The sequence below is a fragment of the Lontra canadensis genome, unplaced genomic scaffold, assembly GCF_010015895.1.
Source record: "Lontra canadensis isolate GAN:19392208 unplaced genomic scaffold, GSC_riverotter_1.0 scaffold1, whole genome shotgun sequence".
NCBI classification, from domain to species: domain Eukaryota; kingdom Metazoa; phylum Chordata; class Mammalia; order Carnivora; family Mustelidae; genus Lontra; species Lontra canadensis.
The window spans coordinates 59,750,454-59,822,542 of NW_022630995.1; the positions used below are offsets into that span (position 1 = coordinate 59,750,454).

General features: G+C 44.1%; 1 protein-coding gene across 1 annotated transcript; it reads left to right on the forward strand.

Moving 5' to 3' along the window:
* The first annotated feature begins 24,326 nt into the window (after positions 1–24,326).
* Positions 24,327–52,511, forward strand: HS3ST1 (heparan sulfate-glucosamine 3-sulfotransferase 1). Its single transcript, XM_032854960.1, has 2 exons — positions 24,327–24,551; positions 50,708–52,511. The coding sequence occupies exon 2, from the start codon at positions 50,805–50,807 to the stop codon at positions 51,750–51,752; it is 948 nt and encodes a 315-aa protein (XP_032710851.1). The 5' UTR covers positions 24,327–24,551; positions 50,708–50,804; the 3' UTR covers positions 51,753–52,511.
* The last annotated feature ends 19,578 nt before the right edge of the window (positions 52,512–72,089 follow it).

The following is a 72,089-nucleotide window of genomic DNA, read 5'->3' on the forward strand; positions in this document are numbered from 1 at the left end:
CCTGCCGCTCTGCTTACTTGTGCTCTCTCTCTAGCTCTCTGTCAAATAAACAAATATAATATTAAAAAAAAATGTAGTTCTGATCCAGTGGGTCAGGGCTTGAGCCTGAGAGTCTGTATTTCTAATAAGTTTGCAGGTGACACTGATGTCAAGGATGCTTACATCACATTTTAACTAACAAGTGTCTAAAAGATCTTGGTTCAAATCCCCTTTTATATTTATCTGGCCAACATTCATTACGTAATTAAATCTGCTTTTACTTTTGGAAGAAAGAGGAATATGAAATTAATAAAGACATACAGATCTCTAGATATACTGTTAAAAACTTGAATAGGTATGTCACAGAGCTTCTGTGCAAAATATCTGTCCAAAATTATGCTGTTACATTGGTTGGTTTTGTTAATAAAGAATAGAGGAATTTCCTCATTGAAATTATGCCAGTAAAGAAATAGTTATCTATGTCCTTCATTAGTATCAATTATTTTTTTACCCTTAGAATACTTCGTTGTAGTCACTGGTTGAAGTAAAACTTTTCGTATTTTCTCCCCATTACGTGGAAGTGGGTGGGCTGTGTTCACCTAGGACCTTATTTTATTGTCCCAGTCTCTTTGAGGTCTGGAATTTGTGTCTCATTGTTAATTTTAAAAGAATTGGAATACTATTAGCCAGAGAAGAAAATTATTTATGATTTTGGGAAATGCAAATACTTGTTGTGAAAGGGGTATATATATGTACTTTAATGGGTAACCAAGATGAGTCATTGAGATTCAGGAAGAAGATATTGAAACTTCTATTTTCAATGATTTTTAAATTAAAAAAAAATAGGAAAATTACATTTCACTGTTGTTGAGTAGATCAATGGACACATGGGCCTTCATTCTGTCTCTATGCCATAAAGTAAAAGATAAAGAATTCCATTGTGGACATAAGTTTTAAGTATCTGAGAGTATTTTAATGGAGATGTCGAGTAAACAGACTGGCAGTCGTAAGAGAAAGAGAGCTGGACCATAAACCAACAAGGTGCCATAATGGAGACAGAGTGGAGAGGATTGGTTCAGTAACAAGAAAAGCACTCATGGGAGGGAATTGTAACACTCGGAGTTTCGGTAGAAGAAGACAAAGAATGAAGGAAAACTGAGGAAGCGGTAAAGAAGTCAAGAATGGCACGGGGATGCAAGCAGTCTCCCAGGAGAATGGTATTTCAGAATATATTAGACAGATGGGGTGCCTGGGTGGCTCAGTCAGTTAAAAAATGCACCCAACTCTTGATTTCAGCTCAGGTTATGATCTCAGGGTCATCGGATTGAGCTCCCACCACCACCACTACTAGGCTCTGCACTCAGCATGGAGTCAACTTGGGATTCTTTCCTCCTATCCTTTTCCTCATTTGAGTGCTCTCTCTATTTCTCTTTAAAATAAAGAAATAGGGGCACCTTTTTCTTTTGGAAGATAGGGTGGCTCCGTGGGTTAAGTCTCTGCCTTCAGCCCAGGTCATGATCTCAGGGTCTTGAGATGGAGCCCTGCATTGTGCTCTCTGCTTGGCTGGCAGCCTGCTTCCTCCTCTCTCTCTGTCTGTCTCTCTGCCTACTTGTGATCATGATCTCTCTCTCTCTCTCTCTGTGTCAAATAAATAAAATCTTTATTTTAAAAAAATAAGCAATTTGACATAGCATCTTTAAAAAAGTAAAATAAAATGAAGAAATAAAATCTTAAAAAAATTAAAGGAAAATAGTAGACAGCGTGTCAGGAAAGATTGATTAACCCTGTGAATTATTGCTGGAGGGCTTAGTAAAAAGAAGCAGAACATGCCTATTGGATTTTATTACTGGGACCAATGTCACTGGTGACCTCAGCAAGAGGGTAGTTATCTCTAAAGATCCCACGTGCAAACTGGAAGCACATTTATTGTTGTTGACAATTGTTTTCTTTGGGTGTAAATAAATACATGTGTGCTCCAATAAAATTTGAGGGAATTAAAGAATTTCAAAAGGTGACAAACAGAAATATACTTTAAATTGATTACCCATAATCCTATCTTCCAAAGCATTCTCTGTCATAATGTTGTGTGTCTAACTCCTGTGTCTTCTTACTTGGTAGGTTTTTGGTTTTTTAAAATCTCTTCCACATAATTGCGATTATATTTTATGCACTGATTTTTCACTTCATGTTTTAACAAAAACATTTTAAATGCTTTGTAAGCATAGCATACCATAAAGTGAACATACCATATAGATATCCATCACATTTAGATCGTTTCCAATCTGAAGGCTATTATAAATAAAGCTGAATGAGCATTTTTCTGTACAAACCTCCCTGCCGCCCCAATTATTTTGGAATATTTTCTCAACAGAGGAAAATCCATCAGGTAATTTCTAGGTCCTATGTTATGAGTACCTTCAAACTCTAAGGTAGGACCTACTTTAAACAAATATTTGTGGCTATGGATGAGAAGAAGGACCTCAAATTACCCCCCAAACGAGATAAACTCTTGGCAGGTTTAATTCAGCAATTTCCATGAATACAACTTCTAATTTCCTTTTTCTCATGATTTAGAATATTACTTTTTCATCTCTTCCTCCAAATGTCTAAAATTTCCCTAGAACTGAGAAGGGGAACATCACTTTCAATAAAAAGAGAGTAGGATGGGAGGAGGAGAGAGAGAGAGGTGGGAAGGGAAGGGACAAGGCAAGAAAAGAGAAGAGAAGTCCGTTTCCTGCCATTAATTTTAAGCAAGTCTTTGAGTCTTATGTAAACTTCTCTTTTTATCCAAATATTTGTATTGTCAAAAGCTGGAGCACTGGCATAGTAGACACTTACCAATTTTAGCTTCTCTGACAGCTGACCTCCCCTGCCTCTATCTGCAGTCTCTCATTTGGGAAATCTCTATTACATAGAGTTTTGGGGAAAAGCACCTGCCCCTCCCTAGAAAAAGAAAAGCAGTCACAGTTCTTCTAGTCTTGACTTGAGTCATTAGGAGATCAACACATGAATTGGGCTCAGCAAGTGGACAATTAATGCTGGGGTTTGGCCTTTGAGAGAGCAATGTTAGAGGTCAATTGTCATTGCCATGGTGGTCTGAGTAGTCCAGCCCATGCCCGTGTTTGAGCTTTCCTATAGTCCTTGATGGTCAGCTCTTCCTGGTGATCACCCATCTCCACATCTGGTCCTCCTTGTTGTTCAATGAGCCCTGATTATCCTGCAATAATCCCTCGACTATGTTAGCACGCACCAGTCTTTGTTGCTTGTAAGGAGGTCTCTGCTTAGGTCCAATAAGCAGGGTCAGGTCACATGTAGGATTTTGGATTTTTTTTCTTTAGAGCAATAGAAAGCCACTAAAGGGTAAGAATTCTTTCAGCACAGGACTGATTATCTGTGGAGAAGGGAGGAGGATGGAGGCCTAGGGAATGAATGAGGGTTAAGTAGAAAGAGTGGCAGCAGAAACAAAAAAGCATATGTAGGTGAAGCCTTCAGATCCACAAGGAGCAGAAAGCAGGCTGCTTATAAGAACAAGGGCACTCTCCCTTCTTCATTCAGAGGCTCTGGACACCAGGAAAGGAACATCAGGGAATAAATGTGTCTGGAAGCAGTTACCAGGACAAATGAGAATGCCTGAAAAGGCCTTTTATGCAGCTCCTGTGTAGACTCACAGAACTGTGTTTCATCCACTTCATGGGGCAAAATATAATGAATAATTTTATAATAATCTCTTCTTCTGACAGTTCTCAACCCCTCAATACTCATCTCTGACATGCTAGATAGAAATAGGCTACACCAGCATAATGCCACCTCTCCCACCTTCTAGAAGAATTTCCTAAGCTTCACTGATAAGATTCATCTGCAATTCTGGTTAAAAAACTTAGCTTCCCAGTCCCTTCCTTCAGAGGGGGTAGAACATGAGAAGGAATTTTAACAAGTTCTGTCATGTAATCCTTGTCATCATGGAAGTTTGAGAAACATCCATTGAGGTCTCTTACCTGATGAAGGTATGGAATAGACACTTAGCAGAGATTTTTCCTGCTAGGTCCTCTGTATTGTCATCCCACCAAGGGGTGGTTTGAAGGCCCCGAGTAAGTGTTATGTAATCCTTGTCATCATGGAAGTTTGAGAAACATCCTTTGAGGTCTCTTACCTGATGAAGGTATGGAATAGACACTTAGCAGAGATTTTTCCTGCTAGGTCCTCTGTATTGTCATTCCACCAAGGGGTGGTTTGAAGGCCCCGAGTAAGTGTTCTTGACTGTTCAGCCACCAGCATTTCCAGGAGGGCTTGTAAAAATGCACATTGCTGGTCCTATCCCCAGAGTTTCTGATTCAGAAGGTCTCTGTAGACGTCTGAGGATTGGTAGTTCTAAAAAAGTCTCAGGTGCAGCTGAAGCTGCTGGTCCTGGACCACATTTTGAGGACTGCTGACATAGAAGGAACACAATATCCCCAGACACTCAAGACATAATTATCACTCAGTGATTCCTCCTGAGGAAACCCCCTCCAATCAACAACCCCTCAGAACAGGACAGGGGATCCTCTGTACAGAGTTACACACTCTGAGGCACCTGAGACCTAGACTTCCTCCCTTACAATATATCAGAAAAAAAATCTGGAATTCTCCATGTGGTCAACACAGAGACTCAGAGATTCAGTCCCAATCCTAACCCTTGTTGAATAAATGAAAACAAAGTAGGAGATCAAAGGGGGATGAATATCTGCAGAAAGGTGATGTTTCTATAGTACAGCTTTGGGAGACCCATAGCAGGGTTAAAGCAAGGAAACTGAGGCAAAACCACCAGGGCCTTGGGAAATATCCGCTCATGTTGGGAAGAGGCCAGCTGAGATACAGGGAAGCTTGTGCTGAATGTGGTGTCAAGGTGGGGGTTGGGGAGTGTTGACAGAGTCCAGCTGGAACTTCCCACTCTCCCCCACCACGTGCCATGCTCTGGTGGAACATAGAACATCAGGTACAGAGTTAGGACCACAGGACCTGAAGGATCTACCTTTGGGAGGGCTTTGAGTAAGACCCAGACAATGCAATGTCCTAAGCACTTTTCATGAAATAACTCTCTTAATTCTCACACTAACCAACAAGTAGATACAATAATCATCACCTTTTTTGGATTAAGAAACAGGGTCACAGAAAAGCCGTGTACTGTGGTGGATGTCACACGGTGGGCACTCAGTGGAGCCACATTTCAAATCCAGGTCGTTTGACTTCAGAGACTACAGGCCTAACTCAATATACTGCTGTTGCTTCTTAACAGAATGCATATTTCTTGATCATCTGCTACCTCCAAGTCATTATTTTAGCTACTGGGGGTGGGGACTAGAGGAGGGGAAAATAAAATAGATACTTTCCTTGCCTTGAAAAGAGTAAAATCTGTTAGGATGGACAGACCCACTTACAGAACTCTGAAACTAGGCAGATTGCAAGTATAAGCTTCTATGTCTGGTTAAAAGCTATAGGGATTTGGGGATACAGAGAGAGAAATGGGGATGGGTGGATGGCAAGTTGTGGAGACCCTGGGAATCCTTTAATTGTGGCCCTAAGTGGATTGTAAGCAAAATTAAATAAATAAATAAAAATAAAAACCAGTCCCTCCAGTGTTGACTCTTGAAAGAGGATATCTTGTAGGAAGAGGCAGCTGATTCTGAGGCTCTGACCTCATTTTTCAGATTCTCCTTAGCTTTGCACCCCTTTCTGGTTCCTGCTATCACCATCCTTTTGGCTTCTGAGGGTAGTAATCTTTTTCAAACACTCTGGTCCAGACAAAAAAGACCTTTCTATTAACTCCCCACTGTACAGCTGAGGCCAGGCTGGAATTAACAAAAATGAAAATCAATAAGTCCTTCACTAAATGCTCAGACACAAAAACAAGAAAATAAACTGTCCTATAATATCAAAACTCTGTCTAAGAGGACTGCTCTGTCCACACAGAACCACCTGGAAGAAGGACAGGACACCTGTGATGATGCCTGCTCTTCTTAGACCGGGGAATCCTTGAGTTTACAAATGCTATTCTCATCCCTGTCTGTAATCTGGACTAATTGATGTCTAGACAAGGAGATGGAGAGAGGTCTTCCCTGGATCTGGTGCCTGCCCTCTCAGGTTCAGCCTCCCATGTTCTAACACCTCTGCTCCAAGTAGTTGGAAGTAATTGACTTTCTCCTCCGGGCTTTTCTTTATGGCCTTCCAAAGAACACCATGACTACCTTGTCTGAAATCAAGGCTGGACACTTGTTAATTAACTGCCTGAGTTTGATCCAGGCACCTCATCTTCCTGAGTTTCTGTTTTTCTGTTGGTGAACTTAGGGGTGTGAATTAATGGTTAACTCAGTCCCAATTCTGACCTTTCTATAATTCTAGGCCCATTTGTGGGCATGACTCAAGTTGCTCATCACATATATTTTGCCTCATCAGTAATACATTAAGGAAAATTGCCTGAACCTGAAAGGTCAAGTTTATGAGGAGGGCCCATATGCCTAAGCTCAAATATCCATTGCTTTCAAAGAATTAGACTGGGTGAGTGGGACCCAGGCTCCTGGATTCCCTATATCTACATACATAGTATTGAAAGTGCATTAGGACTAAAGGAATCCAGGGGCCCTTTCCATCTCTGCTCAGCCTCATGTAAAAATAGTGTGGCCAGTATAAACACAAAAGCTGAGTCATCAGCTTCTGCTCAGGCCCTTGCATCCAGTCTGTGAGCCATCAGAAATGACAAGCAGGATTCAAGCTAGTGCTTTCCTATGATCTACAAGCCAATGCACCGGTCATTCACCACAGGATGATTAGCATATATATGGAGGCCACAGAACTTGAATATGAGGATGAAGATGCTGATAAGGCTCAAGCTCTAAAAGGATAATGCCCTAGTGGAAATACAGAATGGCCCGAGGTGACCTTATTGACATCACCATCATCATATCAACTGTGTGTTGAAGGCCACACCACTGGCTGGAGGCTTTTCACCAGTAAGGCACCTAGAACATTGCATGCTTCCACTTTGGCAGATCTAGGAGAGCCATACCTGGAAGATACAACATAACCAAGGTGGAAATTCCTCTCAATGAGAGTAAAATTGGGAACAAAATCAGAAACTCTGCTCCAATGGAGAATCAAAGTTAGGAGACCAGGACGGTAGGAAACAAATATTGAGACCTGGGTGCAGAACCAAAGAATCCGGAAGGTAGAAGAAGAGGAGAGCCAGGACCATTGAATGAGACAGAAGGCATTCTGGGCAAAAATGGAAACAAACAAACAAACAAACAACAACAAACTCTATTTCTGAGGTTGGGTATTAAGTGGCTTTTTACATCCTGGTGGAATACTACATGGGAATCATGAAAGTCTCTCTAAATCAATCCAACTCATCAAAAAGAAATAACGGGCTTGTGTTTTCTGGGTTCCATGGTGCATTGACTTCCAACTGAATTTGGTTCGTTCTTTCTTTCTTTCTTTTTTTTTTTAAGATTCTTATTTACTTATTTGAGAAAGAGAAAGAGAGAACAAGCTGGGAGAGGGGCAGTGAGAGAGGGGGAAACAGCCTCCTACTAAGCAAGGAGCACAATGTGGGGGTTCGACCCCAGGGCCCTGGGATCATGACCTGAGCTGAAGGCAGATGCTTAACTGACTGAGACACCCAGGCACCCTTGAATTTGGTTTCTACCACATAGTTGCAGGGTATATTACCTACATATCACTGAATAACAATTTACAACAAACCTAACAGCTAAAAATAGCACACATTTATTACATCACTGTTTCTGGGGATCCAGAGTCCAGTCCCAGATTGTTCTCTGCTTCAGAGTCTCATCTGAATGCTATAGTCAAGGTGTTGGCAAGGGCTGCAGCCTCACTTCAAGGTTTGACCAGGGGAAAAAATCCTCTTCTGAGCCCATGTGATTGTTGAAGACATTCTGTTTCTTGCAGGCCATAGGAGAGAGAGTCTGAGTGTCCTGCTGACTATCAGTTAGAGGTTATTCTCATTTCCTTGACACGTGGCTTTCCCTGAAGGGAAGCTCAAACCATGCATGGCTTCTTTGTAGACAACAAGAGTATCTCCTAGCAAGACAATTATAATTTCATATAATATAATTGTGTGCATGCAATCACCTATATTCCATCACCTTTGCCATATTCTAGTTGTCCGAAGCAAGTTAGAGGACACATCACACTCAAGCAGAAGGAATTATGCAAAGGCTTAAATGGGAACCATCTTAGCATCTGTCACACATAAATAGACCTGCTAGTTGGGGCTGGATCTCAATGCTACTCTACTATTCTCCTTGAGGAATTAAACAAAGACACCATAGTATGTGATATAGTTAATTACAGACTCCTAAACCAGACAGCATAACTCACTAGGTGTTCAGAGTTGGTGGGACAAGGTTATTTCTCCTTCATGTTGGCTAGTAGTTGAATTTCCATATCACCAGGAATAAAAGCTTCCTTTTCCCAAATAACCAAATGAGGCAGAGAACTTAACAAGGAAAATTATTAGGAGTTATATTGGGGTCCCCTAAACCTACTGTATGAGTTGAGGCAAATTTTGGTAATAAAGGCTTGTGAAGAAAGCTTAAGGGATTTGGTTGACTCAGTATGAGTCAGTGGTGTGATGTGACTGCCAAGAATAGCAAAGGCTGTGTTAGACTCAGTGTAATTAGTCCAGATGGAGGATTAGTCCGGAGGAGATGACCCTTTCTCACTTGGTGCTGCTGCAGCCACACATGAAGGCTGGTGCTAATGTCAGATCCCACATTCTAGGAGGGACATGGTCAAAATAGTGTACCTGTAAAGGAGAGTCCCCAGAAGTTTAAGGAGGTTGAAACCATAGAAGATAGCTAAAAAAATGAGGACTGGGAATATTTAATCTGTAAATGTAAGCTCCTGAACTAGAAAGGAGTATTGTTTTGAAACACTAGAAGACTGTCTAATGGACAAGATATTGGGGCAGAAGGTCTTATATGAACCCAAAGGTTAGAGCCAATGCTCTTAGTGGAAATCTTGGAGGATCATTTGTCTGCTCAGAGTGAGAAACATTCCCCAGGGGGTCCAGCTGTCATAGCAGAGGACAGATGCTTCTCACCAGAGGTCTTCATTGTGTCATTCAGTTACTCAACAAACACTTCTTAGGTCCAACTGGTGACTGAGGACCAAACTATGCAGATGCCCAACAAAGAAAATGCATCCCTGTCTTTAACGACTGTACCTTAAAGACAAGAAAACAAACAATTTCAATGAAAGATTGAAAGTAACCAACAACCCCCAAGACTCAGACGTGCATTTCTTGGTCATGTCAAATGCAGGGGGCCATGGCTCACTTCCTGTGGCTCCATGTGCCTTCTCATTCTGGGATGTGGAACAGAAAAACAAAAGTGCTAGTAGGAATCTTGTGATGTCTTTGAAAATTTCTGCTCCAGGGAGGCTAATTTGCTCGCATTACAAAGGCCACAGCATGTCACTGCCAAGTCTTGCCACACAGCAATAGGCACCCAGGCTGTACAGGGTAAAGGAAGCAAATGATCAGCAAAAATAGCACAGTTTCCTACAGGGCCCTCAAGTCATTCTGTGGGTGTTGAGAGGACATGATTTTGTGGAAGACACAACTACTTAGGAGGGGCTTCAAGGAAGAGGGTTTCACTCTTGGCTATGTTGGGTCAATCCCTCTTTCTTTCTAAACTCTCTATGCTCAGACTTTTATGCGATATAATCCATTTCAGTGTGAATTTTCATAAATTAGTAATCTCTGGCCTGAGCAGGATGGTTTCCTTGCCTGGGGAGAGGAGAGAAAAAGTAAACAAACTTTCCACTCGGGGAGCGAACTCACAGAAATTTAAATGAGGTAAATGAAATTTAACAGTTGAGAAATTACAACTATGAAGAAGTAGGTTAATCCAGGGACAAAAGGGAGTGAATCAAGAGAAACGTATAAGAAGCTGAATTTAATTAAGGGACCTAGAAGGAAGATATTAGTAGCCATTCTCCATGAGGAATAATAAATGAAGGATTGTGTGTCATTTTGGGTTGTAAAGGCCTAAATTATGGTCCTCCTCATGCTCCCCTCCTGAAAAAAAGAATTTATTTAATCTATCTGTGAAAATTTCACAGATGGAGGGAGCAACGCAGGCTGATTACAGTGTGTTTATTTGTTTGTTCTTAAGAAATTCTTATTGCCTTGGCCACCGAGAGCAAAGCAATTCCCAGTACGGGAGAAGAGAAAAATGGTCTCTTTTTCCTAAGTGTGGCTGGTGAACCAAGGGAAGTTGGATGAGGAAGGAATGGGCATGTGGCCCAAAATACTTCATTGCTCACATTGCACGTCCTTTAATTTTTAATACATTTTATTTCTGTGTTCAGGGAGGCTTTGTTATTTTAACCTCCTGATGCAAAACCATTCCTTTAAAACTTTTAGAATTAACATGCCAAACACCAACTGCAATGTGTAAGGGCTGTGAGATGCTTCTTCAGTAATTTTTAATTTAAAAACTACCTTGCTCTCCTCAGAGGAAAAACACAATTTTAGTATTTTTAAAATAGTGTGGTGATGTTAATAAAATAACAGCAGCGTTTCCCTCCAAAGCTATCCTTGGGGTCTTGGGTGGGCACTGTGAGCAGTGAAGGTGGTGAGTGCCTGTCCTTCTGGCCATGCAAGACAAAGTCATTTAGATATAGGTGACCACCAAGAAAAGAGGCAGATCTGAAGTAAGACAAAAGCATTTATTTGGGTGTCTCAGAATCTGTTGATTTGGGGATTAGAGATTAGGGTAAAAATCCAAGTCATGTCGAAGAGGGAGCAAAAGTCAAGGTTTTTTGTTGTTGTTGTTGTTGTTGTGTGTGGTTTTTTTTAAGGATTTTATTTATTTATTTGACAGACAGAGATCACAAGTAGGCAGAGAGGCAGCCAGAGAGAGAGGAAGGGAAGCAGGCTCCCTGCTGAGCAGAGAGCCTGATGTGGGGCTTGATCCCAGGACCTGGGACCAAGACCTGAGCTGAAGGAAAGCAGAGGCTTTAACCCACTGAGCCACCCAGGCGCCCCAAAAGTCAAGGGTTTTTAAAGGCAAAAAGGAATGGTTGTATAAATTGTTTACTAATAATTTGAATTGATGTCAGTGGTAGAAAACTAAACCTGGCCACCTGTAATTGGTTGTTAAGGCTTTCATTCACTAAGTAAAATGCTATTACTGTGGCAACTTGCAGGTTTTTGTGCAGAGTCCTTGGATTATTTGTAGTTTGGCCCAGTTCAAAAGTTCATGGTTCTAACCAGTGAGAACATGCATAAGGCCCACCTCCTTAATGATTCCCCGGCTCCACTGTAAGCCCCTTGACATAAGTAACTCTATTTTATTTCAACTCTCACAGAAGGAAGAAGGCCTCTTGGGAGCTCTATGTCCACAACCTGCTAGCAGTGGTCTTGGCTGATAAGAATAATAAACATTTATTACACATGCCATATGCCACATATGATTCTAAACTTTTACGTGGATTCACTCATATAATCCTGGCGATGGTATCATGTGAGGTAGGTATTATTCTTCCTCCCATTTCCTAGATGAGAACACTGAGGCCCAATAACTTACCCTAAATATGTAAAGATCTTTTATAAGTTGATAACAAAAAGAGAAACAATCCAATGGGGGGAGGGTGGAAAATGGGCAAAAGACATGAATTAGCACTTCATAAAAGGGGAAATCCAAATAGTCATTAAATGCAGGAAAATGTGATTGACCTCATTGGTCACCACAAAAATCCAAATTAAAACCAGAATGACACACCACTGCATATTCCACTGAGTGCTTACAATTAAGCACCCTGATGGCACCAAGTGCTGGAGAAGAAGCAGAGCCATGGAGACTCACACACCCCTAGTGGGGAAAGAGTTGGCCAAACCTCTCCAGATAACAATTTGATATTAACCACTCAAGTCGGACACTTGCAAGTCCTGTTACAGAAATTCCACTCCCAAGTGTAGAGCAAATTTAAATATTTGCATCTGTGCACCAAAAAAACAAAACAAAACAAAAAAACAAAACAAAACAAAACAAAACAAAAAAAAAACCAAAACCAAAAACATGCACAAAAGCATTCATAGAAGCATGGTCAGGAAAGTCCTAAATTAGAAACAATCTGAATACCATCAGCAGTACGATGACTAAGAACATTCAGTATACGCATACAATATAGTACTTTCCAACAGTAACAATGAACTTCAGCTCCAGGAAATGGCATGGATGAATCTCATAAACATCATTGAATAAAAGTGTGGAACACAGAAGAAAACTTTATGGTTGCATTTATACAAAGTTCCAAAGTTTGCAAAATTAATCTCCAATTTTAAAAGTCAGGAGAGGCATGATGTTGGGGGAGGACAGAAGGAGTAATGATGAGGACAGGCACCAGTGTCTTGAGGAATGACCTCAGTGTTCTTTGCCTTGACCTGAGTGGTAAAGGAAAACCTCTCCATGTGTCTTGAACCACTTCTTTACTTCTGATTCAAGAATTGGGTTAGGGGTCCCTGGGTAGCTCAGTCAGTTAAACACCTGACTTCTGATTTCAGCTCAGGTCATGATCTCAGGGTTGTGAGATGGACCCCTGCCTCAGGCTCTGCACTTGGGCATGGAGCCTGCTTAAGATTCTCTCTCTCCCTCTCCCTCTACCCCTCACCCCCTCCAAAAACAGATAATAACTGGGTTACTGGTCTACTTGACCTTATTCAGAATTCCACACACAATCAAATAAGAATTCTTTCGTCCTTCACCAAAAAATACTGAAGTATTATACAATAATTAATTTTTTTAATCAAACACCTTGTCCTTGTTTGCACCTATTTCCAAGAAACTGGGAATCCAAATGTTCAAGAAATGTTATGCTTAATAAAGTTAAACTTAGAGACTCTAAGTACAATAAACTGGCAGTTTCAATTTCATTTTTTATTTTCCTTATCATTTACCAAGTCTTAATCCAGGAATTGCCTTTGGGTGGCTAGTGGAATTATTGTCTTGTTTTGTTTTTTCCTCCTTTCTCGTTTTCTGTGATTTTCCAAATTAGCTATAATGAGAAAATATTACTTTTGGTGAAACAAGTAAAAAGTATATTTCAAAATGTAGCTTAACCCCCGGATAGGGAGAGGTGGAGATATAAAAGTAGCATGGTCCTCTCTCATGTCTCACTCTATGTCTGCAAAAGCTTATTCTCTCCTCACTTTCCCAGTAAACTCAGAATTTTGCCATTTCAAACTCCTCTGATGAAACCAACCCATGATTCTAGGACTCTAGCCCAAGTCCCACCTCTTTGTGAGGTTTTCCTTCCCTGACCAGCCAGCTGAAAGCTGGAAAGTCCCTAATGGTCAAGTTAAAATGATTTTCTTTCTCTGAACACATCAAACATTTTGAAGATTGGTACACATTCATAGGACATAGCAGTATCCATCTCTTGAATGATGGGAGGGCTTACTGATTGATAAGTGCTTCATAATTTGATTCTGTGTTTTTTATTTTCTTTATTAGAAAGGTCATGTGGAAGTTAGGGGAAGATCATGTGGAAGTTAGGGGGGAAATGTTATCAAACATGACTTAAAGGTGATATTCTCAGGATCTTGAAAAATAACACATTGTTTTTCATTGACCTAAAGATTTCTTTTTCTTTTTACATTTTACATTTATAGAATTGGATTACTTTATGATGCACAGCATCTGACTGTTATTGTCGGTCATGTGTCTATCATGACCTAACATCATTTCCTGCTCATGGATGGACTGACTTCCATGCTTTCAAACTGGCCTCCATGATCTCTGCTTCCTGGAGTTCATGCTTTTTGGTGACTTCAATCTCTTTGGTGTGGGTTGAATTGCTTCCAGCAAATAGAATATGACAAATGTGGCAGGATGTCACTTCTGACGTTAGGTTATAGAAAGAGAATTCCTTCCATTTTGAGTGCCTTCTTTTGTTGTCTCACTTGTTCAGTAGGAGGAAGCTGACTGCCATGTTATAAACATCCCTACGGATATGCCATCTACCCAAGGAATTGAGGGAGGTCCCTCCCTGAGGGCCAGGGAGGACTGGCCCTCAGTCCAACAGCCTGCAAGAACCAGATCATGCCAACCGCTGAGTAAGTGAGTGATCCTCCCTCACTGAGCCTTCAGGTAACAACAGCCCTGACACACACACACACACACACACACACACACACACACACACACAGATACCCCTTGCCTAGAATCTGAGCTACTCTGAGCCAGAGGACCCAGGTCAGCTATGCCTAGATTCCTGACTCAGAGGCACTATGAGATAATAAATGTGTTATGTTAAGACAGGAAATTTGGGGGTAACTTATTATGCAGCAGTATCTAGTTATTTTTTAAAAATATTTTTATTTATTTATTTATTTGACAAACAGAGCTCACAAGTAGGCAGAGAGGAAAGCAGAGAGAGAGGAGGAAGCAGGCTTCCTGCTGAGCAGAAAGCCCAGTGTGGGCTCGATCCCAGGATTGTGGGATCATGACCTGAGATGAAGGCAGAGGCTTTAACCCACTGAGCCACCCAGGTGCCCCAACAGCAGTAGCTAGTTGATATACGACTTACTATCACTTCCATTGAGATATTAGCATTATTTGAAGTACATGTGGTAAATATAATTTTTTTAAGTGTCTTGAAAAAATGTACCAAGAATTAGCTTTGGAATAAAGAGGTAACATATATACAAAAGAAACAGAAACAGAGCTTTGGGGTAATATGACTTTAGGAAGGCACTGTCCTTATTTGTAGGAGTGTGACCCAGAGTTCTACATTCTCTTAAAAAGCAACAGCTGAGTGCTTTATGATATTGTGTTAATCGTCTAGGCCTACTCTAACAAGGTACCACAGACTGGGTAGCTTAAATGACAGAAATGTATTTCCTCATTATTCTGCAACTTAGAAGTCTGAGATCAAGGTGATGGTAGGGTGGGATTCCTCTAAGGGCGTTAATTTCTCCTTAGATTGTAGATGATCTCCTTCTCCACATGACTTCATATGGCTGTTCCTTTGTGCATGTCTGCACCCTAATCTCCTTTCTTATAAAGACACCAGTCCTTGGATTAGGGCCCACACTAGTCACCTTATTTTCACTTAATTACCTCCGGAAAGTCTCTAACTCAAAATACAGTCACATTCTGAGGTCCTGGGAGTTAGGACTTCAACACTTGAATTTTGGCATGGGCAACAGTCAACTTATAACATTACACAAGGTAACTAATGCATTCACCTCCTAGGTATTAGGATACAGACATCTTTGGAGGTCATTATTCTGCCTTCATGTGGGTACATAATGGAAGAAAAAGCGTGGAAAATTTCCTACATGCCCCAGGATGAATGGCATGTCCCACCTGTGAGGGGACTAGTGCTAGCCAGAAAAGAGGTAGAATACTATGTTATGCACAAGAAACAGCTCCTGTTCTCCATTATTCCAAAGGAAAGAAGCTAGTTGCTTAGTTTTCCATTGGGCCCTCTTCCTTTTGCTCTATTGTGTCCATTCAGTGTCAATCACTTTTCAGGTGAATGTAAGTCAGCTCAGGCAATATCAACACTCTGGTTAATGGCACTTTTAAAATCAGGCATGGAGGGTGCCTGGGTGATTCAGTTGGTTAAGTGTCTGCTATAGGCTCAGGTCATGATCCCAGGGTCCAGGGATTGAGCCCCGTGTCAGGCCCCCTGCTTGGCGGAATATCTGCCTCTCTCTATGTCCCTCCTCACCCCTATTCATGCTTGCTCCTACTCTCTCTCTCCTTCTCAAAATAAATAAAATCTTCTTAAAAATAAATAAAATCAGGCACAAAATTAATATTTTCTGTATTCAGCCACTCAATATATATTTGCTATGTGCCACATAGTAGCTAAGTCATCTTACCTAAATCTCAAAGTACTACATTCTGCAGAAGTACCATTGTATTTGTTTATTTTATTTCATTTTTTAAAATATTTTATTTATTTATTTGACAGAGAAAGAGAGATCACAAGTAGGCAGAGAGGCAGGCAGGTGGGGGTGGAGCAGGCTCCCTGCTGAGCAGAGAGCCCCATGTGGGGCTCGATCCCAGGACCCTGAGATCATGACCTGAGCTGAAGGCAGAGTCTTAACCCACTGAGCCACCCCTTTATTTTTTTTAAAGATTTATTTAAGAGAGAGAGAGAGTTCGAGTGAGCACAAGTGGAGGTGGGGGTTATAGAGGGAGAGAGAGAATCCTTAAGCAGACTCCCCAACTGAGTGCAGAGCCCAGGCCTGGCTGGATCCCTGAACCTTGAGATCATGACCTGAGTTGAAACCAAGAGTCAGGCACTTAACTGACTGAGCCACCCAGGCCCACATATCTGCTTGTTTTCCAAAGGAAGAAATGAGTTCAGAGCAGATATGCAAATGGACTGGAATTGCAAATAATCATACTCAGCTTTGTCTGAACCCAAAGCTTTGCTCTTCAGAACTTGCTTTCCTTTCTCATCTGTGATTTTTTTTCAAGCAACAGTGACTTCTAGGCAGATGTCTGTTCACAAGAAGAACTGTTCCCTTAAAGGGCCTGTAATCCAGAGGTCATTCAGGTTCTTATTAGGAAAGTAGATGGGTTTTGTTGTACTATTTCTTGCTAAGAAAACAAGGACCATCTGATTTAATTCATTTTTATAAGATTTTTCTAAAAATTTATTTGACAGAGAGAGAGAGAAGCTACTAGCACAAGTAGTCAGAGGGAGAGGGAGAAGCAGGCTACACACTGTGCAGGAAGCCTAATGCACGGCTGGATCCCAGGACCCTGGGTTTAACCGACTGAGCCACTCAGGTGCCCCTGATTTAATTCCCTTTTATAATAACAACACATGTACCTTCATTGTCCAATATGTGCCTGGTGCTTTACAGGTAACAACAAGAGAAGGGTGCCATTATTCCCCTCCATCCTTTTACACAGAAAGAAACGGAAGCTAAGAAACTCGGGTGAAATCTGCAATTTCTGCAGAACTAATACTGCGGCACCCCAGCAATCTGATTCCATTACCTGCCCTCCTGGGGTTTGTGTTATCTACTGAATTCTGGGGGAGTTCACGTCAGGTTCTTTCTCTAAGCCTGAATAGGGCGAAAAGACAGACTATGAACACAATAGATTTACAACCACCCCAGGAAAAGACCATGGCCATGGTAACCATTAGAGAATAGGACAGGACATAATGAGCTCTGATTGTTGGCAAGGGGTCCATGAATTGACAGCCAGGAAAGAAAAGGATCAAGAGAGTTAATCAGTTTTGGGGTTTTAAATTGGCCTTAAAAATGCCCTCCCTCTCGCTTGCCCATGTTACAAAGACTAAGACAGACGAGAGCTGAGTAAGCCCGGTCTCACGGATAGAAGCTCGGTTGGACAACGTAATGGTGTGAGAGCCAGGAGGCTCTGCTGGCTCAACCCCAGAATGGGGTGCACTTCCCCAGGGAGAAAGAGACACCCCACACCAGTCCAGACCTCCCTTCCACAATGAGGACCCGGAAGGAGCAGGAAAGCCTCGCGGGTTGGATGCTCCCTGCAAGCACCCTGCTCCCAAGAGGAAGGGCAGAGCTGATGAAGCATCTACAGTTTCTCTCCCCAAGTTTGCCAGTAACTTAGTCCATCTCTCTCCCTAGGCATGCAGAGTGTCCCTGCCAAACGTGGCAACTTCCAGAAAGAGGTGAATCCGTAAAGGCAGGCCAAGGGTACATAAGGAACAAGAGCTCAGAAGGGCATTGTGGCCACCGCAGGATATGCTGACACCTTTCTGATTTCCAACCGCATGACAACTGTGTCCAGCTCACTTCTGATCTCCAGGGCTGGAAGAGAATAAGAGCTAAAGAACTTGGTGACACTGGAATGAGTGAGCAGGAACACCAGAGCTGAGATCGGAGGCACTGCGTGAAATCAAGAGCCCCAAGGTGAGATAAAGCTTGCCAAGAGCTGCATCTTCCTAGCAGCTTTTATTTTTAAGGGCTGATAGTAGGTGGGAGAGAAAAAACGATTATACCGAGAATTGAGTTTTGTAAGCTTGGCTTTTCATTTTGTCAATTAGTTTACAAAATGCAATTATAACAATATTATGAATATTGGATTTAAACACCTTATGGATAGTTAAATTTCTAGAATGTAAGTACATTTTGAAGGCACAAAGAGGAACCCAGATCTCTGCTCCTTCATTGGGAGATAAAATATAAAATACACTGGAGACTTCTTTCTAGTTGTATAAAGTGAACACATGCAGTTAAAAGAGGAAAGAGAAAATTATATCATGAGACAGAAAAAAAACATAGAAGGACTTGATTTTGACCTGGTTCTAAATCTAGCACTGCTAACTCGGTGACCCTCAGAAAGTTATTTAACTTCTCTGCATTCATGTGAAGAATGGGGATAAAAAGAGAATGCATTCAAATCGCCCAGCATAAAGCTAATCAATAAATGACATGATTTTTATTTACCTATACATACCTCTTCCTTGTTTCCCATACTGTTTGATGGATTTTCCTAAGTATACAAGTTAGCCAATTTTACAGTAGTTCACAACAAATATTGCTACAAATAGATTGAGATATGCTCACTTGATCATTTAAAAAGCAAAAAAAAAAAACAAAAAACAAAAAAAAACCAATTAATTTAAGAGTTAGGTTGCCTGAGCTTTGAAGCATGCTAAGAAATACTACCACCATAATGGAGAAAAAAAAAAAAAATATATATATATATAGAGAGAGAGAGAGAGAGCGAGAGCTAGTTCTTTTGAGTACCACTGTAAACCTTTTCATAGGAACAGTATTCCAAAAACCTGGGGAAAGAGAACTCTAGTATCTTTCAAGAGATGCTTGCTTTGGCTTTGTTTTCAATATGCAATCAAAACAAAGCTTAGAAAAGAGAAGGCAATGCTGTCAGTTTTCAGGGACAATAGGGCCACCCTGGAGAACTTCAGGAGGTACTCCCAGAGGAGAGAGCTACTAGAAGGGTGTGCTGCTTGAAGCTGAGAGCGGAGAGGATGTAAGAGTTTGATAGTTACAGTCCAAATGCTCCTTGGATCTTCCTAGTGTTCAGAGAACCGGGAGCTCGTGAGAATTGTTGACTAAATTGTAATTTTTTTGTTCATGCATATCTGTGAACACCTTTATGTAAGACATTAAATTTTATTCCTATCCATAAATATACCTACTACAGAGCTGTGATACCTGACGGACATTGTCAGCAACCAGTAAAGGTTTCAGCTCAACTGATGGGGCTGGAGAGAAAGGAAAATATCTTTATTACTATTATTATTATTATTATCATCATCTTTTCTTTTTTTGGAGAGTTGAACTTTCCAGCATCCTTGAATAAGGCCTAAAAGAGAAACTCAGAAAGACCTGCTCATCAAATCATCGGTCAGTTTTGGTCCCAGCAAACCTAAAATCAAAAGGAGTGCCACAATTTCCCACCTCCCTGGAGGCATCCAAGCACTCAGCAGGGCTTAATAATTTGAACAAGGGGGCCACTTCAGGCCTGCAATATTGTAATTTTTGCACTGATGTGTGTGATTTAGGGCAAAATTTGACACGGGACCAGAAATAAAAGCAATATGTTGTCTAGGGTTGTTTATCGAACACAATAAATGGACTGTAAGGAATGTGTGGGAAATTGTGTTTATCATGCGTACTTTACCTGAATCAATTAAGCATTCATTCATACATTAGTACAATGTCACCATCTGCACAGAGCCGATGATTTCTTCCTTAGAAGTCACAGGAGACCAGGGTACTTTCAGAGTCTCCAAAAATGTTTTTATTTCTTTTAGAGCTTCCAGGTCTCAACAAATATGGAAATAGATAAGAATAATATATTCATCTTTACACAAGTGTGGTCATGGAACTTAATTTTTAATTTATTAGTTAATTTTGAAGGCTAGGTCCCACAAAGGTCAAAATTATAACTCAACCCTGCAACCACACAGGCAGAGAACAAATCTGAGGTCACGAAGGGGATAAACATCCTGTTTTCAAAAAAAGGCATCAAATAATCTCTCAATCTGGACGGGTGGATTGTTTTTTTGTTTTGTTTGTGTTTTGTTTTGTTTTTAAGATTTTATTTATTTATTTGACAGAGAAATAGAGCACAAGTAAGCAGAGCGGCATGCAGAGGGAGAGAGAGAAGCAGGCTCTCTGCTAAGCAGGGAGCCCGATGTGGGGCTTGATCCAGGACCCCAAAAGCATGACCTGAGCTAAAGGCAGCCGCCTAACCAACTGAGCCATCCAGGTGTCCTGGGTGGATTGTTTTTAAGAATGATAGTGAAGTTGGAAGTTAGGCTGGTGGCGGAGGCATGCGATGGGTGAGCTGAGTCAGAAGGAACCTTGATCCTACATGTTTTCTGGATATGACCCTCATTCTCTCTCTCCCAAGCAGGCTGCTCTAGCTAATTAGCAAATCAAAAGAAATGGAAAAAATTCTAGACCTGAGCACAATCAAATTAGCAGGAGTTATTTGAGGATACCATTTTCACACAGTGTAATCATGCTCTCTTTGTTTTGGTCAAATGAACGAAAATCATCGTTGAAACCCAATGCCCGCCCCCCACTCCTGCCCAGCCAGCTCTCTGGATGGTGGCATTGCATAACTCTTCTCATATCTCTTCTCAGTTTTACACACGGTCTTTTCTATAAAGACAGGGATGCACAATGTACAATTAGGCAATACACATCAAGCTTCCCCTACAACAAGGACCTTTTAAAAATGCATCCGACTTTTCAGGTGATTCAGCAGTGAGAGCCATTAGTGCACCATCTAAATCAGGACTTGGAAAGTTTATTAAAATTGGATTTTTAACCTGATCCCAATTTCCTCTGCTTCTAAAGAATCCCATTGGACTCCTTAATATTCATGCTATTAACCTGAAAGATTCAAACTGTCATTATGGGAGGAAAGACGATACAGGATAGGTAGACCCACAAGCGGGAGTTGCAGATAAAGTCACACTGAGCCCAGGCAGGTAAAAGGACCGTGGATCCTACATCTTTAGGAGAAGCAAGCTCTCTCTTTTTCTCTCTCCCCTTCTTCTAAACTCCCTAGTCCATGACATATTTGGGGAAAGAAAGCAAACAGAAATAACAAAAGCAAACATAAGCAAACCATTTAATTACAGAGAGCAATAGACCAGGAGTCTAGTTTTTACTGGAAGGGTAGCTGCCTTGATAACTCATCTCCACTTCTGGTGCCCTAATTACTCCCACTCACTCACATCATGACTTTAAACTGTGCCTTTGTTTTTGTAAGATGAGGAAATCATAGGGACGCCTGTGTGGCTTAGTCAGTTAGGTGTCTGACTTTAGCTCAGGTCATGATTCTGGGGTCTTGGGATTGAGCCCCATGTCGGGCTCCCTGTCAAGTGAGGAATCTGCTTCTCCTTCTCTCTCTCCCCTTACCTGTGCTTCCTCTCTCAAATAAATAAATAAAATATTTTAAAAAATGAGGCAATTATAATTTCTAAGAGGTCTGGTACAAGGACAAAACGTACACATACTGTAATCCATCTTGCCCACGTGCCAGGCCCCAAAGCCTTAAACGAATCCCAGCCGGTATTAGTACTGATTGTTGGTTGAACGCATAGCTCATTTGGTTTTGTTTCCATTTTATTCTCTCAGGCTTTGTCTTCTGCAAAACACAGTTTGCCACTTAACTGATGCCAGTGAGTATTGGTACAGTTGGGTTGTGGGGATCAGTCTGGTTTCATCTTGAGATAAGACTTTCTGCTTCCCTAGGGCACGGATGGTGTCTCCACTGTCCACTTCTTGCCCAGTACCTGGCATAGAGTTAAACACATACTAGGTGCTCAGCAAAGACTCTGGTATCTTATGATAACAGGTAACAGATCATCTATTAAAACCATCTCATTTTCTAGTTGATGACACTGAGTAAGAGGGTTTTAGGACAGACATGTATCAATGGCAGCCAGTCTTCAAGAGCAACCACCACTGTGTCTCCTGTGAGACTCCATTCTGACACTGACAGCCCTGATAGGGAAACACATCTGACCCAATCCAGCAGTCCTTGAGGGGATACACTGTTTTAGATACTGTGCAAGATTCTGGGGAGACAACACAGAGTTCTCTTTGGTTCCCATCATGGTCCCCATGATCTAGTGGGGAACCCAAATCTCTAAGCTGATATTTTCAATACAATATCTGTGCTGTTACACCAGAGCTGAGTTCCAGCAGTATGTAAATGCCAGGTTAGTAAACCTAACTTATCCCCAGAAGAGGTCAGAGAAGGCTGTTTAAGAGAAATGACAAATTCCTTGCCAGAGACATAAAGCTAACTAAGAACAAAAGAGCCAAATAATACTTTCTTACTTGTCTGAACAAAAGAATGCTGATCATTGATCAATGAACATTGGCAGACACTTAAAAAATGAGAGACGTTAAAATCCAGTCCTCAAATTCTTAATCACTTGCCAGATCTACTTGGGGTTGCTTCTTGCAAGTAAAGTTGCTAGCAGAGACTCAGGGCTGGGCCCTAAGGTTCTCCTTCTTTTTCAGGACTTGTAGTAGGGAACCAAGCAGATCTGTTAACCTTCTCTTGGCTCCCAGTGTGCTAATGGAATCACTGCCAGCCTCCCTTTGCATCTGGCACATGAGTAGTGAGACTCAGACCATGTAACAGAAACACTTTGAACTCTCAAGGAAAAGTAATCATACCAACTTAGAACATCAAAGCTGCTCCCTATTTTGAAGAACCCATGATCTGCACTGGGCTTAGCTGCTGGTAGAAGCTTAAGGATACCAGTAATTGGCAAAGGTTTATCTCAGACTACCATTCGACCTGCGCAAACCTACATGATTTTATACAGCTTCATAGGATGGGGGGTGGGGGAAATACTCCTTTTAAATTTTACCTTTTTAAATTTTACCTTTTAAAGCTAACATAAATTTAAATGCTGAGGCTTTTCAAAGTGGGGCTTTAAAGTGACTGTATATATATATATATATACATATATATATATATATATATATATATATACACTCACATATTAACATTAGTCTGGCTCAGAGAAGTAGCCAGGTTCACAAAAAACTCTAAAAGCTTATTTTCCAAAATAAGTCTTGTTCTTGGCCTCCCAGATGCTAATGACTTCATCAGATAGCCAGAGATGCTGGTCTTTGCTTTGCTTTCTTAAAGGGCAGTAGGTAACAACTCATGAGTAAAGGGATCAACTTCCTATGGCAACCATTCCATAAATGGGAAAGTATTTTTAAACCAAGCCAAATTAATGACAGAATTTAAAAAATAATAATAATAATGACAGATTGAATGACAAAGTCAAATTCTTCCAAATACTTATCTTCCAATATTTAAGATGTGGAAGATCCAGTGAAACCTCAGTTAAATTACTTTGATGTTCATTTGGCAGTTTTCTTTTCTCTTTGCATGTTTCTTTCCTCTCTCCTTCCTTCTTCCTAACGTGTTTGCTGACCTGCCTTTGAGGGCAGCTTCCTTTGGCTCAGGAAAGCTGGTAAGCAGGCAGTGCAGCCTCTGTAAGGTGGCTGGAAATCTTAAATCTGAAGTTGAGCTATTTGGACGCTGGTCGAGTTCTCCCCCAAAGCCTCCAGCTACAGGATCTACAGGATCGGGGGAGGGGACAGAAAAACCCTGCTTCATTTCAGGGCTGGCGTTTACCACCACCCTGGGGTGCTAGTAAAAGAGGTGAAATCTCCAGGCTCTTCCGGTAAACCTGCATACACTCCCGGGCGCGAAACCGAAGTAGAAGGGCGTGTTTAATGGCGACCCGGGGTGTTCCGGGGCCTGTTCCCTGTGCGGATTCGGGCTCCAGCTGCCTGGCCGCTGGCGTCCCGGTCCGGAGGCGGTGTAAGTTCCAGGGGATGGCGCCTTTGGCTTCCAGGGCGGCGCAGGGAGCACCCGCACCAAAGGTTGGTTACCGGCGGAGAAGGAAATTGTGCGGACCACCTGGCAGGAGCACCGCTCCGGGAACCCGGGGGCTGAGAGTGCGGAGGGAGGTGGGCTGGAGTTCGCGCCTACCCTTCCCCAGCAGGGGGTAGGAAGTAGACAGGACTTCCCAGGTTCGCCGCGAACGCAGAATCCTGCAACCCACAACCGGCCCCACCCTTCTGGCCGTCTGGTCCCCTCCTCCTGGACTGAAACAAGGAGCCGCGGAGCCGTGGGGCCGAATGGACTCGTCCGAGACACGGAGCCATCCGGACTCAGTGCAGCACCAGAGCGGGCCGGGCAGCAGTGGGCGCTCGCGATCCTCCTCTGCCCTGCGCTCTCTCCCTCAGGACCCGGCCTCCTCCGTCCCCTCCTCCTGCTCCTGCTCCTCCTCCTGCTCCTCCCCTCCGCGGGGCTGTTCGCGGAGCCTCCCGCCTGCAAAGTCCCCGGCGCGAGGGCAGTCACCAACCGCCGCCACTGCCTAGTCTCCGTGGGTGCCCGCATACCCTGCCTCTCCCGCCTGCCCCGAGGCGCCCCGAAGCTCGCTCGGCCGGCCGCCGGTTCTCCGCGGAGCTGCCCATGGCTCAGCCCGAGAGCCGACTTTGGGCGCCGGACCTGCTCGACCGCGGCGCTGCTCAGGTGAGTGCCGCGCGCTAGGGGTGGGGGCCGCCCAGTAAAACGGAGTAGCAAGACCGGGGACCGTCGGGGTGCCCTCAGCTGGCGCCGCAGATTTAGGGCGAGCGCAAAGCCCAAGGTGAGTCGAGGCTGGAGCAAGTGGAGTGGATGTGGGGGAAACAAGGAAGGAGAGACACGGGGTTTTCCATCCTTCTCACCTCCTGTCTTGCCCTCTCAGGTTGTCGTTGTTTTGTTTTAATAGGCAGGTATTCGGGTTTCTGACTTTGTGGATTGGATCCTCCCCCAGCAGAGTCAAGAGGCTCGCTCCTGCCCACCGTATCTCCCTAGGACGGTGCGGGGCAGCCCAAGCGCAGCGCGCAGCAAAGCCAGGGTACCACTCTGTCTGGGAGCTGGGGCAGGGATACAGTCAGCAGAAGTCAGTGGGTCGAGTGAGCATTCCGGGTGGGGAAACCTAGGTCTGTTTGCCCTTGCATTTGGTCGGAATGGAGGAGACATGGGGCATCTCCCGGGGGGGGCGGGGGTGCTTGGTAGGAGAGATATTATAGATAGCCTTTTTTACGAATGCCGATTCTATACCGTCCTGCTATTTCATTTTACTTTTTACCTATTTTTTTTTCCTGCCTCTGTTTCTATTTCGAGCACCTTGGCTGGTGGCGGCAAATGGGGGTGCAGGGAGGCGGGGCGCCCACCCGCGGAGGGAGCGAGTAGACCCTCTCTTCGATCCAGGGGCAGACTCGGCGAGCCTGACGTCTCCAGGTGCGCTCTTGGAGCCAGACCCCGGACTGCGCGCTACTCCCCCTTCTGGCCCCAGCCTGTCCCGGGAGCCGGAAAGCCGGCTTCCAGAGCCTGGAATAGGATGGGGAAGCCGGCGAGAGCAGAAGCAGGGATCCAGGACGCGGGTGTGGGGTGTGCTTCGCTCCGAGGTTGTGTGCCGGCGCTGTGCGTCTTCCTTTTCACTTCCTCGGCGGGCGTCCCCGTTTTCTCGCACACCCAGGCCCCTCTCTTGGGAGTGGGGTTTCATCCCTCCTCCGCCCTTCACTTTGCAGGACCAGACGTTGCCTTGCCTTGCCTTGCCTTGCGCGAGTCTCGCTCCTCCCCCAGCATTATCTGCTGGCTATTTTTATCCACTACTTGCAGGAAAATGCTTTTGGGGGGATTCTGGGGAGGAGACTCCAAACCCGCTCTCTTCGCACTGCGCTCCCAGAAGCGTTACCCTGCTAAGAGGGAGTGGCCGCAAAGAATGGCCAAGGGATTGGGGATGGAGTGTACGCGCTCCTCCTCCCGCAATCAGAGCTCTCGGAACCCGGCACCACAGGCTCGGCTGCGCCGCTCGCCCGGGGAGCCGGTCCCGGGAGGAGCCCCTAGCGTCCGGGCGCCTTCCTTGGCAGGCTTTTGTGGCTGCAGCCCGAGCGCACGCATGATCCTTTGGGTCCTAACTCTTGAGATTGCACTTTGCAGCCAAATCTCACTTTATTGTATTGAAATGGAATTACCAACTTCCACTCAAGGGTTAATTACTGGAATTCCGTCTTAAAAATGGGAGGAGGGACATAACCGAACTTCTGCCGGCCTGTATTTCTAAAGCCCATCCTTTTGGCATTTTGAATTATTCTTACTTTTAGCGTTTTCAGTAAAAATTGGGTGCAATTGGAATAAGCCTGACCTCGTGAAATTCCAGGAGATGGACGCCTCAGGGCCAAATTCCCTCTTTACTCTTTGTATTTCCAGGGCTTACATTCTTCTACTCCCATAGGATTGCAGAACTAACACGTTCAAATGGACCCTTGTGTTAAATAAGTTTTTCTCCGGCGCTAGAAAGAAAAAGAAATCAGCTTCTTAAGGAGTCTTCAGGGGCTTCTGCAGGTCCCTCTAACTCTTGGCCAGCCAGAGCTCTGCCCGGTGGCTCAACAACTTAGTGACTAAGCACTCCTAAGTCCTAGCAGTTAATTAGGACAGGAGCATTGAGTGAGGATTGGTGAAGCTGCCAGGTGTAGGATGCACTGTAGCTTTAAGATGTTTAAGATGGGAGTTTTTGGGGTTTTGTTTTTGCTTTGCTTAAGAAACTGGTGATAAAGAGGTACCTTGAACTTGCAAATGGAATCAGAAAAAGCCCAGGGCTCTTAGCTCTGTAATTGGTACCCCTACTATGAACCCAGTAGTCCTTCAGCTTGAAGCCATGCTTTGCACAGTGTAGATATTCAGAAACCCTTTACTTGGACTCCAAAATATAGCTGAAGCTTGTGCTTTTATTGTCAAAAGAGGAAACCCCCTTCCTGGAAAAGCCCTGAAAGAGCTCTTTGAAGGGAAAGCCATGTGGGAGCTTTTCTTACTTTGAATCACCATTTGATGGTGCTTGGAAGGGGTTGGAAATATAGACTGCCTTTCCCCTCTGCCGGGGCATCTACCCAGGGTAGCACTCACTGCTGTGAATACTGAGTCCCGTTCTCTCTGTTGAGGCTAGAGTTTGGGGAGAGCAACTCTAAAATGGATTGATGCCCTTATGGCCATGAACCTGTACTCAGGGTCAAGGCTCAGACAGCAGGTTGCAGGGCTTGTCTCTAAGCCGGAGTCCTTGCAGTCTTAGAGGGGATGAAGGCACAGCTGGAGAGTAGTAATGTTCTAGCAGATATGTAGGAAATGCAGTAACTTTTCAGGGGGCATTGGAAAATAAAGGGGTTGTTCCCCATCACTTTGGTGTGTCGTCCTTCAGCTCTAATGATGACCTAGTGCTTTGTGTAAAGCTGCCCTTTCTAAGTGGAGAGGCTGGGCAGTCTGCTAGCTGCTTTTGGAGCCAGCTTCTTGCCCCAGACCCGAAGCAAAGACTCCTTCCCTCACTGAGGGAAAGAATCTCTCAGATTCTGCCTCTGAAAAATAGAGACTGAAAGGTTATTATGAGAAAGTGAGAAAATGTATGTGAAGAGCATTTTGGCAATTCTAAAACCCTGGTGGAAAATGTTAAGGGCTACTGAACATGCTTTTCCTGCAAAGTTCATTTGGCCTATTTTAATTACAGTTTGTGTATGTCTGTGTGAATTACATATGCTAAACATTAAATGGGGGAGAGGATTTCATATAATAGGTCAGTATTTCCTTGTGATCACCTGAAATCCATCAGTACCAGGCCTCAATGCTTCTCAGAACGATTAATTTCTTGTTTTCGGGGTCAGAGTTAATTTTTTAGAGTTTTTTTTTTTTTTTTTTTTCCTTTAACTTCATGGATTTACATGTCCTCAATTCTTTCTTTCTTTTTTTTTTTTTAAGATGTTATTTATTTATTTGACAGAGAGAGATCACAAGTAGGCAGAGAGGCAGGCAGAGAAAGAGGAAGGGAAGCAGGCTCCCCACTGAGCAGAGACCCAGATGTGGGGCTCCATCCCAGGACCCTGAGATCATGACCTGAGCCGAAGGCAGCGGCTTTAACCCACTGAGCCATCCAGGAGCCCCCTCAATTCTTTCTATCTTTCTATCTATCTGTCTGTTTGGAGGAAGGGCCCTGATACTGATTAATCAGAAAAGGAAGAAAGTTGCAAATGAGTGTATCGGTTAGGGAAAAGTGATATATGCTCAGTTTCAGGAGATAAGCTAGGTCTCCCTTGTCTAAATCTGTCACCAGTATGAAGGACTGGCTCTCTATTGCATTTTCAGCATTCCAGATTTGCCCTTGGACCTAGCTAAGTGCCTGGTCACTTAGTAAAGTCTCCATAAGTATTTTTGAAATAAGTGAATGAATGATTGAACTGCATCTTCACAGCAACCCTGTGTTGTGCACAGGCAGATGGCACGATTTCTATTTTAAAGATCTGGAATCTACAGATCAGAAGAAAAGTTAACTGATTTTCTGAAGGTACAGAGGATTCCAGATTGGAGTTCTGGTCTGTCTGTTCTCATTCTGCTCCGCTGTACTATTTGCATTGTCCTATCCCTCCTTTCACCATTAAAACCCGCCTCATCCACAGTGGACGTTTGCATTTTGGAAAGGTGCTCACAGAGGGACCTCTCAGTGGGAGGTAAGGTGCTCTCTCTCTCTGCTTGTTCATCTGGGCCCTGCACAGAAGTTCAGTAGGATGAACCCACCTGGGACCTGGCATCTTGCGGGACTAGCTAAAGGATGCAAGGATAGCTAAGTGTTCATTTACCACCCTGAGTCATGAATCAGGTGGCGTCAGCCACAGTGTGAATATGCCAGGATTTCCCCAGGGTTCTGTTCCCATGGCATGATCCTGCCATATTCCCTGACACTAAGGTTCCCTCCATTCCTTCCGTTTTAACAAGCCTGGCTTCTCAGCTTCTCCTCAATTCCTAGAGGTAACTCTTAGTCTTCAAGTCCATTCCTTTTTCTCTTTGAGTTAGCCAGAATTGTAATGAGCTGAAGTGCAGCCTCTCCCGATCTGCAGGCCTGCCTTTGTCATGACGCCTTCTCAGCTTCCTCTACCCACAGGGAATTAAGCTCATAGCTTTTTCAGTTCATTAGAATAATATTTACTGGGCCATAGTTTTTCAATAGTTATGTGGTACCACCAGACTTCTAGAAAAATGAATATATTATTCTTCCGAGGAAATGCTATAACATAAGGGAAATAGATCCCAGTTGGCATCTTTACTTTTTTTTTTTTATCCCCCCATGCTGCCTGCTTTCTGGGAGCTTTCCAGCAGGGGTCGCACACCGAAATGCCTTCAGTAGCCAGGCAAGTCACGGCCTCAGCAAACAGGCCTTACTGCCTGTGCCTCGGTAAGAAGTGTGTGTGTTGGGGGAACACTGGAGCTCAGACCCAACATCGGTTGCCAGTGGGACCTCTGGCCCAGTCCGGCCACATCTGATTTTCTTTTTGTTTTTGTTTTTTCAAGATGGGCTGTAAGTTCACGATTTTATGTAGAATCTACTGAGTTTTAAGTGCCAGGAGCTAAGGCAATATTTTGAAATAATCCCATGTGGGCCACGCAGAACACTTCTGTAGGTAGCCCTTATATCCGTCCCATGGGCCTCCAATATAGGGTCTCTGGTTTCTGGGGATAGGAAAGAAATGGTGAGAATCTGAGACTCTGTGAAATCAGCTACCTGGCATGTTGGGACAAGGGTGTGTTGGGCGTGCTGTGTAGACAACAATCCAGTATATGGAGTGTTTGTTCCTGCTCTTCCTGTTCCTTTAGGAAGCAGTTGCAACACTGCATTTAGACCTTTAATACATTTGTACTGAGTTCCAACCATGGACCCAGGATTGTGTGACACCATAGGGAGTAGCACAGATGGGAATCCTTGTCATTGTCCTTAGCTTCTAGTGGATGGGACAGAGGAAAGCAAGATAAACAAATACAATCTGTCCTATGTTAGAGAGCGATGTGCTAAGGATAAATCAGGGAAGGCCATCTGAAAATCCAGGGTGCTGGAGGTAAAACCTCAGGCAGGTAGCCAGGGATCTCAGAGTTCAGTCTCTGATGTAACATATTCAAAGTGAAATGTCACTATCTGACATAAAAGATTTCTGAGTGTGGGCGTTTGGACCCTTGATTATATTCTCGGAGTTGGCATTGTGGATAAACCCTTGATAATGGACTGCTCTCCTAATTTTAATGAAATCTACTACTGAGCCCATTTACTGAGTGCCCACCATGTGCCAGACACTGGATTCAGTGCTGGTATGCATTAACACACAAAACCCACCAAGGACCAGTCCTCAAGGAAATTGTAGACCAGCACAGAAGACATCAATAAATGATCCCAACAGAGTAGGTAGCTAAGGTGAGCCAGCAACAGGGGAAGGCTGTCTTCACCATTGAGTCTGGGCACTCAGAACTCTGACATTCAGCACCTTTTTACAAGCATCTGAAATGTGCTACAAAGAGTTTCCCTCTCTGCTGCTCTACCTAGTTGAAACAGGGACTCCATCATCAGTGAATATATTTTGAAGCTTTCATTTCTTTACCTGGCAATGACATTTTATATTATTACCAAAGCTCATTCTGCATCACAAAAATGAAATATTTTAAAAACTGATTCTATGTGTGAAACGTACTTGTGCCCCTTGGAACTCTGATACACCCTCCCCCAAATTGCCCCAACTTTTTATGTTGACTCTTGTCACCCGGAGCAGTTGTGCAGAAGAAAACAAACAAACAAACAAAACAACAACAAAAACAGATCTTGTTCTTAACGAACTTAGAGAAAGTCTTGCAGTCAGATAAATTAGAACATTTGTTCATGAGGTGGTGGTGGTGGGGAAGGCATAGTGCTTGGGCCTCTGCCTGGGTCAGTGGCAGCCCTTTCCGGGAGAACACCTTCTTGAAGTCACTGTGTTTATTTCTCTCATTGCAATCCTTTCTCTCACAGCAGGATTTGTGGCAATAATGATTATCTGGAGTCCTCTTGTTACTTTCTGTCTCTGACTCCCCATCAGAATCCGTGCCCTAGGCAAGCAGACATCTGGACCCACACCAGTGTCTCCCACCAGCTCCTAGAACAGTGTGCCTCCTTCCAAGTGGTTGCTCAGAAAAGAAACAAGAGACAATGTTTCTGATGTTTCTGTCTGGGGGAACTAGGGAAGGCATCGTGGGGGAAGAAATATTTAAGGAAAGAGAGAGGCACGGAGGGAAAAGCCAAAGAAAGATGATAAAACATAGTCAACATGTGTGTAGACCACCCCCCACCAAGCCCTTGCTGAGGCTCATTTGTCCCAATTAGGGATTCCCCATGTGGTCAGCAGGTGAGTAACCGGCATGTTTACACAGGCACCCTTCACTAAACAGATTCCGGTTGTGCAAAAGCACTCTGGCATGCAAAGGATGAAAAAAAAGATTTCAAAAGAATTTTTAAAAGATGAAAAAAAAAAAAAGAGAGAGAGAGAGAGAAAAGAATGAAACTGATAATTCCTTATTTCTGTTTACTGGGCTAATACCCATGTTCTCCTTTTTGTACCCAGTGCTTTGAGGGAGACAGGGAGCTTCTAGCATCTTCATTCTTATATTTAAAGAAACTGAGGTCTGGGCAACTTTTCTTAGATCCTCAGAACGAGGGCAGCAAACCCCAGATCCACAGCCGCAATTCTCCACCTGCATTGAGCAGATGGCTCAAGGTGGAGACTCCTTCAGTCCCTGGAGGACCGAGGAGCCCATATTTTCCATGAACGAAGGAATATATTTAGATTTAAAACATTCGCATCTCCTTTCATTCGTCAAGAACTTCCATTTCAGCACTTTCCGGGATGCATTTTGTGTCTTGTTGAATTTCCCCTAGAATTCCTGCAGATTAGGTACACCCTGCAGTAAGCTGTTTTATGTAAATGTCTCCACTCCTTAGTTGTGGAGAGTAAATCAGAGTCCTGTATCAGCAGTTAAATACAGTGGGAGAAAGGTGATTGCAGATGCAGCTGAAATGAAAAGCACGCCTGCCTCGCTGTGCTCAGAAAAATAAATACTCAGGGTGAGGAGGAGCAAGTGCAGGCTGGGCGGGACCGCGCCTGGTCTGGGCACCTGCTCCTTAAACCTCCACTGGCACTTTATTTAAATTATGTCTTACACCAGATTTTCCTGAGTCTTGGAGAGGAAGGAGGGAGAAGGTGACGGTGACAGATTCTTGGGATTAGATTTGGAGTTATTCTTGTGGCGGAGAGAGCATGGCTTTTGAAGTCACATCTGTCTGAATTTCTGATCTCGCCCTTACTGACTGTGTCATCCTGAGAAATAGACGAATCTCTGGGCTTCAGTCTTGTCAGTGTTCTAATGAGAATTAGAGGGGATTGCCAATATAAAATGCTTAGCGTAATGCTCAAGAAAAATGTATATTCTTCTTGGGTAGCATTGCCAAATTTTACAAGTAAAACTACAAGACATCCCGTTAAATTTTAATTTCAGATAAACGGCATGTAATATTTTAGTACAGGTGTATCCCAGATACGAATGTTAAAAAAATTATTCATTGTTTTATGAAATTTAAATTTAACTGGAAGTCCTGTATTTTATCAAACATTCCTGTGCTTGTGCTGACAGTTCTGAGCGATTACTTTGGCGAAAGTCCTCTTAACTTTAGGAAGTTAGAGAGCAGGGAGCACAGTGATCCTGATGGTGATGTAATCTTGATCTTGGACCTGGGTGTGGTCCAAGGAGAAAAGGAAGGGTTGTTTTCTCTGGTGAGCTAAGCCACCAATCAAACCAAGGCAACCATAATTACTTGTTTGCTCAAGGAAGTGGAAGAATTGTGGGCCAACCCAGATCTCTCAGTCCATTTAGTAAATGAGACAGATTCCCTCCCAAGTGGTGAGGGCATGCGCCCGATTATTCCCAACACCCTCTGCAAGAAGGTGTTTTTCCCTGGTGAGGTCACCAGGGTGGCAAGGAGTCCAGCAGTGTAGTTCCTTAATCCACACAAATACTGCTCAGAGCAGGTTCCTGTGGGGCTGGGATTGCAAAGATGAGGCCCACACAAGATCTCCACTGGGCCACTGAAGGGAACTCTGTGCTTTGAAAACCCGCACCTGCAAATGCTCCCTCATCCGCTGAATCCAGAGCTAATAAAACTGTTCCGGGGCTTTCTAGACTGGCTCCTCCATGTAGATGACCTCAGGTGATAAATTGAGTCAGAGAGCTCCCCTAAGACCCCTGGAGTAGGTTGTTCTGAGGATGGCAGTGAAAATGTTGTGTTTCCATTTTAGGTAATAACCTGGTGGGGAACTAAATTAACAAGGCTTCTGTTGCATGTGGACGTTCCAAAGCAGTTTTATGCTCTCTTCAGGACCAAGATATTGCTCAAGCCCAGATCATTAGTTTCTGTTGCAGAGCACATTACTAACTCTTCATTTAACCGGAGCTGCTCACTAGCTGTGTGTTTATGGACAGCCGGGACCAGAAAGTAGGCAGAACGCCACAGCCCCTCACACACAGGCTTATCCAACAAGAGATCAGGTCAGAATCCACTTCCCTGCTCCTCAGCTGCCCTGCAGGGGGTGAGTTACTGCTCATCACCAAGCCTCCGTCTCTACATCTGCAGAATGGGCACAATTTAAATGATCCCAGAGGATCCTTTACTGCACATTAAATCAAATGAGTATGACAAACATTGCCAAGGCATCTGAATCTTAGTTAACATCACAAAAAAATATGCTGTTATTAAGATGACAGGAGAAAACCATAAGCTCTAGATTGCACACCCAATATCATGTGTAAAGACCAGGACATATCTCTCACATATTCATGGGAGAGCATCTGAGTCTTTTGCTCTTTGTTTCTGTTGTCTGAATTTATATAATCTAAGCACAAGTTATTTCATTTTCTGGGCCAAGAGATGAGAAGCAGCAATGTAGAGAAGGTATGGAAGGATCTGTTAGGACAGGCATCCAGTAGACAGAGGAGGGGGATCCCCAGTGAGAGGGAAGGGAAGATAAGGAATTGGAGGAGAAGCCAGGTCAGGGAACCTCTTAAAAACAGAGGGGAGTTCGAAGAATGTGGAATGTCACAAAGTGTTGTAAAGGGGAAGTCTTCAGGAGCCTCTGCCTAAATCCCCATGCTGTCATTTAAGTTAATGCCATATCCCCCTCCCTTCCCCAGAGTTTCTCAGGACCCCAAGTGAATGTCCGTGGCCTTGAGGGAAGGACACAAAGTCTTCATGGGGATGCTGGGAAGAACAGGGAGCGGGATATAAAAAGTGAAGCTCTAGTTTCTCTCTAGTCTGTGACAGTAAAAAATCACAGATAAAGACTGAAGATAAGGGGACCCAGTGCCATCTTGTGGAGGGACTGGCCACGGTGCCTCTCACGGTCCTCCTCTGACTGCAAGGAGCTTAGTTGCTCTAGTTTGGTTTTAAATTCCATTCATTGAGCATCAGCTGTTATTAAAGAGGGTTTCGGGGGCATCTCTTCTGTCCTCTTTCTCCCTGTGAAGTCATTATGCACTTCGGGTCTCCAAGCCCCGTCTATACACAGCATAGGAACCGATCCTTTCTGTGGGCTGGGCCCATCCTCTTCCGTCTTTCTCCAGAGGAGAGCATCCTCTGGAGTTCACGGTGACTCTGGGCACAGGAGGACACCCCTGCTCCAGAAGGGAGTATATCATTTGACTTTGGGGAAATAACTTTGTTTTTCTAAACTTATTTGCCTTACATGTTCACTGGATGTATGTCCTCACGGACCTTTGTGGTGAGAATCACATTGCATAATACCTGTAAAACACCTGTTTGAGACCCTGATATGGACTAAGCCTCCATAACACAGTTCTTGGTAGCACCCCTTAGCTGTTTGTGCTGGTCAGGCTGATTACATTTGAAAAGCAGGAATGTCCTTAAGGATCTAGCCAGATATCACCTTCTAGTCTGCGTCTTCCTTCTGGCTGATTCTGTCTTGGCTGTAAGGGGGTCATGCTGTCCCTGTGTGGCCTGTCTCATCATCCTGCTCTAATTTAGGTAGAGAACAAGGTGGGGGGACTCTCTTCTTTAAATCAGGGAAGGAAATCATTCTCAAAAAGCCTGTGCAAGATTCCTCTGTAGGGGGACACCCAGCTAGCTCAGTCGGTTAATCATCTGCCTTTAGCTCAGGTCACAATCTCAGGGTCCTGGGATCAAGGCCTGCGTTGGGCTCCCCACTGAATGGTGAATCTGCGTTTCCCTCTCCCTCAGACTCTCCTCCTGCTTGCTCACTCTCTGTCTCTCTCAAGTAAATAAATAAAATCTTAAAAAAAAAAATTCCCTTGTAGGTCCCGTTAGCTAAAAACTAGAGTCACATGCCTATCGGTTAGAATTACAGAAGAGGAAACAGGCATACAGACACCTGACACAGTGGAAGATAGCAGTTAATCGAATATGGTAACCCCGGATGGTCTCTCTGGCCTTTGAGTAACTATCATACTCATGTTTATACATTGCAGTCTGCAATTGATCCTGCTCTGTTTCATGATGTCTCTTTTTTATTGCTGTCTTCAGCTGAAATATAGATCATGTGTTCTTCTGCTTTCCCTTTTATTTTCCTTCCCAGCCCCGTAACTTTTACCATCCTTTGCAATCTGCAGTATTTCTCTGTGTTAATCCTTCCCCGTGACCCAAGCAAATTTTGCAAAACCTAATCAGGTCCCTATCCAGCCCCCTGCTCACACTAGGCTCTAGTATTTCAGTGCAGGACCCTTAAACACAAGGAGAGATGTGGGGCCAGCCATGTGGCTTCGTGGCAACATCCCCTTGGGCAAGGTCATAATCTCTCTAAACTTCACGTATTCTTCTTGACTTTTAATTATGCCTTTTATACACTTATCTTTTTAATGCTTAATCTGTTTCAGCAGATTACATTGTAGGAGGCTGGAGATGTTGTTTAGAGCCCCCAAACCGACATCAACCCCGAATCAATGCCTGGCCTCCAAGAAGTAATTAAGGCCCCCGATACCCTCTGTTTCAGAGTGGTGGGGATGAAATGTGGTGATTCGTACAGAGTGTTTAATGTGCATAGTGGGTGACCAAGGGTGAGCTTTCCTTTTGCCATTTTTTTTTATAATAAAAGTAATGAAAATTCACATGCCGCAGCACGGCATTCAGGTTCCCATCTTCCAAGCCTCACCCCTGCTGCTATCTGTTTGACGCAACACCTCACATTCAGACCACGGCACTACCAGCCAGTGTTCCCCCAGATAAGCCAGGAATGTGCACTTTTCCGCCCTGAGCAGGAGACGTTGTTCCCTTCTGCCTTCCTCCCCAGATTCAGACTCTCATTCTTTCAGGCTTGTCTTGGATGCTCTCCCGACCCAGGGCCCCCACTGCCTGATGAATATCTTGTGTTTGTGGTTGCCCTGTGGACAGATGGGAGGGTTGCGCTTTTTCCGTCTGGAGGTCAGTGTGGCCGTGTGACTTGCTGTGCACAGGGAAAGTGAGGGCAAGTGATGAGTGTCACATCTGGCCCCACTTTCTCTTCCCTCTGGCTTGGTGATGGGCACTATTTGAGACAGCAAGTGTTCTATCCTTCCAGGTCTCAGAGAGACTTCAGTAAGCAGAGGCCTGCCACCAGCCCCTGTGGGACAGGCAGCCAGGGGAGGAGGCACTGCTTGGGGAGGGGGTGTTTATCTGTCTTAGCCTTACGTGGCCCAAGTAAGGCCCCGCCTTTTCGTTGTCCCAGAGTGTGCCTTCCCACACAGGTGACATTGGTGTAATGATGTGCCAGGTCAGGAAATGGCTTCCCGGAGAGCAGGACAGAAGATGGCTTCTGAAGCAGAGAAAATATCCACTGTCCTCTGTAGAATGCTCACCATGGCTGTGTGCCCCATAGCGCCCCATAGCCTCCCCTAGCCTCCCCGAACCCCCCATCCCAGGGACATCTTTACACCTTCAGTCTTGAAGGTTGGGCCTACCTTGCTGGCTTGTGATCCCCGGCTACCTTTGCTTCGCCTGCCCAGATTCCAGCAGAAGCAGCAGAAGGGCTGTGGGTTGGCATGGAGCCTCCTGTTAGGATCCTGGTTACACAGGCCGCAGGCCCTGTTGATTTCAGCTAGCCCGTGTGTTCACAAGTGCCTTTACCTGCTAGCTTTTCTCACTTGAATTGTGCTTTATGGCCCTCTGCTAAAGATGGCACAAAGGCTAATTATCTCATAATAGTTGTCCTTTAAAAACATTTCATGAAGAGCCACTTTGTGCTTTGAATCCTGGCTTTTTCTTAGCGTCTGCATCTCTCTGTATAGCTATCTGCACGGCAGAATTTTCTGCTTTCACTGAAGAACTCTTTTTTTCTGATTTGCCAGTTGGGGGAATGCTGCAGTTCTTTCTTAGGACAACTATTTAAGCAGCCTAGTTGTTCTAAGACCTAAATCGTTGCTGTTTGTGCCCTTCCGTTCTTCTCTCCAAGCTAATGTCATTTGACTACTGTTGGTTGAGCAAATACTATTGAGGCCTATGCATTAAGGATCAACCTGTCCTGTGTCGGTGGGCTAGATTTTTTGTTTGCTTGTTTGTTTTTCCTGTGATTTTTAATTCTGATAGCCACTCAAGGTTGTAGGAAAACCATTCCCTTTCTTTTGTTGGGGAAACTGAGGCCCAGAGAGGAAAGTAACTTTTCCATGGGCAAATGACTAAGGCAGGGGCTAAATCCCAGTAGATCTGAACTCCCTTGCCTTGATCTTCCCTCATGATTCAATCATTTTCCTCTGTCCCTGTTCCTATGCTTTATACTGGACTTCGGTTAAAAGCACTGAAATTGGTTTTTGCATCACCTCAGAATGCTTCTCAGGGGTCTCTTCCATGAAGCATGTCCCAAACTACCCTCTTCTTGGCTGATTTTTAAGTTGCTAAAATAGCATCTGTCCCATAGCCGTCCATGTCTCAGGGGGCTGGAAGTATTTGTCTCCTTGAATTTCTCCCTACACAGTGGGTCCCCTTGGGGGGTTAGAAGGGACCTGTCTTCTTCATTTGTCCCTGGACAATGCCAGGGAGAGGGCTAGCACACAGGAGGCCTGGTATCTGTGTCCTGAGCGGGTGACCTACACTCCTGGGTAGCATCTGAGGGAAGAAGGAGGTTAGCAGCGGTAAAAGGAAATCCTCTTGGAATCCAGTTTGATGACTCATAATTCAATGTCTTTGTCTCTAGGACTCTAAGCATTTGAAGACAAATTACAGAAAGCCAAAACCAGAAATCTCAGCATGACCTTCAAAGCCTTATTTAACTGGAACCATTGTTCCTTGTCAAACGTACTCCTTTTCCATGGCATGTCAGACACTAGTAAGCCTGCTGGTTTAGGTTTGGTACCAGTGTGGAGTAAAAAGACCCGCTGCGTGTTCAGACCAGTGGGTGTGGGAGGTGATGGTGGTTGTCAAAGTCAAAGGACAGTGTGGCTTCAGTCAGTTTTGTTCTTTTGACACCTCTGGAAACTCATGAACATAGAAGCGTCCCATGGGTTGACAGATTGCAGGGCCTCGAGGAGTGTTTTGGCTTCATTAATGCAGTTAATGGCCTTGAAGGGGTGTTAGGGTAGCAAGGAGCCTCAAAACCGTTCATCATCGGAGCTCTCACACAGGTGCCTACACACACGTGTACAAACATGAACACACAAGCACTTGCAGACACTCATACAGATTTGGGGCAATGGATTCCTTTTGGGAGGAATCGCGTGGGGTACCACATGAGTAAACCCTGTTTGGGTCCCTGCAAATCCAGCTGACATAGCTCCATGCACTCCTCCCCCACCAACGCCTTTGCTTTTTCCTTTTGGTTTACCAAGAGTTAGAGGGAAAAATACAGTCAATGGGACATGGTCGTGCATTCCCACATCATTTTTCATTGTTCTTGAAGCACAAACATGAACTATTTCTAAATGTAGTTCTGTTACATTTCTTATCTCATGACACATGAATGTGGCCACATGATTTCATGTATGATGCATGTATGTGCATTATTCTGTTGCCCATGCGTCTTTCGGCCCTGTTAACAAGCAGCCTGGAAGCTCCCTTCCAGCCCTAAGCCAGTGCCTCCTCCACACTCTTGGTGCCTCCTGCCCCTCGATTTCTGCCCTACCCCTGCACTCTGAGATGTACCTGAGGTGTCTGAAGGAGGGGACAGGATGTCAGTTTTGTCTGCCATTCCAGTGCCCGGTACACAACAAGTCTGGTTAGGTCTTGACTCTGAATTGTGGGTATTCTGGGCAGACTGATGCTTTGGTTTTCTCACATCCCGCTATTCTTCGAAGGTTACTTCTTCATTTATTTAGAGAGAGGCTGTTTGTTATATGTGTTAAGAGAGCAAGTTATGTGACTCTGTGGGCCTCGTTTGGTCCCCTGAAATAGAAGGTTGGTAACAGCAACCAAACCCCTGTGGCAGCTCTCGCCCCTCCTCTGCTGTCCTAAGCAATTTTGTTCACCCCCAAACTTCCATACCTCACTTAAGTAAGCAAAAGCCCTAGAGTAAACTGCCTCCATCCAGCCTGGAAGGTCATTAAGCTGACCTTTGGGGGCAGGTAAAGGGAAACCTTAGCTCACTACATGCAACCCCTTTGTGCCCACCCCAGGCTGAAGGGCTTCTTCTGTATATTTTATATTTTATCATCCCTAAGATACTTTTCACATAATATCCGTTTCCTCATCTGGTTTTGTTCCAGTGATGGCTAAGCATTCCTTATAGATCGTCCCCAAATCTAGCTGATCCACCTTTTAGTCAGACCTTAGGCTCAATTAATATTCACTGAAGGGACACTGAACATGATCTGAGCAGGAGCAACGGCAGCAGGTGCCGTTAGGGAGATCTGACCCACGGGAACAGTCTCTTCCTGCTGGAAGCTCTCTTAGTTCCCATTATCCAAAAGACCTCAGCAGTGTAGAAACTTATATATGTTACCGCCTTTAGCCTAACTAACATTTCTAACGCATGGCACAAAGATGGCACAAGTGACAAAATTATATGGTTTACTTTCCATAGTAATCGTTTTGTTTGGAATTTTGTATAATAGTATCTTGCCGTGACAAACAATTGTGTTTCTCGATTTCTCTAAAGCCTCCCCAGGTCAGATAGATACAAGAGGGCAGAGGATCGTTGGATTTATGACCCTGTTATTCCCCGATGTAAGTATTTCTGCATCCTCACCAAGGTCACTCAGAAGTCAGGGCAGAACGTGAGGCTAGACCTCAGCTCCCAAAGCCCCAGCTCAGCATCCTGTTCACATGCGTGTATCATTGGCCCTTTTGAGCAAAGAAGACTTTATGGAGATGCATTTTATGTGCCAGGAACAGTTTCTGTTAGCGGTATTGACTACCTGAGTAGGACCTTTCTCAGCTAGAACAATGGAGGCTAGAGATCAGTGACAATAATGGCATTTGGTAGGGGTTTTCTTCTTAGCACATCATGTGCTAAATTTTCTTGAATCCCCATGACAATCTACAAAGTTGTTGCTGTTGTCAACTTTATATTTCAGGGGACCAAACGAGGCCCACAGGGTCACATAACTTGCTCTCGGTCACCCAGAGGGAATAAGGGATGAGCTAGAATTCAAACCCACCCTCTTAACCACCAGCCTCCCCCATCTGAGCTCTTGTAATTTATCGTGATGATTCCTGAATGTCTTTGCCTAATGCCAGGTTGTTTTATATGCTTTAAGTCATAAGAAATGAATAACATTTTAAAAGCATAAGCTATAAATCATTTTGCATCAACATTCCGAAAGAATAAATGATCAGGCTGGTGATGACTTAACCCTAGTATGATATTGAATCTGAAGATACTGGAACAAGATAACAAAAGATCACAGAGAAGGTTGTGTCCAGTGTGAGGTCTTGGTGTTCTTCTAGGTAGATTGCATGGCCCCTTAGGAGCAAGATAATTAGACTGGTCCTACTTGTTTAAGTAAACTCCTTGTAGAGAAAGTAAAGCTACAGAGTCAGAGGAGATACAGACTCATTTTTTAGATCCCAGAGCTTCAGAATAAAGGAATATTCAGCTTGATTGCTGTTTAATTTAAAGTTTATCAAGTGCGGGATAGAAAGAAATCATAGTCGTGTGTGTGTGTATGTGTGTGAAGTAGAGGAAAAAAAACATGTGTTCTCACTTTATCCCATGCCATCACATGAACAGCAATGATTTAATTCAGGACAGGATGAAACATGGGAGAAATAAAATCAAAACCAGGCAAGGCAGCCTGCTCTAATTGTCCCCATTGCCCGTTTCCCCCTCAGCTCCTCCCAGACAAGGCCAGCTTGCTCACTGATCAGCTGGTGCATTTCCTGGTCCCTGTCAACGCTAAGTGCTCACTTAAATGTCTGTTTTTAAATGATCCCGTTAAACCAAGAACAGGCATATTCAAAAGGAAAGACAAAATCCTGGGCCAAACAGGAATAGTACTTTCCAAGATTTTCCATTAACTCGCCCCAGCTTGGAGCATGTAAGATGTTGCTGGGATTCAGGCTTAGGTCTTGATGCCTCCTTCCATCTCCACTGCTCTTCCCCCTCCCTGTCTTTCTAAATCTCTGAGCCTGAAGCCTCCCAGACACCACACCTGCTGGCTGGTGTAGTCCTGCCTCTGCCACTGTGTCCCACAGAGGGCACCTCCAAACCAGACCCAGCACAGGAGCAGACCCCGAGTCTCCTCCCAGATGGGTGCCCAGACATCAGGGTCCTTTCGCAGGGGGACTGTACGGGGAATCCCCTCTCTTCCTCCAGCTCAGTGTCACCCCTGGGCTGCCTCAGAGCTGTGCCCGGATATATGCTCACACTGAACATGGTGACCACTCTCCTTCCAAATGTGTCTTCTTTACAGGGTGCTTTGAGGACAGTGGCTGGATTCTTGTTCTATTCCCCCGTAACTCAGAACAATTATAGACACACTGTGGGTGCCTTGCGGAAGCGATCACCTCTGGGCAGAGTCTGGACCTCAGCCATCATCAGTGTCTGCAGGCTTACCCATCAGTCTTCCCCACCCCCCCACCTTCATCTTACTTGGCAACTAATACCTCTCTGAGACCTTCCTAAAAATCAGGAGTTATCACGTAAATATCTAGTGGTGAACCTTAACAACTTCAAAGATCGGACCACCCTGGTCCTTCATCTCCACATCTGGGGAGTGACAGCAGCTGCATCCTTAAGATAAATCCATACATGGCTGCTTGCTGTGGTCCTTCCCCCCCAACCAGCCAGCTCTGTCCCTAAATGTCACCTGTTACCCCAGGAAATACACAGTAGTCCCAAGAAAACCCCTTGTCTTTGCTTTTACCTGTGAGGGCTGTGTATTCGTTAGGCTGGGCAACTGTAATGAATAGCACAGACCACGTGGCTGAATCAATAACACATTTTTTTCCCACAGTTGTGGTGGTGTCTGGGAAGTCGAAGATCAAGGAGCCCCCAGGTTCAGCTCCTGTCGAGAGCTCTATTCCTGGCTTCCAGGCTGTGTCCTCACATGGCAGAGAGAGCCCTGGTCTATTCTTCTTATCACTAATCCTGTCCTGGGTCCTTCCCTTATGACCTCATCTAACCCCAATTATCTCCCAGTATCCCTACCTCCAAATACCACCCCATTGTGGATTAAAGCTTTATCATACGAATTTTGAAGGAACACTGATATTCAGTGCATAGAAGCAGGCTCAAGAAATGAGATAAACCCTCCCTCCACTATGCTCGTCTAGGGGAAGAATTTCCTTTGGTCTGCTCATATTTACTTCCAGCAGCAAATTATCCTAATGTTCTCTATCCTCACACGAGAGAAACACAGATTTCCATGTGCCTCACGTCCAGTGGGGGTGGGAATCAGGTGACCTGGATTTCCAATTCACTTTAGCCCCTGTGTGCTTGACCTTGGGGTTCCCATGCTCCTGCTATCTCACACCCTCCTCCTGCAGGGATAAGGACCGGACAAGATTATGGCACGTGGCCCTTGAGCTTCTGATAGCCTGTGTTTTTTGTTGGCTAATTCTGGGGAAATGCTAGGGATTCGTGGCTGCTGGCCACCTACGGGGTAATGATGACTGTCTGCCCAACTGTGGAAGTGCCCATAGTCACGTGGCCCCCGAGGGGAGGTTGGGTCACACCCAAAGCAGGGACCGAAGCTGTACACCCCCAGGTACCCCAAGGCGGCGGGTCTCTGGTCTTCTTTCGGCTAGCACAGTCTGCTTTCCAGCCAGCTGTACCAAGTAATAAGAGAGGCCCCTCTGCCCTCCTGTCACAGAGCTCCGCTGTGCCCAGTGTGTCTGCTTCTAATGAAGGATTTATTTAGGTCACCGCTGCCTTCTGTGCACACCATGCAGATTAAACATGTCAAGGAGCTCCTCCTCCTCCTCTTCCTCCCTCACTGGGGCCTTGCTGGGGCTGCACACCTGGCCACTGCTCATTCATGCAGGGGGCACTTGTGAGGGACACACCGTGTGGCCCTCCACAGAGAACCTGCATCCTTTCTCCAAGTCACTATCCTTTCTTCCTCGAGCCTCTCTGGTTGAGTCACTGCAGTACTCTGGATCATGAACAAATGTGTTTGACTAATTATCATCCCCAGATCCCATTTATACCATACAGCCTGCTTTTTTTTTTTTTTCTTTCTTTCTTTTTTTTCTTCTAGGGACAAAAATAGCTACCAGGATTTGAGGGCTTACCATGGGCCAGGCAATATGGCAATATCCTCAGCTTCCACACAGACCGTTTTAGTTAATCCTTGCAATTAGTATATAGAGCCAGTGCGCTCTGTCTCAGGCTCCAAGTTTCAATGCCGTCGTGTGGATGTGAAATTATAGAGCTGAGATTTGAGCCGGCGTTTTTGGCTCTAAATCCTCTGTTCATTCCAGTACGTCCCCTCCACCCCGCTCTGCAGCTAATTCCACCTCTGTGGCCAGGCCGATCCCTCTCTATTTTGTCTACCACAATGGTTACCAATCCTGGAACTAAAAACAAACTGCCTCAACAATAGGAAGGAACAAAAACCAAAGCACACTGGCTTCCGTCGGCCGCAGGCCAAGGGGATCAGAGTCTGTACCCGAATGGGGCCAGGGATTTGGAACCCTTGCCCTTCTAAGGGCTGAAGGTGGGCAGGCCAGTTCCCCAGGGAGCTTGTTAGAAACGCAGACGTGCGGGCCTCTCTCCAGACCTCCTGGATTAGAATCTGCGTTTTGAACTAGCTCTCCCGGGGACTGGTTTGGAAAGCACCATGCTAGGCGATGGCAATGCGGCATCCAGATCTCCTAGGAAGGGCGCTGATCTCACCCGCCACCTGCAGCTCTTCATCCAGATCCTTTGGCCCTAACCTCTCATCTCATCTGGAGAAGAATGTTGTGTGGGTTGGCTTTAGATGTCCTATGGGACAGGTTACGTTTATAATCCTCATAGGATCATGGAGTTCTCAGAGGCTCAGAAATCTTCTGGCCCAAAGCCCCTGCCATGCCACGCTGCCCTCTCTGGCGTGCTCAGGTGCCTCCTTCCTTCAGTCCTACGGTGTTCTCTCCATTACCCAGGTAGACTTTTGTAAATATGGAAACGCCTTGCACTGGTGTGGAATGCTAGGCAGTGCAGAAAGGCTAGAGGAGTCAGTGTTGGAAAAGTCCTCTTCTTTCTCAAGGGGAAAACGGGGCCAATTACGCTTCCTTTCCCCAGACAGTAAATGTGACCCAGGGAAACTTATTTACATGATGTGGGCTGACCTTGGGTCTTTTCTGCCCTGCTCCCTTTCCACCCCATGTGAGGTAGGCCTCACAGCAATTACCATAAGTCAATCCAAACAAAAGCGGGAATCAACATTTGTTGACGAGTGTCATGTGCAGGCAATTTCAAGAAAATAAATATTTATGGAAGTCTTGAGATATCACTGTCCTTTCATAGACTGACAGGCACAAGCTGAATCTGTTTCCTCTTTCTTGGTTTCCAAGATGACCTGCCAAGGATGGAAATTTGACACCACTGCAATGTGCCCTTAAGTAGTTGCTTAAAGGTGAAAGTGAAGATGTTTTTGACTCCTGGAGATGAACAAAAACAACAACAGAAGAAACCATACACTGTTGATTGCTCAGAAGTTTGGTTGGATATGGAAATGACAGTTCTGTTGTGCTTACTGAGGTTTCAGTACATTCCAGAAAATTAAATCACTCAGCACCCTTGGATGCTTGTTTCTGTCTGGCAATATAATAGCTCTCATCTTTCTCCTCTTCTCATCTTCCTGGGCAGGCTCTGTCCTGTGCCTGGAGTACACTCCCCACTGCCCACAGGGAGGCATCGCCATTCAAAGGAAAAGAAGCACAGGGGATTTAGAGATGGCCCATGGCCTCATTTCTTAGGTCTGTGACCTTGAGAAGGTCATTGGACATGATACCATGTTTGCATATCTGTCATGGGAAGAAAAGCACACCATTCCCATTTGCTGAATGTCTGCTTTTGGCAAGTCCTATGCTATATATTTGGCAAGGGTAGTATTACTTAATGTTGATGGCATCCATGTGAAAGTAGGTTTTGCCCATTTTGCAGAATGATATGTTGAGTCCCAGACAAGGAAGATACTTATCTGAGTTCAGAGATCTAGGAGATACTAGCCGGCATCTGCCCAATTGCAAAAGCGCCTTAGCTTTTCCACTACTACAGCTTACCTTTTCATCGCTTCAAAAAAGGAAGATAAAATGAGAATAACCACCACTTAGTTTTGTTGTGGGTATTAGAAGAGATAATTTACACACTCGTGCTCACCACCTGGGTGCATTAGGTGCCCAGTTGGTAATCTCCTTTCCACTCCTTTTGTTAAATCCCTTAAATGACTTGTGGCTGAGTGTTTTGAGCATCCCTGTTATCCTAGAGGATCTTCCAGTCTGTGCCAGCTGTGCCACTAATTTTTGTTGAGGGGCTGGAAGGGTGTCCTGCAGACAGAGGGATTATAAGCAGTGCTATTTCTGATGCATTAAATTTACTGCTCATGGAATATTCTAGTTATTTCACTTTATGCATGAATACATTGCAGTGGTGGGACTGAGGGAATATATTGTAGTTAATTACATTTGAAATCTAGGTCATGATGTGAATTACGTAATAAGAAGATTTAAGGAGAAAATTAAAATATTTTGAGGGCTTATTTCATGGTTTCCCCTCCTTTTTAAATTAAAATATTTTCTAGACTCTCAGGTGATCTTGTCCAGTCACCACTAGAAATCTTGACATCTGGTTTCTGCCGGATTCTCTCGGGATGAAGAACTCACTACCGTTTGATACAGTCTTTTTCATAGACAAGCTGTTGAGGATGTCTTTCTATTGAATTAAAAGCCTTCCTTGGTACCTTGGGCCATTTGCTTAACCTTCCGCTACATTCGACACGTTCATTCAGCAAGTAGGATCTCTAGCCCCTACTATGCACAGAAATCATGCCAGACCCTGGGGGATGCAGCAGAGAGAGAGTCAGGACACTGTCGGGAGGCTCTGAAATTGGCTTTGTCGGGCGGAGGGGCAGACCACAAACAAGCGTATATAGTTTTGGATAGTACATGAGAAATATATAATGGGATGATGGGAAAGCATGTGGTTAAAAGAGAGTGCATCAGTCCATGTTGTAGGGAAAGCCAGTATTTGAAGTAAAATCTGAATGACAGGGAAGAGCCAGCCCCAAAAAGCCTCAGATCCAGCATCCTGGAAAGAGGGAGCAGGAAAGGCCAGGGCCCAGAGCTGGCATGAGCTCAGGGTGTTCAAAGAAACAGAAAGGTCAGCGAGGTGGGAGCTTGGCTTGTAAGAGCAGATTGAGGCCAGAGGGACAGGCAGTTCTCATCCTGGGGGATCCCTGGGTCTGGAAAGGAATTTGGATTTAATTTCGGGTGCAAGGGAACCTCCATCTAAAAAATGCTGTGTGTGTCTCTGGGTCACCCAGGCCTGGCATGCAGTCAGCACCTTCAGTGGGGCCCGAGGAAACCTGGTGTTGCTGATGGGGAAGTCTCTTGCCTTTTGAGTTTTTGCAACTCAGGGCTTGGTTTAGCACTGCAGGATCAAGAAAACAGCATCTCTGATAAAGGGAAGTGAACTGAGAGGGAGCTAGATCTCTCTTTGGGAACTCTTAACCCATCTACAAAGGAAAGGGGAGGGTTTGTTTTGCTTATCCTTCCAAGAAATCCTGTCCCTCCTTGAAGGACGGTTACCAGGTATGAATGTCCAACAGGACCAGAGAAGCTCCCGTCAGTCCCAGGAACTACTTGTACCCTAAGTCCAGGCATTGTCAAGGGGCGAAGTGGCAGTGACATCCCTGGCTTTGCCTGCTCAGACTGAGTTTGGATACTAGTTCAGCTTCTACCTTTCTGGACAAACTGCTGAATTTCCCGGAGCCTCACTTTCCTATAGTGAGATCAGTTCTCTTGAGGGCTTGCAGTGAGCATCCCAGGGGCCCCCTATGCAAAGTTGCCAGCCTGGTGCCTGCTCAGTTACACGTGGTGCGGATGGGAGCTGCCACCACTGCTTCTGGTGGGCAGGTGGCCAGGGTTCCAGGTGCTGTTGATCCTTCTCGCCCAACCAATGCCAGCTTGGGGCTCCAAGCTTCCAGAACGTTCCAGTTGGGGTCCTGGCTCACAGGTTCACCTGAGCTTGAGGGTCATCTCTTTTCTGAGAGTCTTACCAAAAGGTCCAGAAATTCTGGCTGTGCCACTGAGATCAAATTAGCCAGCTACCACAGGAGGAAGTTGGCCACAGTGGCCACTCTGTGTGTGTGATATGTATTTTATATATATATAGCATATATATATGTATGCTATATATATATATATATATATATATATATATCTCATACATATCCCTACTTCTCTCTATATGTGTAGTATGTGTGTATGAGACTTTAGCTTAGTTTTTTATTTTCCTATATACTTCAAGTATTTTTGAAATGTAGAAGGCTTTAGACATTTAATACATTTTTAGGAAGTATTAAAGTAGAAATGAGGATACTTTAAATTACTAATGGCCCCCTTTTTGTTTGTTTCAGTAAAAAGTATGTGTGTGTGTGTGTTTGTGTGTGTGTGTGTGTGTGTGTGTGTGTATATATATATATATGTGTATATATATATATATATATATATGTGTATATATATATATATAGTTTCTTCTCTGCTCCCTGTTGGTAATTCCCCTTTATAAAAAAAAAGAAAGAAAGAAACTCGGATGTGCACTATACTATTCAGGATGTCTCATATCTGGCCTCCGGTTCTGTCCCTAAGGTGTTGAAGGATTGGGATCTGTGGCTGCTTTCTGAGTCTGAATATGGAGCTGAGAGATGGGGTCAGCAACACTCATCACTGAGAGTAGAGTAATCTAGGGATGCATGGGGGACTCAGTCAGTTAAGCACCTGACTCTTAATTCAGCTCAAGTCATGATCTCAGGGTCATGAGATCAAGCCCCACATCTAGTGTGGAGCCTGCTTAGTATTCTCTCTCCCTCTCCCTCTGCCCCCCTCACCTCAGTCTCTTTCTCCCTACGTTAAAAAAAAAAAAAAAGAAAAAGAAAAAGAAAAAAAGAATAGAGCAGTCTAGTGTGGAGTGGTTACTCTGTCCTGCACGTCATGCGGCTCACCCCCACGATGTGCACACGCATACAAGAGCATACACACAGGCGCAGACATACACAGGCATGCATAAGCACATGCATGCATACCCCAAACATGTAAAAGGTAAGCACAGTGGATCCATTTTGTCAGTACTTACGGGGCAGACCCTCACTGAGAAGGAAATGAAATTTGATTGAAACACGTCAAAGCATTCAATTGAGTAAGGAAAAGTTCCATTAAATTGAGCTCATTCAATCAGTAGAAAACTTGGGACCACATCTTGATCAGTCATACCTCCTTAAATGTTTTTTTCTTTTTCTTTTTTTTTCCCTAAATAGTTATGTCCCCTGATCTTGCAGATCCCTTCTCCAGTTCTGTGATTCTCTAAAAATGTCCAGTTTTTAATTGCTTTTCTCAGTTAAGACATTTTAATGTGCATTTTTCAAAGCTGCTAATATAGTCGCTATCTGAGGTAGGCAGTGCAATTGGTTTGATTATAAAAAATGGAAGACCATAAAAATTCCTCATTTATACATTCTAGACAACTTTTAAACTAACAAAGTGAATTTTAAACCTGGCATATAGAAGACGATGGGTTCTCTTGATGGAGAACATTTTTACTGGCTCTCTAAAGCCCATGGTCCCCAAGGCAGGCCTGTCACTCACCCTTTCCTGTGTTTGGACAGAGACAACTTACAAGAACTTTCAATGCTCTCTTCCTGGGAGATAGTCAAACATGTCCTGATGATGGTAGTTTATCAGTTCCCTGAAACATGGATGTGGCTCCTCTGTCCTTGGAACCCCACTGCCATCTGGCCCAGCAGTGGCTGTGTCCTTGTGGGATTCCAATGCCTAAGTGTTATGAAGTTCAGACATAGAGCTGAACTTTATAAAGAGGAAAAGGTATAAAGGAGGCAGTTTGTGGAAAGAGCCCTGCATCCAGAGTTCTGAATTTGGGCTCTGAATTTTGAAGTGGATTAAATTCTCCTGTCCTTGGGCAAGACTCCTGTCCCGCTTGCTACCTTGCTCTATTTGGTCACGGTGCCAATGGCCTGAGCAGACTACGAAACCACTTCATGAGCAGTATGGCTTTGCACACGGGAAGGAGTTTTGCTCGTTTTAGCCACCTCCCCTGTTTGTCCCTCTAGGCTGACTTCAGACACTTTCTCTACCATCCAAATTTGTTCCAGGTGAAATGAGTGAACGTGTGTCCTCATATTACCCTGCCTAAACTATAATCAGAACGTATATAGCGCTGATGACTGCAGTCAGGTTATATCAATTAACCTTGGCCACATTTATTCTACAATACCAACTATCCCAAAATTCAAAGCCACAATGGTGCATTCTCACTAACGAGCCAGTATGGCTGTGATGGACACAGTGGACTTGCATGGTGCTCTGCTGTACATGTCTCTCACCTTCCTCTGGAGCCCAGGGCTGGGCAGGGCCCATTCTGCTCACGGTCATTGCAGAAGCACAAGAGGGCAAGTGCAAACACACAAGGCTCAAGGCCGAGGCTAGGGACTGCCATTTTGCAGCCATTGGCCAAACCCGAATAAAATCGCTGGGGAGCACACTAACCCCACCATGAGGCCACAGCAAGAATTGGATGCAGGGAGGAGTAAAGAAGCGGGGGCTAAGCATTCAGTGTTTCATAAGGGTTCACCTGTCCTTTTAGATCAGGAGCCCCTGGTGGGGGATGAGGGACATGAACAAAGTCTGTTTCTATATCCCCAGCCCCTCTGCCTGGGGCTGGCAGGTAGATATTTCAGTGATGTTTGCTGAGGTCCAGAAGACCTTTCCTACCCTTCCCTTAACAGCCGAGGTTGGCAAACTGACCACAGGGCCAAATCTGTCCCTGTTTTTGTGCATAGAGAGCTGAACATATAAATTGTTGAAAAAAATCAAAAGGAAATCATATTTAATGATGCATGAAAATTTCATGACATTCAAATTTCAGTATCCAGTAAGTAAAGTTTTATTGGAATGCAGTTGCACCCATTCCTCTGTGTACTGTCTGTGGCTACTTGAGCAAACAGCACACTTGGGAGTTGCCATAGGGACTGTGTCCCATAAAGCTGAGAACTTTTCCTATCTGGCCTTGTATGGAAAATGTTTGCCACCCCCTGTGCCACAGGATAAAGAAATGGAGAGAGCTCCAGAGAGATGACTGCGGTGCCGAAGAATAGAGTTGCAAGCTTCCAGTAAGCCCTGTATGCATTTGGAGTTAATATCTCCCCCTTTCTTTGTTTCCTAGTAATTGGCAGCCTGCAACACCCATGTGTCACTGATCAGAAGGCATTCCCCGCGCCAGTGCTTCATGACCCAGCGGCGCTGGGCCCAGTGAAGCCACCATGGTGACCAGCACGGCTGCACTGCTCCTGGGCGTGGTGCTGCTGGTGGCCCAGCTCCAGCTAGTGCCTTCCCGCCCCGCCATGCCCGGGGCCGAGCCCGGCCAGCTGGAGCTTGCACGCAGAGGGGCCACCCTCCAGGGCGAGGGCCAGGAAGGTGCGGCCCCCAACGGCTCGGCCCAGCAGCTGCCTCAGACCATCATCATCGGTGTGCGCAAGGGCGGCACGCGCGCATTGTTGGAGATGCTCAGCCTGCACCCCGACGTGGCAGCTGCCGAGAATGAGGTCCACTTCTTCGACTGGGAGGAGCACTACAGCCAAGGCCTAGGCTGGTACCTGGGCCAGATGCCCTTCTCGTCCCCGCACCAGCTCACAGTGGAGAAGACCCCCGCGTACTTCACGTCACCCAAAGTGCCTGAGCGCGTCCACAGCATGAACCCGGGCATCCGGCTGCTGCTTATCCTGCGAGACCCGTCCGAGCGCGTGCTGTCGGACTACACCCAAGTGTTCTACAACCACGTGCAGAAGCGCAAGCCCTACCCGTCCATCGAGGAGTTCCTGGTGCGTGACGGCCGGCTCAACGTGGGCTACAAGGCGCTCAACCGCAGCCTCTACCACGTGCACTTGCAGAACTGGCTGCGCTTCTTCCCGCTGCGCCGCATTCACATCGTCGATGGTGACCGCCTCATCAGGGACCCTTTCCCGGAGATCCAGAAGGTTGAGCGGTTCCTGAAGCTGTCGCCGCAGATCAACGCCTCGAACTTTTACTTTAACAAAACCAAGGGCTTCTACTGCCTGCGGGACGGGGGCCGGGACCGCTGCTTGCACGAGTCCAAAGGCCGGGCACACCCCCAAGTCGACCCCAGACTCCTCAATAAACTGCACGAATATTTTCATGAGCCAAATAAGAAATTCTTCGAGCTTGTGGGCAGGACATTTGACTGGCACTGATTTGCAATAAGCTAGGCTCGGAACCTTTCCTATTGTAAGTTCTGGTGTACATCTGGGGGAAGAAAAAGAAAATAATTTTAAAAGGGCATTTAAGCTATAATTTATTTGTAAAATCCATAAATTACTTCTGTACAGTATTAGATTCACAATTGCCATATATACTAGTTATATTTTTCTACTTGGTAAATTGAGGGCATTTTGTATTGTTTTTCATGGTTGTTAACATTGTGTAATATGTCTCTATATGAAGGAACTAAAATATTTCACTTCAAAAAAAAAAAAAAAGTCCTGGAGACCCTGTCTTTTTTGAATATAATTAACTTGCCCCCAACTCAGAATAGCTGTCTGTGTTGTACTCATTGCAGAATCTATATTCCTTTGTTGCTTTAAAAAGAAATGTTTTTCATGGCTATTATGCTTCTCTCTCGCCCTCTCCTTTCGTCACTGTTCATTTTAATTTTTAATGTCTCTCTGTGGTCATCAGATTTATTTTTTACTTGCATTGTGAGATTTGTCTTCACTCAGATCCCCTATAATTCTGGAGGTGGCAGGTTCACCTACTCCTGACTTCAGCTGGTCCCTGAGCGTGGATTTTAACCCCCTGTTATTAACCCTGAGTGGAAAAAGCAATATTAAGACTGGAGAAGTAGTGAATACTAGCAAGAAGTTCCCTTGTCGCACGTCTTTGCCTCGAAGAGTGCTTGCATACGTTTCTGATCTCAGCAATGGGCAAAACCTACAATAAAGGGGATGAAACCATTGGCCTTCAGAATGGTCTTGGGGCTGTGTGCTTTGCCCGAGGTGGCAGTGGGTCTCTGGAAACCCGTTTCTCTTAGAAAAGAGAAGTTGCGAATTGTATGTGTTCCCATCTTGTAGATTTTGTGGAAAGCTGACTCATGGTGTAGACAGACTTTTGCTTAGGTTGGGAGTCTGTTTATCTATTTCCTGAAAGATCGATATGCATTTATAGACACATATTCTGTATGCATTGAGACATAAAATATGTGTGTGTTTTAAAATCAACTCTGAATGTGTAGTCCTGAAATGGAAAGGAAATTTAAGCTCCCAGGGGTCAAAACTGCAAAGAGAAAAACACAAAGTGGAGGTAGAGCCTAAGGCAGCCCTTTCACCTGCACCTGGGGGCAGAGGCCTGATTGCAGTTTCACTTCTACTCTAACAGCTGACTTCTTGGAGGTGGTCATGCAAGCCCCTTGCATCTTGGTTTTCTCAGGCATTCTCATTCAGTCAGCCTTTTACAGAATTATATTCACTGGATGGGTTTTCTTTTTATGAAAGCAAAACAAAATCATTATGTAAAACAAAACAAAACAAAAAAAAAAAAGAAAGAAAGAAATACAAAGAAGCAAAATAAACCCATTTCCTGACAGTTTATATTTAAGGCAGAGGAGTGAAATGGACAATATATATAAGAACTCATTGAAAATGCCCCCAAACAACCTCAGGAAGTAGGAATTATTATGGTGAGTTCAAGGAGGAAGAAATAGGCACAGAGGAGATAAGGAACTTGCCAAGGTCACACTGACTCCAAGCCAAGGCTAGGAGTCCACTAAGAGCCGAAGCATAGATTTGTGGTGTTTTGGTTTTATCCTGCCCTACACCTTCTGAACTCAAAAGGAAAGGCCCAGACTCAGAGACCATTCTTCTGACTTAACCTGACAAGATTCCTTCCCTGGTGCCAAATGTCTTCCCCCTCAAGAGGCTTGCCGGAGTCAAAGGAGAAGGGCAAGAAAGAGCCTGCACTTCTCTCAGCGGTGCTATCAGGGAAGTGAGTCACCTTGGTTAGAGGCCACAGCTGCAGCCTGGCCTGACCTTGGCATGGCCCAGGCCCCACCCATGGCCTTGCAAAGGCAGCAGGAAGAACGCCTCTCACCTCTGAACATGTTAAGGTTGTCATTACACAACCAACTCCCTAGAGGGTGTGGCCAAAATATTTATAGCATACTTCCCCTGTGGACATGGCACTTTGCAGTCTGGAGAGAGCGTCCTTCCACAGCACAGGGTTGGCGGTTGGATCTTGCTTCCTCACACTCATTAAGAGCTGAAGAGAGGAGAGGCCTGGAGAGGGCCCAGTCAATTGCCAGGATTGCCCAGGAGTTTGGTGTGGAGACTTGAAACTGAGTCTTCTGACTTTTCCAAAGGATTTTTCTTTTCTTTTCTTTTCTTTTCTTTTTTTTTTTTTCTTTTCTTTTCTTTTTTTTTTCTTTTAGCCTGCTTTTTTTTTGGTAAAATACCCATGGATGCCTGTGCCCTAAGGGGGATGCCACACTTGAAGCATGCGGTGTTGGCATCAGAGGTGGTGGGCAGGAATGGAGGAAGGAAGGACTGAGCCCTGGGGACATGACCTGGGGCTAACACGGTTCCCCATAGGAGTGGTCCAGTGTAAAATGACAAGTTGGTGAAAATTCAGTAATTGTTGATTTGGAGTAGGGGGTCTTGACTGAGGATGTGTTCATGGGAGTCTACATGGGCAAAGGGGTCGGGGTCCTAGTGGTTCTCTATTATTCCATTTATGGCAAAAGTCCAGCCAGTCCTTGGGAAATACAAGGAGTACTGTACTCCAGTAGCCCAGGCATTTCAATCTCATCTGAGCACTCCCAGATTCAGAGAAGGCCCTGCAGGGGACTCAGGGCTGCCTTTCCAGGGGCACAAATGCAGGGACTTGGAGCCAGATGGGCACCTGATCCCTCTGCAAACACCATATCAGTTCTATTACAGAGAGATGCCAACTAGAGGGAGTGAAGTTCCTCCCTGACCAGCCCAGGGCCAGCGGAGCCTCCAGGTGGGGCAGCCCAGAGAGGCAGCTAGGAGCAGTTGAGAGCAGAGCCTCAGCCATTGTGTTCAGAATATTCCCTGCACTTGATGCTTCTGCATCCGGACAGCCCCTGCCCCCTCCCTTCCTCCAGGAATCAAGTAGTGCTGAAATCCAACAGACACTATTTACTTATCAGCTCACAGTCTAAAATGTGCTAGTTTAGCACCAATGACGATGCATCTCTGAGGACAGGGTGGCTTGCTCTTTCAATCTGGGAAACTGCTATTTAGCTAAAGGGAGATGTAGGGCAGAAGAGCCCCAATGCGCAGGGTGATTGCTACTTAAAGAGGTGGAATCTAAGATCACCACCTACCGAGAGTTCAGGTGTTCACTGTAATTCTATTTTTCCTTTGAGCCGTACTATGTGTTTAGCATGGTGTTAAGCCCTCAGGAGTATAAAAGAAAATATAATAGGAGTTCATAGTCACTAACTCTTCTGAGTTTAAACAAAAAGCATGGAGGGGCCAGGAAGGCAAGGGGATGATGCTTAACTGTGTTTGGACTGGCCAATGCAATATGTTCTGTACTTTCTCATGTCATTTCGGAACATCCCTGGGAGGAGTCCGCTAGCCCCACTATGGAGAGAAGGAAACTGAGATGGAAGAAATGGACCTGCCCTCATTGTTCAAGAAGAAAGAGGAATATCACTCAGCCCAGAGTGATAGTTGTCCCCGAAATGGGGAATGTGGTACTGAGGGTCATAAACAGAAGGTGAGAGATGGTAGAGATGTCTCTCAAAATGCCACTACTCAGAAGTAGGAAGAAAAGAAGGATCTTCCCAAAGGGCATGATCACTTAACTCCTGGGCCATAGGACCATGTTCTTCCCACGGAAAAGTTTCTTGGAGGAATTGCCATGATGCTGGGGAATGGAAGGCAAAGGATGTAACCAAAGGGCAGCTTGAGGAATCAAGAGAGTGGTGATGGGGAGGGGAAAAGAGGAAGGGGATGTGGGCAACAGACTTTAAAACACATTGAGAGATCACTATGCAACAGACACTTGTGGCCTTGTCATCTGCTTCCCACTTGGTGGAAGCTTTCTTAGCAAGCAACCATGTATCTCTGTCTCCTGTGCAGGTGTATCTGTCACAGAAAAATAACTATCCTTTATTACACACCCACTATGTGCTTTGTGTTTTAAGTATGTTGCTTCCAGTCCATGTGATAATTCTGAGAAGTAGGAAATGCCATGGTGCTGATTTTGCAGAGGAAGAAACTCAAACTCAGATCATAAACGGCTTGTCCAGGATGCCAGAGACAGTGATTTGTTACAGTTGGAACTTAGTCTCTGGATGTCCTCGCTCTGCTACTCTGTGGTCCCTGCAATCTTGGAGTGAGGGGAGGGAGAAGTAAAGCATAAGCATCTATTACGCAGAGCACAGCATGGAAGAGAAATGATGGGCAAACATAACAGATATGGTTACACCAGACGGTCTTCAAGTGAAAGAGTGGCTGGGGACTTGACACAACAGAAACATGGTAAAGCAGGCTCCTTCCTGGCAGACCTTCATTTAGGAAGTCTGCACTTGGGCTAGCATGGAGCAACATGGTGGAGCCCTCCAAATGGCAAACAAGGAGTGAGAACCACAGCTACAAACACTCAGCAGAACTTTGAGCTGCTTGGCTGAAATACGTAGATGTAGGAAATGGCCCTGGTTCTTTTTCAGTTCCTTCTCATACCAGCATCTTTACTCCTTTTCTTCCAAACTCCCCTGTTAGGTCACCTGAGAGCAAAAGCATTTAGAGCCAAGAGTCCTGGGTGTGTATCCCAACTTTGCCAATTATTGGGCAAGTGGAATAGGGTTCAAATTCTCAGAACCTCAACATCTATCTCAATATAAGTGGGCTGAGATTTACTTAATTTTGTTTTGGGGGAATTCGATGAGACAAAGTAGATTTTAAAAAAAAAGTAAAAACTCTGTGAGGATATAGTGTAGTGGTTAAAAGCATATAGGATTTTAGGAAACAGACAAAAACTGATTTGAACCTGTCTGCAGGCACCCACAGCCTTGTCCTCCCCATTCACTTCCACTAAGGGACTGTAGCCACTGCTGTTAGCACCACATCCAGATCCCATTTCTAGAAAGTGTCCCACCTCCACCTACCAAAAGAATTGGCTGCTTGGGGCTCACCCTATATTGCTTTCTGGAGGACTTCCCTGAGTTGAAGGAGTTGACTTACCTGAAGGTGCTTGGGGAGTTGAGCTCACTCAGCTTCCTTGCTGGGGTTTGCCTGTGACGAATGATTGATGGATGTGGAGAGGCAGAGGGTTGAGGGATAGCAGCTCAGCCTGCTGGTCCTGGGGAAGAATGACCTCTGTTTTACAATTCATGGTCCAAAACTCCTTGAATTATCAAGCTGATGCCAGACTTCTGAAACCACACTTTTCTTAGCTTCTTTCCCTACTTTGTCCTGTGTCCTTCATTGCCTTATGCATTTCTTTTGTAATCCCATTCTTAATAGGTGACTTGCCCAAGAATACAGGGATCCCCATCCTAGGTTTTGCTTCTGGGCATCCAATCTAAAATAGTCAACTTGCAGAATGTTTTTAGTCTCTCTGCACTTCATGTAGAAAATATGACCAACACACAGGATTATGATAATTCTTCTAGTTAAATTAAAGATGAGAGGGAATGAGTCTATTTTATTGACTGATACAGAAAAATGGTGAATATAATAGTAGAGGCAATCATTACCAAGTAATGGGTCTCTTTTTTGGCTTATCACACTGTCAAAATAATGTTAATGCATCAATACCAAACAAACTCCCCCTTCCTGAAAATTTCCTTGTTCTCACAAATATGAAGGCATTGTACCATCTTACTTATGTTATAGGACATGTATCTCTACTGTTTGTTGAATATTTCATGTGGAGCTTGTTCATAGATGTCCCTTCCTCTTGATTGCAACACCCTGGGACCTAACACAGTGCCTGGCACCTGGTATGTCCTGGAGGCAATCTGATGTGAAAACCTCCTCTACCATATCCTAGGTTTGTGGTCTGGCTGCCTCCTGGAAACACCTTCTCTAACACTTCTCAATATACTGCCTCATTTAATCCTGATAAATCTCTGAGCAAAGAATCAATCCAAGCTCCGTGCTTTTGCTGACCATAATATTCCCAGCAAATAGGGCAATACTTGACATAGAAGGTACAAATATTTACCAGCTAAATGACTCATGGAGGTGCCCAGGCTCTTTCCACTATGCCATCTATACAACATGTTCTGAATATTGCACTAATGGAGAACCTATTATGTTCCAAGGCAACCCATCTCATTTCCAAACTGGCTATTAAAATTTACACTTCCTGTGCCTAATCTTCTGTTCCCTAGCTTCCTCCTTTGAATATGAGTTCCACTACAGGTTATCATGAAGGACAAGCTTCAGACTACTTTCTCATGTTGGTACACTGGAAAGAAAGAACACTAGCCTTGGATTCTAAAGACCTGAATTTATTGTTTTGGCTTGGCCTTTTCCATAGCTATGTGATGTTGGGTGGTTCTCCTCTCTGAATTTTTGGTACTTACCTATTAACAGGATAAATGATACCTTCTTTGCAGAGAGTCTATGAGTATTACTTGGCTTGTGGATAATGTGAAAATAAAAGAGATCCTAATTCTATAAACACTCTTTTCATATTGCAAAGTAATTCAGCTCTCATGATAGGTGTCATCCCCTCTATAGAGTAATAGGATAATAGTTGAGTGTTTACCAAAAACTAAGCAGGTATTATCTCATTTAATCTTTGTGTCAGCCTAAGAGACAGGCAGTACTATTAACTTTTAATGGCTGGGGAGTCCAGCACATAGCTATTAAATGTTGCACAGCTAGTAAATGGTAGAGCCAGGTTTGTTCCCTGGGTAGTCTGTCTTCATGGCTAGTGTACTTCACCTCCAGGCTACTTTCCCTTTCAATGCAAAAGAGACCTTCTTCAACGTATCTGACCATGGAAAGGGCTACAACACAAAGGCGGCAAAAATAGAAATCAGGATCTTAAGACAAATACCAACAAAACACTATAATAGGCAGAATTCATGAACAGTTCCCCTATGCTCCCAGCCCAGGCTGAACACAACCTGTCTAGTCCTCACCCCTTGAAAGGTCATGGGACTTGCAAATAAGATGGGATATCTACTCTCTTAATTAGGTTACTTAGTATGTCAAAGACAATAGGGTGTGACTGTATATGATATATGAGACTAACAGTGGTGGGCTGGAGAGAGAGTCTCTTACTGGCTTTGAGGAAGTCACCCACCATGATGTGAGAGTCCTAGGAGGGGAGTCAGTGTAGCCAGGGACTGTAGGGGCCAGTAATGCTGAGAGTGGTCCACCCCCCATGCTCTACCATCCTCCCCACCAGCCAATATCCAGCAAGAAAAACAAAGCCTGCAGCCCCACCTTTGCAAAGAACTCCATATTCCAACAATCTGTTGGAGGAGGGCCCCAAGCTCCAGATGACAAAACAGTCTGGCTGAAACATTAGGAGCTGCCTGGTGAGATGGAAACAAAGCTAACTAGGGCTTGTTCAAACTCCTGTCCTTTGGAAAGTGAGGTGCTACCTGCATGTTCGTTTACACTGCTATGTTTGCAGACATTTGTTATGTGTAGATAACTAATGCAAAGACAAGTTTACTCTCTTGCCATTCATCTTGGCTTAAGCTCTCATTTTTTATGACTTTGCTTGTAAATAAACCCAACCCAGGGTTGTTACCCAAGGAATACGTGTCTATTGTATGACAATCAGATCCGTCAAGTGAGACTATTCAGAGATAATCATTGTCAACATCTTGGTTTGTATGGCTCCAGTTTTTTTCCAGCTCATGAATGTGTGTGTATCTGTGCATGAATATTAAAATCAAATCACATCTTTTTGATAATTCACCCAAAAACTGAAGGGGGAAAAAAAAAAAAAGTTACTCTCTGTTGATGCAGTTCAAAGGGCTCTTAGAAGTCACTTAAGCCAATTTTCTTGTTTTATGGATGAAGAATGTGAGGGTGTGGAGAAGTAGTCACTGGTCACACTCACAGAGGTAATAGCAAAAACCAGACGGACACTCAGGACAACTTTCTGGTGCCTGTCCAATCACTTCTCTAACTCCCAACCTGACCGTTTACACCCCAGGTGGAAAATAGTGCCTCACATGGTCATTTGCATAAAGCAGATATCTAGTTAATAGTGGTCTAGGGAAGCTACATTCCTCATTTAGTCATGTGTTTGGTACAGTGGGAAAAGTAACAAAAGCTAAAGAGACTTGGTGCTCTAGTTATCAACGGCTGTGTAAGAAACCACCCCAAAATGTAGTAGTTTAATGCAACAATCTATCATCTCTCCTAGTCCTGGGGGTGCTTTGGGAACGCCTGGGCAGGTCTTGCTTGGGTGCTCCCCTATAGTCAGGCAGTCGCTAGGACAGATGGTGTCTGAAGACTGGCCTGGCTTATATGTCCAAGAGGCTTCTTTCATTGCACATTTGATGTCTCAGTTTGGATGACTGCAGCACCTGGGGCTGCTTAGGCACCACCGTCTCACTCTCTTCACGTGGCCAGCTTGGACTTCCTTGCAGCATAGCAGACTTAGGGTCATTGGTGGGACTTCTTACAAGGCAGGTGGCTGTCCCAAGAGTGAATGTTCCAAAAGACCATAGCCAAAGTTGCAAGGGTTCTGTATCAAATGATTGCCATATCCTATTGTTTCAATAGGGCCAGCCCAGATTCAGTGTGGGAAAGGACTACATAAGGAGCTAAATAATAGGGGGTGTGGTTCTAGGGGGGCCCACTTTAGACACTAGTTGCCATACTTGGCTGTTCCTTGACAATCAGATAGACAGAACACCTACCTAATGGATCTTTGGTCATTCTTAAAAGGGAGATTAATATAGGTATAAGCTTTCATGAATCTCAGAGTCCATTATACTAATGTAAGGTATCATTATCGTAAGTCCTTGGGCCTGCTATGTAATTTTAACTATTCTGATCTAAGGCATTTGACTATTTTCAGCCCAATCTTTTGATCATATGTGATGGAGATTAAGCGATTTTGCATAAGTCACTCATTCCATGAGTAGGACACAGGCATGCACACTGTGTTGCTTTCGCTGTATTTTGATAGAGCCCAACCAAACCATTTGAGAAAAAAGGATCTTCTCAGAACAAACTGGGGACTGAGGTCAGCATGGAAAACTTTGTCTTATGTGGGTGGAAACCCTGGCAGACCTACACACTTCTTAGATAATTTGTGAAACACAAGAGAATATTGCTGAGACATTTAACACTGTGTGTTAAAAGCTGTACACAGCATTAAAAAAGAATGCATGACAGACTCCATTTCCACTTTCCTTAATTTGGAAGTTCTATCTTTAGTAGCAATTTGCATTTTCCACACAATTAAAGACTGTACCTAGTTCTGATTTGCACTTCAAGTATCCAATTCAGCCGTGATTTACATTTTTTCCCTCTATTTATCTGTTTATCTGCTTCCCAGTAAGAATGCTGGGGTTTCTCAATTTTGCCATAATCATTTAAAATGTGAGTAACTCTGGACAAATTTGATTAACCATCTCAGAGGGTCAGTTTTCTCATATATTAAATGGGAATAAGATTTTATTTAAGGAATTGCTTATTTATTATTTATTTTTTTATTTATTCCTTAAATGTCTATTCCAGAAACAGAGTAGACATTTGATACATGCACATTCATGGTTCTTTAAATTCACCCTGTGAATGAAAACTCACTGTTGATAGTAGAATTATCCATCAACTATCACCTTCCATCATGAACATCAAAACCGACACATCCAAAGTCAGTGAGTTTTTCTGTGCCTTTAGACATAAACAATCAGGTAAATCCAAGCCATGACAAATAAACACAATGTTTGAGATGATTACCTGGATTGGTCTGTCCATTTTCTTTAAATGTTCTGATAATGAAGAAGAAAAGTTTGAATGCTCTATTTGTTTCTTTCTTCTCTATGCATGACAGATGCAGATTAGAGGTAATTTAAAAAATAAAATTTCTTCCACTGAATAGTTTGGAAATTTACCCTTCTGGTGGAGAAGGTTCTTAACTGTTTCCCAAAGACACAAAGTGACTATTTTGCAATGAGCTCCCATATCACTCATTTTTGCCCAAATTGCTCTTTAAAATCAGTTTCTCCACTTTCCTGTTGTACAACGTCCTACCTGATTAGTAACCCCTGTGCCTTGGTGGGGGTGGGTATGACAACTTTGGAAAATAAACCTAAAGAGTTCTGGTGTTCAAGGGGTATCCTAGCTGTGCCCATTTATTTGTTAGATTCCAATCTTATTCACAATCACCAAAAGGCAAAGGCAATTCAAGTGTTCGTCGGTAGATAGCTGGATTAAGGAACGTGATCTGACCATACAATGAAACAGTATTCAGCCATGAGAAGGCAGGGAGGAGTGTCTGGGTGGCTCAGTCAACTAAGTGTCCAGCTCTTGATTTGGCTCAGGTCATGATGTCAGGGTCATGGGAAGGAGTCAAGCCCTAGGTAAGGCTTAACATTCTCTCCCTCCCCTCTCTCCACCCCTCCTTCCATTTGTGCTCTCTCTCTCTCTCTCTCAAATAAATACATAAATAAATAAAAATCTTTAAATAAAAGTTCTGATCCGTGCTAGGACATGGACAGACCTGGAAAACATGCTAATTGACATGAACCAGACAGAATAGGACACATATTGTATGTTTCTAATTATATGGCAGGTCTAGAATGGGCATGTTCTTAGAAACCAAAAGTAAAGCAAAGGTGCTCAGGAGCTGGCAAGAGAGGAAACAATGAGAGCCATTGCTTAATAAGTGCGCAGTTCCTGATCAGGTTATGACAAAATTTTGGAAATGGCAATAGTGACAGATACACATTTTTGAATGCAATTGATGATCCCGAATTGCAAATATATATATATATATATATACATATATATATATATATATGAAAATACTTATGAATATATATATTATATATACATGAAATATTGATATATATTTCAAAAAAGGAGAATGAAAATCCAATCTTGGGCTGTATTTAATTGCAAGCAGCTCAACCCTGTCCTTGATTCATTGGCAGTGTATGGAGAAGGACTTCCGCAAAGTGCTAACTCTATGCACCATCATTGCATGACAATTCCAGTTTCCAACTGTTGCATTATTTGACAGTTTATAGATGGGAAATAACCATGATAATGTGAATCAGACCTAATTACACCCACTTTTCATGTGCCTAACTTGTCGCTTAGCTTCAAACCAAACAAATCTTTTATAGCCGTTGTTTAAGCTACTGTACACAGTTTTCAAGTTCTCGCATCCTGAGAAGGACATTATTGTCTATCTAGATAATATTGTTCCCTATATACCTGGGAAGTGTTCAACATCACAACTGTAAGGTATACACATCATCAATCAAATATTTCCACAGTGAAAATTAAACCATGGCCTTGTCAGTTCTGTTTTTTCTTTTTTAATTTTTTAATTTATTTTCAGCATAACAGTATTCATTGTTTTTGCACCACACCCAGTGCTCCATGCAATCCGTGCCCTCTCCAATACCCACCACCTGGTTCCCCCAACCTCCCACCCCTGCCCCTTCAAACCCCTTAGATTGTTTTTCAGAGTCCATAGTCTCTCATGGTTCACCTCCCCTTCCAATTTCCCTCAACTCCCTTCTCCTCTCTAACTCCCCTTGTCCTCCATGCTATTTGTTATGCTCCACAAATAAGTGAAACCATATGATAATTGACTCTCTCTGCTTGACTTATTTCACTCAGCATAATCTCTTACAGTCCCATCCATGTTGCTACAAAAGTTGGGTATTCATCCTTTCTGATGGAGGCATAATACTCCATAGTGTATATGGACCACATCTTCCTTATCCATTCGTCCGTTGAAGGGCATCTTGGTTCTTTCCACAGTTTGGCGACTGTGCCCATTGCTGCTATAAACACTGGGGTACAGATGGCTCTTCCTTTCACTACATCTGTATCTTTGGGGTAAAGTGCAATGGCAGGGTCATAGGGAAGCTCTAGTTTTAATTTCTTGAGGAATCTCCACACTGTTCTCCAAAGTGGCTGCACCAACTTGCATTCCCACCAACAGTGTAAGAGGGTTCCCCTTTCTCCACATCCCCTCCAACACATGTTGTTTCCTGTCTTGCTAATTTTGGCCATTCTAACTGTTGTAAGGTGGTATCTCAATGTGGTTTTAATTTGAATCTCCCTGATGGCTAGTGATGATGAACATTTTTTCATGTGTCTGATAGTCATTTGTATCTCTTTATTGGAGAAGTGCCTGTTCATATCTTCTGCCCATTTTTTTATCTGATTGTCTGTTTTGTGTGTGTTGAGTTTGAGGAGTTCTTTATAGATCCTGGATATCAACCTTTTGTCAGTACTGCCATTTGCAAATATCTTCTCCCATTCCGTGGGTTGCCTCTTTGTTTTGTTGACTGTTTCCTTTGCTGGGCAGAAGCTTTTGATTTTGATGAAGTCCCAAAAGTTCATTTTTGCTTTTGTTTCCTTTACCTTTGGAGACATATCTTGAAAGAAGTTGCTGTGGCTGATATCAAAGAGGTTACTGCCTATATTCTCCTCTAGGATTCTGATGGATTCCCATCTCACGTTGAGGTCTTTTATCCACTTTGAGTTTATCTTTGTGTACGGTGTAAGAGAACGGTCGAGTTTCATTCTTCTACATATAGCTGTCCAGTTTTCCCAGCACCATTTATTGAAGAGACTGTCTTTTTTCCACTGTATATTTTTTTCCTGTTTTGTCGAAGATTATTTGACTGTAGAGTTGAGGGTCTATATCTGGGCTCTCTACTCTGTTCCACTGGTCTATGTGTCTGTTTTTATGCCAGTACCATGCTGTCTTGGTGATCATAGCTTTGTAGTAAAGCTTGAAATCAGGTAATGTGATGCCCCCAGTTTTATTTTTGTTTTTCAACATTTCCTTAGCGATTTGGGGTCTCTTCTGATTCCATACAAATTTTTGGATTATTTGCTCCAGCTCTTTGAAAAATACTGGTGGAATTTTGATCGGAATGGCATTAAAAGTATAGATTGCTCTAGGCAGTATAGACATCTTAACAATGTTTATTCTTCCGACCCAAGAACATGGAATGGTCTTCCATCTTTTTGTGTCTTCTTCAATTTCTTTCATGAGTGTTCTGTAGTTCCTCGAGTACAGATCCTTTCTGTTTGACAAAAATTCACCATTGTAGATTGAGCCTAGCTGACCAAACTTTGAAATAAATGCTAAAACAATGAGATCCTTAGTAATGAAAGACAGATAATGTGCTTAACCTCTTTTAAAAGTAACTGAGGGAAAATGAAGAAAAAAGTAAAGTAACTGAAAGAACAAATTAATGGTGGCAGGCACATTAAAATACCAGTTTTTTGTTTGTTTGTTTGTTTGTTTGTTTTGTTTCATTTTTATCCATCAGTCATGGGCAAAGTAATCGAAGAGGTATCATTATGTCTCATATACCAACTTCCTAGATATTGAGTGTGAAAAAGTTATAGAACAAGAAATAGGACGGCTCTATATTTAACTTCATAGAGAGCTAATTGTGCAAATATGCATAGTCTTAATAGAGAGAGAATTTGACACCTTAGAGTTTATAGTGTGATTTCTACAATAGTTCAGTAATTCAAAAGAAGTCCCGGGCATGGGGACATTTCTCCTAAGAGGGGTTTCTAGGTGTAAAGCGTTCAAGGGATTTGGGGCCGGTCAAGGGAAAAGATTGTTTACCAAGTGGCACTTGTACAGGGTAGCGTGGGGGGACTGCATACAGCATAAGCAAGGGGCTCACCATCCAGTTGGGGAGGAGGGCCGGGGAACCTTGGGGGAGAGGGGGTCTGAATGGGGCTTAAAAGTCTAGGGGATGTCACTCAGTAGCATGGCCAGGAGTCTCTGAGTCCGAGAACTCTGATGGGCAACAGCTACCTGAGAACTTGTAACTATAAGGCTGTCTCTTATCAAGGGCTAACAGTTGCTTGGTGAGATTTTCAGGGGTACACAAAGCAGGCAGTGTCCACATGGCTGAAAATCTGCTTGTTTGGGTTATGTTAAAAATAACTGGATGTGTAAAAATTTGAATTAGGGGCCCGTGGGCTTTTGAGCTAACAGGTCTCAGCCTGCCATGAAGTAAACAATGTAGGTGCCAGAGCAAACAGGCCATCTTTGAGTCATTTTTTTTTTTTAATAGCGGTAAAGTTCCAGAGTGTCTGTCTTGTGTAGGAATGGGTTTTTCTCCTACAAGTGGGCTTCTGTGAATCCAGAAGATACAGTAAGGCACCTGTACTAATTTCCTATCAACACAAACAGATTATCATACACTTGACTAATGGTGTAAGACAACACACATTTATTACCTTATGTTTCTGGAACTTTTAAGTCCAAAGTCAGACTCAGTGAGCTCAAGTCAAAGTGTGGCAAGGGAGTTGTCCCTTCTGGAAATTCTAGGGGACAACCTTTTCTATTGTCCTTTCTAGCTGCTGGAGGCAGTTCTCATTCCTTGGCCAGTTGGGCTCTCATCACCGCTCTTCTTCAGACCCCTGCTTCCCTCTTACAAGGACACTTGTGATTACACTGGGCTCACTCAGATAACCCAAGATGATCTCCCTACCTCAAAATTCTTACCTTGATCACATCAGCCAAGTCCCTGTGCCATGTTAGGTGCCATATTCACAGGTTCTGGAGGATTAGGGTGTGGACATCTTTGGCGCCATTATTCAGCCTCTCACAGGGCTTTAGACACAACTCTGATGTGCCCCAACATGCAGACTCTAGATCTCTGAGGGGTGTCTAAGGTTTAGAACACAAGCTAAAAGGAGGCTGAATGGACTCCTTTCAAGGACACCCCGTAGCCACACCCAGGGGCCTCTGGAAGGGAAAGCAGCTGTTTTGCAAATGGAGGTGGTGAGGATAGAATTTATGGTTTTAAGGAGTTCTTCCAGCTTGGAACTTTTTTTTCAGATTCTCAGCCCTGGGGCCGTTTGAGAAATGGGAGCTGGAAAAGTCAGGCTAATATTTGTTCAGTTTCTTTCCTTCCCAGACCATCCTGCCTTGTCTTCCCCTTTTAGTTTGGGTCTCTCTGTCTGCACCCTGAAATCCTACTGTAGGATCTTATTGAAGGACTTCTGGACATTCTTTCAACACATCTCATGAGGCTTCTGATGTGTGCAAAATGGAAACAAATGGCTGAGGCAGTTTGACAAGTGGCAGGAGACAGAGATGGAGGAAGACCACAGTTCAACCTGCAAACCCTGCTGGAGTGGGGGACAGAGGACAGGGTCCAAACGGAGCATGAAGGTCACCTGGACTGGGAAAGGTAGCACAAGATAGGGGATATTTGACCCAAGATTTGACAGATGGTCCTGGGTTTGCCTCCATCCCACCAAGGGCCACAGCCCCCATTTTTCAGTAGATTCCTAAAGGTTGTCTTAAATTCCTTCTGTTCCTGCATCAGTGTTCTAATGATGGCTTATACATACAAGGCACCAGAGAGCTTTTTAAAAAGTTTAACTAAGGAGCCACCTGGGTGGGTTAGTTGGTTAAGCATCTGCCTTGGGCTCACATCATGATCCCAGAGTCCTAGAATCAAGCCCTCCACCTGGCTCCCAGGGTCTCATGGAGAGTCTGCTTCTCTCTCTCCTCCCCACTATGCTTCTTCTCACTATGTCTCTCTCTTTCTCTCAAATAAATAAATAAAATATTTTTTTAAAAAAGTTTAACTAAGAAGACTTTACTTCCAATAGATTCTGAGTCACAGGGATAGGCCTGGGCTTTGGGAATCTGATTTTTTTTTTTTTTTTTAAGAGCCACAGGTTTTTTTCTGAAACATGTCAAAAGATTCAATGTCATTCTGTGATTTGGATCTGAGGAGTGATACTTGAGAGTGCCTCCCTGCTTAATGGAGTTTGAGGCAGTGTCCCATGATGATGGAATCACAGCCTGAGTCAGACTGCTGGGTTCAAATCTCTAGGTTCAAATTCTGTGTTTTCTGTTCATTCTTGAATTCTTGGGCCTACCCCAATGCCTGGTCTATGCTGTCGCTACTTAATGAATGAATAAATGAATCATCTCTTTCATCTGGCACACAGAAACAGACACCAGAGAGAACAGGAAGGCAAACTCCAAAGATCAGCAAGAGAACTTAGGTGATGAGAAGCATCTCATGTTTCACCCTCTTGATACCCTGTGGTGTGTGCTTTGTCCTTGTGGTCAGCTGTGGAAAGTGAGACTCAGAGACAAGGAACGACTTCCCCAAGGACACACAGCCAGACAGAGATAGAGTTGGAATTGTAATCCAGATCTATGTGACCAACCAGTAGCTCCATGCTTTAGCTACTGCATCTGTTCAGAACTACATAAACTTGGGGTGCCCAAGTGGCTCCATCAATTAAGCATCCAACTTTTGATATCAGCCCAGGTCATGATCTCAGGGTCATGAGATCTAGCTCCAAATCTGACTCTGCCCTGAACGTGGAGTATGCTTAAGATTTTGTCTCTCACCCTCTTCCTCTGCTCCTTCCAAACCCCACTTAAAAAAAAAAAAAAAGGAATGTCACAAATGTACTCATTAGTGAGGGGAAGTAATAGTGAAGGATTGGCAAAGACACACACAAAATCTCTACAATATGGGCACCACCACATACTCCATGGAAATTTGATAAACGCTGGGATTTCTAAACAGCTAGGATTTAGATATCTGAAGAGATAAATCACTTTGGGGTTTATGAAAGAAAGAGGAGAGGAAGAAGGAGAAAAAAGATGGGAAGACGGGAGAGAAGTGGTAGAGGATGTGAAAGAGAAACGACAGGAGGGAAGGAGGAAGAAAAAAGAAAGTAACGAAGTAGTGCATTTAATTGACTTTGTTCACATCAGTATTTCATCCTCTACCAGCAGTTATGCACTTGGAGTTCTTTACTATCCTGGAAGATTTCTCAATAGTTCCCTGTGAAGGAGTCCTCTGTGCTCCTCAGTGGAGATCCAAGACTCCTCCCAGTTGGGAGGCTCCCTCCCTCTCCCCTTGGTCCCCCTGAACCCTTTCCAAGAACCCTGCTTCTCTGGCCCTTGGCCAGGGGCTCTGACAAGCTCTGTTCTCTCAGCACTGTGGCTGCAATCTCTGTTGCAAATCTGGGAAAGATACTCATTGGAGCTGGTGTTTCTCTAGACAACACAGGGCTGTGCAGAGTGAGGCACCAATTTTTAGCTCATCTATTCACTGGCTTTGTAATTTGAGACAAATATCTCCACCTCTCCAAGGTTCGGATATCCTTTTCTGGAAGAGGTCATAGAATTAGATGTCTTGAAGGTCCTGGCAAGTTCTACAATATGTAACCAACTGTAGGTGAAATAAGGAGGGGAGTTTTGTCTGTTCCTCATCCTGTTTTTCTTTCCCTCCCTTCTTTCTTTCTTGTTTCTCTTTTTTTCATTTTTTTTTTCATTTTTTGTCATGTGCCAAGATTTTAAGTAACAGGCTGCTCTAACTGAAATTAGTGCCTTAGATTTTTTTTTTTTTTTTTAATAATCCTGGATGGGAGCCAGAAAAATGATCTCTCAGAAGCTGTGGCCATTTTGTGATGCTCTTGGATGAGGAAACTGGAGTTCTCCTTCCCAGTCACTCCCTCTGTCCCAAGAGCCATTCACACACCTTGCTCCCTCTGTCCCGAGAGCTATTCACACATCTCATTCTCAGAAAGTCACTCCCACCATCCAGGAGGTTTAAGTGGAGGCTCAGCAATGGTTTGGGAGTGCTTGCTATTTTTCATTTCACTGGGGACTTCTGTCAGTTATTTCACAGTGGGAGTGTCTAAGTCAGTACCGTCTGGGTCTCCAGTGGGGCCTTGGCAAGGACTGGCAAGAGGAAATGCATGTTGGATGTGTGCAAACTGCACTGTATCACTGGGGAAAGGGAGCTGTTGCTTAAAAGTCTTTTTTCTAGAGATTTGTATGCAGGAAAGTGTACATGGAGGACAGCAGCTCAATGAACTGGTTTCATGAGAGATTTTGTGGGATTATGGGAGGATCGGGGTTTCTTCAGGGTCCAGTGGAATAGTAACTCCTGGTGCACTGTCCAGTCCCTATCCTCCCTAGCCATATATACAGTAGGGACAAGTGGCACGAGGACAACTGTGCTGAAGTCATTGGATGCTCTTTGGATTTCATGTGAGCTAGAAACGAATTTTTGCACACAAAGTCTTTGAGATTCAGGAGTGCTGCTATTGTAGAAACCTCAGGTTGTATGATACAACCTGAGCTTCAGCAGACAGACAACCCACAAGGCAGTGACAGCGGGTGATATGCATGTGATATGCTCCTGCCAGGGGTGGAAGAGAGAGCTGGAAGTCATTGATGAGAGCAACTGAGAACCTGCAATCAAACTAGGGTTTCAATGTCACTATTGTTTTGGACCAAATGGAAATGTGAGCTTGCTTGGACACAGAATTGACGTCTTTGGTGTGTTCTGTTTCTGTGAACCTTGACAATTACTGTTTGGAGGAGAAGAAGTTGAAGCTGGGGTTTGAGCCTAGGACCATCTCCTGCTACAACAGATTCTCCTTGTCACACAACACTGAATCTGTCCTCAGTTTCTCTCAGTTCTGTTCCCTGTGCCTGCATGTGCATCATTTTCATATATGCATCTAATATATGCATAATCACATCATATTACATATTTTACTACCACTGTACTAGAGACAATGGACCTTTCCTGCCAAAGACCCTGGCATATTCATGACATCCGAAGCACCAGTTAATATTTGGAGTATCTTAAGCTTGGGTTCCTTCTTTTGGAAAATGCTTGGAGTTTGAAAACCCTGAGCTCTTGTTTCGAAGCCATAGAGCTGGTGGAATTGAGAGGGTTTCAAATGTGGAGGAATTTGTTTTTCCTTGGCAATCTTATCATTCAAACAACCTCCAGTTTTTAAATACCGCACTTCTGTGATGTACTCTAGACTGTCATTAATAAATATGAATGGGTTTTTTTAAAGACTTATTTATTTATTTATTTATTTATTTGAGAGAGAGAGCATGATGGGGAGGGGCAGAGGGAAAGATTCTTCAAGCTGACTCTCTGCTGAGCCTGGAGCCCTACCTAGGGCTGTGTCCCAGAACTCATGAGAATATGACCTGAGCAGATTCCAAGAGCAGGACGCTCCCCTGACTGAGCTAACCAGGGGCCCCCATGAATGGATTTTTGATATTTAATAAATGGCAGTGAATAAGGGATGAGAGCAGGAATGCAGAAAGCAGGTGGACGTGTCCGGAGTTCCACTTCTGTGGCTGGCTGCCATTTGCATGGCATTCAGCTTATCTACATTGGCTGTGATCTTCCCAGGGCAACCATGCCCCTTACCGGCTGATCATTGATGGAAGGGCCGTTTGCTCTTTGTTTTTTGGTTTTTGAAAGTAGCATTGAAGGCATTTTGCAAGCTTGGCCTGACTTTACCTGCCTGTCCTCTTTCTCTACTCCACCATGTACTCAGCCATATTTCAAGTCACAAGAATGCCAGGCACACTAGCCAGGAATCCCAAACAGACCATAAGTTTTCACATCTCTATGCCTTCTTTGCTCAAAGCATTTTCCTCTTCTTGCTATAGTGGCCCATGAGACTTTCAGAGCCCAGCTGAGACACACCTTTTGGATTTAACTTCATAGGTAGAGGGACAACACCTTCACGACATGTCCAAAGCGGTTTTTAAGTTTGGGCCTGTGGAGTAGACTTAAATTCCATTCTGTGTCATGGTCACTTCTGGCCAGAGTCCCCAGCCAGACAAAGTCTAGCACTCTGCCCGTGTCTCTCTTTTACTTCACACAGCACTGGTCTCATAGCAGAGAATCAACAAATATTTACTGAATAGCTAATAGAGAGTGTTGGTGTTCCTCCACTTGCCTACATGTAATAGTTCTTTCTCCACACTAGAAGAGGACTTGCTTCTGAATCTAGTGGTACCAATGGCAGGCAGAGGGAGCTGTCTGCCCCAGGTGCTGACATTGAGGAGCACAATGTCTGCAGAGTTTAAAAACAATAGTGAAAGAGCCCAGATGTGTGGATAAAGAAGATGTGGTGCATATGTGTGTACACACACACATACATATGTACGTACACACACACACACACACACACACACACACACACACGTATATGGTGGAATATTATGCAGACATCAAAAAGGATGAAATCTTACCTTTTGCAATGATGTGGATCGAACTGGTGGTTATTACGCTAAGTGAAATAAGTTAATTAGAGAAAGATAATTATATGATTTCACTCATATGTGGAATTTAAGAAACAAAACAGAAGAGCACAGAGGAAGGGAAGGAATAATAAAACAAGACATAATCAGAGAGGGAGAAAAACCACAAGAGAATCTTAAATCTAGGGAACAACTGAAGGTTGCAGGAAGGGAGACAGGTGGGGGGATGGTGTAACTGAGTGATGGGCATTAAGGATGGCACGTGATGTAATGAGCACTGGGTATTATATGCA

What these genes read in the sequence shown, in the direction of transcription:
- HS3ST1 (XM_032854960.1), top strand. Translation starts at nt 50,805, where the DNA reads ATGGTGACCAGCACGGCTGCACTGCTCCTGGGCGTGGTGCTGCTGGTG.